Here is a 72,089-nt window from a genome sequence, read left to right as displayed (position 1 = left end):
CCCCTATATTATACTATACTTTGTTCTTTCTTGTGGTTTAGTGACCCATACAAATCAATGGACTTAAATATTTTATTACCAGAGGCTGTTTTGTTATCCCCTGTGTTCGTCGCAGGGGGAATCATATGGGGCCCCACACACCCACAGAGAATTCCTGAACGGGTGAGCCTGTCCTTTCCATATCTAACTTGTACATAATTGTTTAATGCACTTTTTGATGATCTTGCTGCAACCACAAAAAATCTTCATGCATCTGTGAATTCTTGTATATTTATTACATGTTTTCTATGCTACATTATAGACTTTACTCTCCTGAGGAAGCGGTGAATACCGCGAAACCGGTCGAGAATCCAAGTCATATTTGTAACCTCTGTTATTACTGGATGCAATTCGTATGGTTGTATATATTGCCTTTGTCTTGAACTACAACTGTATGTGTTATTGTAATACATATATATATTTTTTTTAAATTGTTTCTTATTAAAATACAGTTTTTATCATACTACCTTTTTCCTCTTCACCCTTCTTGTATTAATACCCAACTACCTTCAGTACCGTAATAGTCCCCCTGCGCTTTTCCCCGTGTGTGGGGGGTTGGGATATCTGCCGACAGAAGCAGCCAAATGCGGCCTTCCCTACTCCCTGCCTCCCTTTGTATTAGATATTTGGGATGATGGTACTTTTTATTCGGTAACCTAAGTGTTTGAATGTAGGCGCTCTCCCCTATAGTTTTTGAATGTACTGTAATGGTTAAATTTTTTTGAAGACACTGAATTGAAACTCTAACATTAAAGTTTTGAGACTGGTCACTAGGAAAGGAAGTGAATGGAAATATAAAAAAAAACTTTTTTACTATATAAAGTAAGAAATCTGTAGCACCCTCTATGTGACTCAAAATAGTTGCATGAGTCTGTTAATTGGGTCAGGGTTCAGATTTAGGTCAGGCTGGAAGACTCTGCAGACTAGTCCTCTATTGCCTTCCCCTGGTTCTGGAGGTTTCATGGTATAGAGGCAGAATCTGAATATTTATGGGAATCGGGCCAATCCCCAGGTAGGAGGCCTGGCAGGGTGGTTGAACCAGCCCTAAATATTGTGAAGCCTGGCCAGCAGGGGAGTTGGGTGGAAGATGGAGCGCTGAAGTGCTGCTGAGTGTAGCCTGGGAGGGGTCTGCCTTTAGCCTGGAGGTTGGAAGAAGGTGAAAGAGGGATCTCCACTGCCCTGCAGTCCACCAAGGAAGGACAGCCTGTACAGCCAGGAAAGAAGCTACCCCAACAAAAGGCCTGAAAGCAGTTTCACCTACAGTACCAGGACAAGGACAGTGTGAGTACAGTACCTCTACACCTCCAGGGCCTACAAGGGAGAGGGCTGCTAGGTGCCATACCCTACCAGTTCTCCTCGGAACAATGCTAAAAAAACAAGTCTGTTCTGGAATCCCTTGCTTTGGGATACTCTTTGAGACAGCCAGGTGGATGGGAAGTTTCTAGCTGGGGTCTGAAGAGGTTAATTTATAGGGGACCAAGTGCTCCTTACAGAGACTGTGTTACTGATCCGTTAAGAGACAGAAGCCACACCGGAGGGAGTAGAAAGTCCATCTTTTTGTATATAAATAGGATGTTTTTTGTTTACAAACGTTTTTTATTGTTTTTTTTGTTTAAGAAGGTAAAATAAAAAGAGAAACAAAACAAAGTCATACAGTCATGTAACATTGTACATCATATAAATAAAATCCAAAGAATGATATAAAAAAGTGAAATAAAGAATAATCCGAAGCATACAGTAAAAAAATACCATAGATAGGGTATATACAAAGGTATAAAGCCATTAAGACATATCAGCAATCTTGAATTGCAATTAGTCCTGCGCTAACTAAATGTGCCTATGGGTTTTCCAGGCATCCCATCTGCAGTCGAACAGATGCAACTTATCTTGCAGGGTATACAACAGGGATATGCAATTAGCGGACCTCCAGGTGTTGCAAAACTACAATCCCATCATGGCTTTGCCTCTGAGTGTCATGTTTGTGGCTGTCAGAGTCTTGCTATGCCTCATGGGATTTGTAGTTCTGTAATAGCTGGAGGTCCGCTAATTGCATATCCCTGGTATACAAGATCCTTTCCATTGTCATCACAACATCAATACTGTTTAGTATGGAGGAAAGAGGAACTACAGGGGCTTTCCAACGGAGAGAAATGGCCCATAGAGTGGAGACACAAATAGTATGTATGAGGCATTCGTCTTTGCGGAGGATACCTGGGATTGTTGCTCCCAGTAAACACATTGGGATTGTGAGCTGCAAAGGGGTTCCAGTTATTGCCGAAGCCACGGCGGTCACTTTTCCTCAAACCGGGGCAAGCAGCGCACAATCCCAAAGAAAATGTGTCTAAAATATGAAGCCAATGCCATTTTATAGAGGGTTGAAATAAGACCTTTACCTCTAGGGGCATCACGGCAGATCTGTTCAAAGGACGTGAGGAGGGAGGAAGGGGTAAGGTTATATTGGGTTATATAGAAATGCCTTATCTGTATGAAGTGAAAATGTTCCCGAAGTGGAATTTGTTTTTGTACACGAAGCTGTTCGAATGTAGCGAATGTGTCTCCAATCTGAAGATCCGCTAATGTAATCAGGGAAAGGATTTCCACCATGCAAAATTTTCAGGATGATTAAACACAGTAGTGAATAGTGGATCCCCAAGAAAGGATGAGCCGGGGGGGGGGGGAGGTGAAATTAGGGTAAGCTTGCTTTTATAACGGTGCCAGAGGGTGAGAGACTGGGAAACAATGGAGTTGAGGGAAGAAAGCTTATATGTAAAGTTGGAGGGTGACCATAGCATGGACATGAGGCAATAGGGTCTAGCGGTTTTGGCCTCAAATTTGACCCAGGGTACTTTTGAGTCTGGGATGTTCCACTGCACTATCTGGGAAAAACGTGCAGCCAAGAAGTAGAACCAAAGGTGGGGAAGACCCAGGCCTCCGGTAGTCTGAGATTTATAAAGAATGTATTTGGAAAATCTGGGGCGTTTATTCTGCCAAATAAATTTGTTAATATCTTGTTGTAGCTTATCAATACAGGATTTAGAAATATTAATAGGGAGGGATCGGAATAGGAATAAGAGTTTCGGTAACAGGGTCATTTTAACTGCCATAACTCTCCCTAAAAATGATATTCGGTATGTACTCCAAATTTTAAGCAGGTTCCGCAATCTGGACAAACACGCAGGGTAGTTAGCCTCATAAGTAGATGAGAATCGTGGTGTGATGTAGATGCGGAGGTAGGGAATTTTGTCATTCAACCATTGGAAACGGAAAGATCTTCGAAGTGTTTCACACTGGGCAGAGGGAAGATTAACTGGAAACGCGATAGATTTAGTTATGTTTACCGCGAGTCCAGATATAGAGGCAAATTTAGTTAGTATGGTAGACAAGTTGGGAAGGGAGATATGGGGTTGGGTCATAAAAATCATGACGTCATCTGCGTACATACAGAGCTTAAAGTGGGAAGATTCAAGGGAATAACCCGATATATCTGGGTGTTGTTTGATGGCAATTGCAAGGGGTTCCAATGCTAGGGCAAATAATAAGGGAGATAGAGGGCATCCCTGTCGAGTGCCTCTGCCCAGTGTGAAAAAGTCTGAATTGCACCCAGGCAATTTAATTCTCGTTTTGGGTTGATAATATAGTGCCTGTATAGCATGTAAGAATTCATCTTTAAAGCCCATTTGTTGAAGGACTGAAAATAAATAAGGCCAGAGAACACTATCAAATGCCTTATTGAGGTCAAGGCTCAGTAGTAGAACCTGTTTTTTGTGTAGGTTAGCATCTTGAAGAACGTTAAGGGCCAAGCGAATGTTGTCTGTGATAAATCTATTTGGGATGAAGCCAGACTGGTCAGAAGAGGTTAGGGTTTCAATAATATTGGCCAATCTATCAGCAAGGGCACAACTGAAAATTTTGAGGTCATTATTAATGTATGATATCGGCCTGTAGTTTTGTGGGAGAGAATGATTCTTAAGGGGTTTTGGTAACAGGGACATATTGGCCAAGGTCAGCTCATTTGGAAAACGCTCTCCATCTAGGATTTTGTTAAACAGGGCGGTTAAATGTGGGGTCAAAACATGAGCATAGTGCTTGTAGTAACTGGCAGTGTACCCATCCGGACCCGGGGCGACCGAGCTTTTAAAGGATTTAATTACGTTAAATTATTCCTCTTCCGTAAAAAAGTTGCATTTAGGGATTCTACTTGAGAGGAAGTTAAGGAGGGTAGCAGTAAAGAGGATAGCCAGTCTTGTGACGCTTGGGTTGGGAAGAAGGAAGGATTAGAAAGTAAGTTAGAATAAAAATTTTCAAACACCGCCAGGACTTCTTTAGGATGTGAGACCATATGACCGATGTTATTGCGAAGTTTATATAGATGAGGGGGATGTATGGTTTGATTTAACTTATGGCAAACATAGAGGAAGCCGAATTGCTATGTAGAAGGAATTTGGCCTTAGACCAACGAAGGGCCTTCTCTGTTTTGGAGGACAAAAGGGTGTCTAACTCAAGCCATTTCTGAGCTACTAATTGTGCATTGGACAATGTCGGGTTCCCTATTTGTATTTTATATAAATTATCTAATTCCGTGGTCAGTGTATATATTTGCTGCCATCGGTCCCTATTTTTCCTAGAGGCAATGCTAATGAGCCGGCCCCTTAAAACCGCCTTATGGGCTACCCAGAATGTGCTAGGAGATATTTCCGGAGTGTCGTTTAAGGTAAAGTATTCTTGAATGAAGATGGTGATTTCTTGTCACGTGATAGGGTCTGCTAGAAGGGAGTCATTCAAACGCCATGAATATGGGGTGTCCGATAGGGATGAGCCGAACACCCCCCTGTTCGGTTCGCACCAGAACATGCGAACAGGAAAAAAGTTCGTTCGAACATGCGAACACCGTTAAAGTCTATGGGACACGAACATGAATATTCAAAAGTGCTAATTTTAAAGGCTTATATGAAAGTTATTGTCATAAAAAGTGTTTGGGGACCTGGGTCCTGCCCCAGGGGACATGGATCAATGCAAAAAAAGTTTTAAAAACGGCCGTTTTTTCAGGAGCAGTGATTTTAATAATGCTTAAAGTCAAACAATAAAAGTGTAATATCCCTTTAAATTTCGTACCTGGGGGGTGTCTATAGTATGCCTGTAAAGGGGCGCATGTTTCCTGTGTTTAGAACAGTCTGACAGCAAAATGACATTTTGAAGGAAAAAACTCATTTAAAACTACTCGCGGCTATTGCATTGCCGACAATACACATAGAAGTTCATTGATAAAAACGGCATGGGGAATTCCCCAAAGGGGAACCCCGAACCAAAATTAAAAAAAAAAATGACGTGGGAGTCCTCCTAAATTCCATACCAGGCCCTTCAGGTCTGGTATGGATTTTAAGGGGAACCCCGCGCCAAAAAAAAAAAAAAAAAACGGCGTGGGGTCCCCCCAAAAATCCATACCAGACCCTTATCCGAGCACGCAACCTGGCAGGCCGCAGGAAAAGAGGGGGGGACGAGAGTGCGGCCCCCCCTCCCTCCTGAACCGTACCAGGCCACATGCCCTCAACATTGGGAGGGTGCTTTGGGGTAGCCCCCCAAAGCACCTTGTCCCCATGTTGATGAGGACAAGGGCCTCATCCCCACAACCCTGGCCGGTGGTTGTGGGGGTCTGCGGGCGGGCTTATCGGAATCTGGAAGCCCCCTTTAACAAGGTGACCCCCAGATCCCGCCCCCCCCCTGTGTGAAATGGTAAGGGGGTACATAAGTACCCCTACCATTTCACGAAGAAAGTGTCAAAAATGTTAAAAATGACAAGAGACAGTTTTTGACAATTCCTTTATTTAAATGCTTCTTCTTTCTTCTATCTTCCTTCATCTTCTGGTTCTTCTGGTTCTTCTGGCTCTTCTGGTTCTTCCTCCGGCATTCTCGTCCAGCATCTCCTCCGCGGCGTCTTCTGTCTTCTTCTCCTCGGCCGCTCCGCACCCATGGCATGGGGGGGAGGCTCCCGCTCTTCTCTTCTTCTTTTCTTCTCTTCTTCTCTTCTTCATTTTCTTCTCCGGGCCGCTCCGCAATCCATGCTGGCATGGAGGGAGGCTCCCGCTGTGTGACGGCGCTCCTCGTCTGACAATTCTTAAATAACGGGGGGGTGGGGCCACCCGGTGACCCCGCCCCCCTCTGACGCACGGTGACTTGACGGGACTTCCCTGTGGCATTCCCCGTGACGTCACAGGGAAGTCCCGTCAAGTCACCGTGCGTCAGAGGGGGCGGGGTCACCGGGTGGCCCCGCCCCCGTTATTTAAGAACTGTGAGACGAGGAGCGCCGTCACACAGCGGGAGCCTCCCTCCATGCCAGCATGGATTGCGGAGCGGCCCGGAGAAGAAAAGAAGAAAAGAAGAAGAGAAGAAGAGAAGAAAAGAAGAAAAGAAGAAGAGAAGAGCGGGAGCCTCCCCCCCATGCCATGGGTGCGGAGCGGCCCGAGGAGAAGAAGATAGAAGACGCCCCGGAGGAGATGCTGGACGAGAACGCCGGAGGAAGAACCAGAAGAGCCAGAAGAACCAGAAGAACCAGAAGATGAAGGAAGATAGAAGAAAGAAGAAGCATTTAAATAAAGGAATTGTCAAAAACTGTCTCTTGTCATTTTTAACATTTTTGACACTTTTTTCGTGAAATGGTAGGGGTACTTATGTACCCCCTTACCATTTCACACAGGGGGGGGCTGGGATCTGGGGGTCACCTTGTTAAAGGGGGCTTCCAGATTCCGATAAGCCCTCCGCCCGCAGACCCCCACAACCACCGGCCAGGGTTGTGGGGATGAGGCCCTTGTCCTCATCAACATGGGGACAAGGTGTTTTGGGGGCTACCCCAAAGCACCCTCCCAATGTTGAGGGCATGTGGCCTGGTACGGTTCAGGAGGGAGGGGGGCCGCACTCTTGTCCCCCCCTCTTTTCCTGCGGCCTGCCAGGTTGCGTGCTCGGATAAGGGTCTGGTATGGATTTTTGGGGGGACCCCACGCCGTTTTTTTTTTTTTTTTTTGGCGCGGGGTTCCCCTTAAAATCCATACCAGACCTGAAGGGTCTGGTATGGAATTTAGGGGGAACCCCACGTCATTTTTTTTTTTAAATTTTGGCCGGGGTTCCCCTTAATATTCATACCAGACCTGAAGGGCCTGGTATGGAATTTAGGGGGACTCCCACGTCATTTTTTTTTTTTAATTTTGGTTCGGGGTTCCCCTTTGGGGAATTCCCATGCCGTTTTTATCAATGAACTTCTATGTGTATTGTCGGCAATGCAATAGCCGCGAGTAGTTTTAAATGAGTTTTTTCCTTCAAAATGTCATTTTGCTGTCAGACTGTTCTAAACACAGGAAACATGCGCCCCTTTACAGGCACACTATAGACACCCCCCAGGTACGAAATTTAAAGGGATATTACACTTTTATTGATTGACTTTAAGCATTATTAAAATCACTGCTCCTGAAAAAACGGCCGTTTTTAAAACTTTTTTTTGCATTGATCCATGTCCCCTGGGGCAGGACCCAGGTCCCCAAACACTTTTTATGACAATAACTTGCATATTAGCCTTTAAAATTAGCACTTTTGATTTCTCCCATAGACTTTTAAAGGGTGTTCCGCGGCATTCGAATTTGCCGCGAACACCCCAAATTGTTCGCTGTTCGGTGAACTTGCGAACAGCCAATGTTCGAGTCGAACATGAGTTCGACTCGAACTCGAAGCTCATCCCTAGTGTCCGATAGGCCTATAAGGGTTGTAGTTAGTGTCACTATATTATGGTCAGACCATGGACATACAAGAATTTTCAAGTTTGTGGAGTTGGCCAAAATAATAGGAGTGCAGAAAATGTAATCCAGTCTAGCAAAAGAGTTATGGGGGTGAGAATAGAATGAGTAGTCCCTAGCTCCAGTGTTATGTGAACGCCATGCATCCGCTAATTGAAGAGATTGTAGAGTTTTAGACATAGATTTGGGAAAAGCCGCTGAGGTATGGGAGGCTGTGCTTCTGTCTAATTAAGGGTGAGCTACAAGGTTGAAATCGCCACCGACATACATATGTGGTGAAGGATATCATTCTAAGGTTTTAAAAAAGGTCACAAAGAAGGTGGCTTGTGCTACATTGGGTGCATACACACTTGCAATTGTTATTTCCCGTCTAACTAATTTCCCCTTGATTATAAGAAAACGACTATCAGGATCTCTATAGACTTGTTGTACCTCAAAGGGGAATGTGTTACACAACAATATAGCTACACCCCTAGATTTTGTTTGGTATTGAGTAAAGAAAGCTTGCTTATAAGATCTATGAAAAAAGTGGGATGCCTGTCTGTGGCAAAGTGGGTCTCCTGTAGCAGGACAATTTTGCCTCCCAGTTTTTTGTAGGTCGTAAAGGTTTTTTTCTGTTTGTGGGGAGAATTAAAGCCCTGCACATTGTGTGTGACACAAGTAATCACCATTTGTAAAATTAGGTCAGGTAAAGCTCACCTGAAAAGACTAGCAGTAAACTCAATTCAACGCCAGAATTCTTCATCACAAAGGAAAAGCCAGATGGGAGGTACCCTTCAGAGTATACAGCATTATGCACAACAGAGAGTATGCAATGAAAGAAATGCTTCGGTAACTGCAAAAAACAAAACTGAAACAGAAGATAATTGAACAAGGTAACCACATAAAAATTAACCAGTATAACTACCCAGAATTGGTAAAACATTGGGTCAGGATGCAAATAGCATAAACCTGAAACTGAGAAATTGGTTGTGTAAGGGGCGAAAGCGCCCCTAACTCCAAAAGTCACATCATGAATTTGGTTAGAAGTCACGATGTGAGTGGATTCGGGGTGGCATGGTAGCGACATCCGCCGAACTAGCCAAAAAAAAAATTGAACATCATGCATAATCATGCATAATGTGTGCATGTCACCATTATGTAGAACAGTGAGACGCGAACAAATAGTAGCAGTCCATGTCTTCATCTGGAGCCTAAAGGCAGGCCTCTTCAATGAACCTGGAGGTAGTTTCAATAGCACAGTTTTTCCCCCTTTTCTTTCTATAGAATTTTCTGTCCATTAGTAAAACAACAAAAAAAACGCAAAAAATATTCCTGGTACGATGTGCGGGAAGTTTAGAGACTCGGAGACATCCAAAAAAATCCAGCATCAGCTCAGGGAGGGCATGTTCCATGAATTGAAAAGTCTGGATAGATATCCTACCAGGGAGTAGTGTGCAGTGGACAGGATGGAGAAAAAAAAACAAAAAAACAAAACTATACAGAGGGACTTCCAAAAAAGGGCACTAGGTGGCAATCTATCCATAGAAAGCATCAGACAGTGTTAAATACAGATAGATGGTGGAGAGAGAGTTCGCTCCCAGGTAAAGTGGTCAAAATACATTCAATGGAGGTTAGGACCAAAATCCTGATGGGCACCTCGTTACGTCTTGGAGAGGGTGTGCGCAGATTGGTGTTGGTCTGGGAGTGGCAGGTGGATGAGGGAGGGCATCCGGATCCAACAGGCCCAATTTTACTAAAAGTTTTTGTCCCTCCAAAAGTGTGGTAGCTGTATATGTAGTACCGTTATGGGGGACAGAAAGTTTAAAAGGAAAGCCCCACCTGTATCGTATGCGTGCAGCAGCTAACACTGTGGTCACTTCCTTCATCTTGCGGCGTCTATCCAGGGTCACTAGGGAAATGTCAGGGTAGATTTGCAAAGGAATGCCTTCCAGGGTGATAGGCTGAGAGTTGCAAGCAGCCCTGAGGATTTCCTCTTTTATAAGAAAGTCTTTAAGGCAGAGTACAATGTCTCTATGTGGTTTGTCAGGAGGTGGTTTTGGGCGTAATGCTCGGTGGATGCGGTCACAGGTAAATACCTCCACCTCATGGTCAAGCAGCAATGATTGAAACAACTTGCACATGGCAGGGAACAGAGATTGTTCCTGCGATTACGATTGTCAAGATCTTCGACTTGGGATTGCAGCTGTGTGACCGTCACAGTGAGAGTTTCATATTCCCTAGATAGGTCATTGTGAGCAATGCTTAGTTCGTCATGTTTGGTTTCTAAACAATTAGTGCGTGCTCCCAAAGCAGCTATTTCCTGGGTCGGGGTGTTTGTGCTTTTGTGCAATTCTGTCTGGAATTTAGTGGCGATTTTACTATATATGGACTCCAGACTTCTATCTAGATCCTCTTTTGTGAGGGGGGTAGAGTACTCACTGTCCCGAGGTGGAGCGGAGTCAGCCTATGAACGCTGTGAGGAGGGAGAGGCAGGGCTGCCGGCACCATCTTGAGACATGCCGAATCTCTCCCGTGACTGCAGCAGATAGTTTGTTAAAGATCTTTGCGCCGTCCCCGCTGCTTTTTTCTTCTTCGGCGGCATGCACAATTTGATCCTGGGGGTGATAGCAGTGGTTGTGGCTATTATAGTTGTTTTTCTGGCCCCAGAAAGCAGGCTAGACGGAGTGTATAGAGCGGAGCTACTCTAACATGCAGTCGATCCCACGGAAGCCGTACATGCGCCCCCATAAATAGGATGTTTATCCTCCAAGTTTTGTTTCAAGTCAAGTTGGGCATCCCATATACCCCGAGACCCTATCCAAGTTGTTTTGCCCAAATAACACAATAAAAATAAGCCCACAGACTAGTTAGTGACTTTAGATGCAAGTTGGAAAATGCGTGTTGCCTGGCTGTGCAGACTATAGGAGGACCGAAAAACTCAGCGGCTACTAGTGCTACAACAAATACAAACATATTACTGCTGTTGCTGTCTTTATTGTGTAGGTTTCCTCTCCCCTTTTTTGTCTCTATAACATTGGTTACTGGCATGAGCAGTGAAAGTACATTTAATATTTTTTAAATAATACATTTTTCACACAAACAATAGGCAGATACAGTCACAGAAAGAGTATCAGGTTCCACGTAGAGGGTATAGGCGAACAATCAGTATCACGATCTGACAAAAATAAACACTGTCAAATAGAGCTTACCATTAGTGAAAGAAACATATGCTGAATACTTGGCTCCACTTAACCATGGTGCATTGATTGTAAGAAAAAAAACATCAAAGTAGGAAAAAGAAAGAGAAAAGATAAAGAGAAAAAAGGTTGGGAGGAGCAATAGAAATAAACCAGAGAAGAAGAGAGAATGAAAAGGAAAAGGGGAGAGATGCAGAGGAGGAACAACTGGAAAGGAGACCAACCACTGTTGATGATCATTTGGAAGTTTCACTACCAGTCTTCGACGGGTCTCTTTGCTGCATGTTTCTCTGTCCTCTGTGGTGATGGGAACAGCGAGTCAGAGATGAAGCAGCTGGGTATCCTCAACCAGGCACCATGTTGACAGTGTAGTGGGAAGACCTACAGTCCCCAGACTTGCAGAAAAAAAAGACTGTATTTATCAGTGGGAGAGTTTCCCGGGAAAGCAGGTGTAATGTCACCCCAGACGTTTATGCAGTATCAAAATTGAAACAATTTATTGAACTCAAAACATTATTAGAAAAAACATCATGAAAGGTATCAACCCTCCACCTGTCACCAAATAAAAATGTTGTTATTAACTAAAAGAAAGAAGCACACACTGGGCCCATGAACTCCTCTATTGCAGAGTGAGAGATGACTGTCCACAATACAGGTTGGGGTACCAATCATGTATCCAGCTCGTAGAGCTATATATATGAATCATTGCAAAGATTTGTAACATGATTGCATCCATAGTTACATAGTTACATAGTAGGTGAGGTTGAAAAAAGACACAAGTCCATCAAGTCCAACCTATGTGTGTGATTATGTGTCAGTATTTCATTACATATCCCTGTATGTTGCGGTCATTCAGGTGATTATCTAACAGTATCTTGAAGCTTTTAATGCTCCCCGCTGAGACCACCGCCTGTGGAAGGGAATTCCACATCCTTGCCGCTCTTACAGTAAAGAACCCTTTACGTAGTTTAAGGTTAAACCTCTTTTCTTCTAATTGTAATGAGTGGCCACGAGTCTTATTAAACTCTCTTCTGCGAAAAAGTTTTATTCCTATTGTGGGGTCACCAGTACAGTATTTGTAAATTGAAATCATATCCCCTCTCAAGCGTCTCTTCTCCAGAGAGAATAAGTTCAGTGCTCGCAACCTTTCCTCATAACTAAGATCCTCCAGACCCTTTATTAGCTTTGTTGCCCTTCTTTGTACTCGCTCCATTTCCAGTACATCCCTCCTGAGGACTGGTGCCCAGAACTGGACAGCATACTCCAGGTGCGGCCGGACCAGAGTCTTGTAGAGCGGGAGAATTATCGTTTTATCTCTGGAGTTGATCCCCCTTTTAATGCATGCCAATATTCTGTTTGCTTTATTAGCAGCAGCTTGGCATTGCATGCCATTGCTGAGCCTATCATCTACTAGGACCCCCAGGTCCTTTTCCATCCTAGATTCCCCCAGAGGTTCTCCCCCCAGTGTATAGATTGCATTCATATTTTTGCCACCCAAATGCATTATTTTACATTTTTCTACATTGAACCTCATTTGGATGGTGACAGACTCACAGACTCACTTACACAGGTACAAATCTAGGGAGGTTGTGGAACAATAATTCAGGGTCAAGAAGGACAGTTTTAGATTTTGGTAATGAGACTGCGTTAGTTTTTAAGTTAAGTTAGCCTTCTATGGGGATGGTCAAGATATTGCAGAACCCCAGAGGTAGATGTATTTGAGAAGGTGTAATTCGATTAAAGATGTACTGTAGTTGGCCGAGGAATCGGTTGCACTGTGTATGGCCTCACTGGGTTCTGCAAATGCTACAATGTTTCGGTTCAGTCTCCCAGTTAACCCGATGTTGGTGGTGACCTTGCTGTGTAAGACTAGACTGACAGTCCATAGGTAGTGCAGTGACAGCTGTTTTATAACATAGGATGACAGATGCCGAGTTTCAGTTTGCTGAGTCATTCAGGTATTGAGGCTACTCTCCTGTGATCTTCCTAGCTGTATGTATTGGCTGGCAACCATTCAAGGGTATACCCTTTATCGCAGGGATAGAGAGGGTAAAAAAGGGGGAGTGGTTTGTCTATATATCAAGAATAATGTACAAGTGAATGTGAGTGATGACATCACTAAGGGAGCTAGGGAGGAGGTGGAATCCTTATGGGTAGAGCTCCAAAGGGATGAAGCTAAGGGGAAAATAATACTGGGAGTATGCTATAGGCCCCCTAAACTGAGGGAGGAGGTGGAAACAGACCTCCTATCACAATTTGGATTAGCAGCAAGGATGGGAAGTGTCATCATAATGGGGGATTTTGATTATCCAGACATAGACTGGGCGGAGGGAACCACGCATTAGTTTAAGGCTCACCAGTTCCTAAATGTCTTGCAGGACAATTTCATGGGTCAGATGGTAGACGCACCAACTAGAAATAAAGCGTTACAAGATCTACTGATTACCAACAATACAGACCTGATCATGGATGTGGAAATATGGGGCAATTTAGGAAACAGCGATCACAGTTCAATTGGCTTCAGTATAAATCACACAAATAGAAAACATTAGGGAAATACAAAGACACAGAATTTCAAAGGAGCCAACTTCCCTAAACTATGAACCTTGCTAGAAGGCATAAATTGAGATAAAATCTTAGGAACAAAGAACATGGAGGAGAGATGGGTTCGCTTTAAGAGAATATTAAATAAGGGCATTAGCTGGTGCATCCCATTGGGTAATAAATTTAAAAGAGTGAACAAAAGTCCTGGATGGCTTAACTCCAATGTAAAAATGGATATAAAAGCAAAAGAGAAGGCCTTCAAAAAATACAGGGTCGAGGGATCATCAGCATTCAGACTTTATAAAGAATGCAACAAGAAATGTAAGGGTGCAATTAGGGCAGCTAAGATAAAACACGAAAGACACATAGCAGATGAGAGCAAAAAAAGTCCCAAGAAAATCTTTAAGTATGTAAACAGTAAAAACGGAGGACAGATCATATTGGCCCCATAAAGAATGAGGAAGGACATCTGGTTACAAAGGTTGGGGAGATGGCGAAGGTATTGAATTTATTCTTCTCCTCAGTCTTCACGAGGGAATCGGGGGGCTTCAGTAACCAAAATTGCAGTGTTTATCCTCATGTCACATCACAGGAAGCACCCTCATGGCTAACAGAGGACAGAATTAGAATTAGACTTGGGAAACTTAACATTAATAAATCACCGGGACCAGATGGCTTGCACCTGAGGTAAGGGAACTCAGTCAAGTAATTGCCAGACCATTGTTCCTAATTTTTACTGACAGTCTACTGGCTGGAATGGTACCAGAGGATTGGAGAAAAGCCAATGTAGCACCAATATTTAAAAAGGGCCCAATATACATCCCTGGGAATTACAGACCAGTTATGCCGCGTACACACGGTCGGACTTTCCGGCATACTTGGTCCGGCGGACCAGAGTGTGCCGGACAATCCGCCCGTGTGTGGGCGGCGGCGGACTTTTCCGGCGGACTTCTTCCCAAAAGCCCGCCGGACCTAGATTTTAAACATGTTTGAAATCTTTCCGTCGGACTCAGTTTCGGGCGGAAAGTCCGCTCGTGTGTGTGCTGGTCCGACGGAAAGCCCGCTCGTGTGTAGGCTGGTCCGACAGACCAAATACGACACGAGGGGATGGTATTGCATCTCGCGCTCGCTGCAATAGGAAAAACAAATCTTCCTATTGCGGCGAGCGCGGGGCATACCAGGCCCTTAGGTCTGGTATGGATTATAAAGGGGAACCCCGCTACGCCGAAAAAACGGCGTGGGGTCCCCCTAAAATCCATACCAGACCCCGATCCGAGCACGCAGCCTGGCCGGTCAGGAAAGGGGGTGGGGACGAGCGAGCGCCCCCCCCCCTCCTGAACCGTACCAGGCCGCATGCCCTCAACATGGGGGGTGGGTGCTTTGGGGGAGGGGGGCGCCCTGCGCCCCCCCCCCCAAAGCACCTTGTCCCCATGTTGATGAGGACAAGGGCCTCTTCCCGACAACCCTGGCCGTTGGTTGTCGGGGTCTGCGGGCGGGGGCTTATCGGAATCTGGGAGCCCCCTTTAATAAGGGGGCCCCCAGATCCCGGCCCCCCACCCTATGTAAATGAGTATGGGGTACATGGTACCCCTACCCATTTACCTAGGAAAAAAGTGTAAGTAATAAAACACACTACACAGGTTTTTAAAATATTTTATTAAACAGCTCCGGGGGGGGGATCTTCCTCCGGCTTCGGGGGTCTTCTTCCGGCTTCGGGGGTCCCTCCGCTTCATCTTCTCCCGGCGTCCGGTTGGTTCTTCTCCGCTCTCCGGCCTCTTCTCCCGGTGTCGCAGGTCTTCGGCCGGCCCCTCCGCTCTCTTCATGTAGCTCTATTGCGAGCGGAGGTCCGGACTTCTGGGCTTCTTGGCTTCTTGGCTTCTTGGCTCGTCCCCACCCCCTTTCCTGACCGGCCAGGCTGCGTGCTCGGATCGGGGTCTGGTATGGATTTTAGGGGGACCCCACGCCGTTTTTTCGGCGTAGCGGGGTTCCCCTTTATAATCCATACCAGACCTAAGGGCCTGGTATGCCCCGCGACGGGGCTAGCAAGGTGTCAATCTCGCCGATAAAAGCGGCAAGATTGACATCCTTTTCTAGTCCCGTCGCACCTGAGTCACGTTCAAAATGAACGGACTTGTCCGTGTGTGGGCAAGTCCGTTCATTCTGAAAGTCCGCCGGAACTCCGGCGAAAGTCCGTCGGAAAGACGGGCGGACTTAGCCCGCCGGAAAATCCCGGCGTGTGTGGGCAAGTCCGTTCGTTTTAAAGTCCGGCGCACCTGGCGGACAAAGTCCGTCGGAAAGTGTGCCGGACCAAGTAGGATAGAAAGTCCGCTCGTGTGTACGCGGCATTAGCCTAACATCAATAGTATGCAAGCTCTTGGAGGGGATGATAAGGGACTATATACAAGATTTTAGTAATGAAAATGGTATCATTAGCAGTAATCAGTATGGATTCATAAGGAATCGTTCTTGCCAAACCAATCTATTAACCTTTCATGAGGAGGTGAGTTGCCATCTAGATAAAGGAAGGCCTGTAGACGTGGTGTATCTGAATTTTGCAAAAGCATTTGACACAGTTCCTCATAAACGTTTACTGTACAAAATAAGGTCCGTTGACATGGACCATAGGGTGAGTACATGGATTGAAAACTGGCTACAAGGGTGAGTTCAGAGGGTGGTGGTAAATGGGGAATACTCGGAATGGTCAGGTGTGGGTAGTGGGGTCCCACAGGGTTCTGTGCTGGGACCACTTCTATTTAAATCATTCATAAATGACCTGGAGGATGGGATAAACAGTTCAATCTCTGTATTTGCAGACGATACTAAGCAAAGCAGGGCAATAACTTCTCCTTTCAAAAAGATCTGAACAAATCAATGGGGTTGGCAACTACATGGCAAATGAGGTTTAATGTAGAAAAATATAAAATAATGCATTTGGGTGGCAAAAATCTGAATGCAATCTATACACTAGGAGGAGAACCTCTGGGGGAATCTAGGATGGAAAAGGACCTGGGGGTCCTAGCAGATGACTCAGCAATGGCATGCAATGCCAAGCTGCTGCTAACAAAACAGACAGAATATTGGCATGCATTAAAAAAGGGATTAACTCCAGGGATAAAGCGATATTTCTCCCTCTCTACAAGACTCTGGTCCGGCTGCACCTGGAGTATGCAGTCCAGTTCTGGGCACCAGTCCTCAGGAAGGATGTACTGGAAATGGAGTGAGTACAACGAAGGGCAACAAAGCTAATAAAGGGTCTGGAGGATATTAGTTATGAAGAAAGGTTGCGAGCACTGAACTTATTCTCTCTGGAGAAGAGACGCTTGAGAGGGAGATATGATTTCAATTTACAAATACCATTTTGGTGACCCCACAATAGGGATAAAACTTTTTTCGAAGGGAGTTTAAGACACGTGGCCACTCATTAAAATTAGAAGAAAAGAGGTTTAACCTTAAACTACGTAGAGGGTTCTTTACTGTAAGAGCGGCAAGGATGTCGAATTCCCTTCCACAGGCCGTGGTCTCAGCGGAGGGCATTGATAGTTTCAAAAAATTATAAGCATCTAAATGACCACAACATACAAGGATATACAAGGTAATACTGACATATAATCACACACATAGGTTGGACTTGATGGACTTGTGTCTTTTTTAACCTCATCTACTATGTAACTATGTAACCATAGGTATGCACTGGCAGTCTCTACCTGTCAGCACCGTGTTCACTGGTCACTGTGTTTCTCAACGATCCTCGCTGGTCCGCTCGGTGTACTGTCCGTCTTCAGCCTCTGTGATTTGCTCTCTTGGTTCCTGGAGCTGCTGGTTCCATTTGCCCTCCCCCTGTGAGGGAAGCGCTTCACGGGCCGTGGGTGGTGCGTCCCTCGGATAACATGTTCCGCCTGCTGATCATTTTAGCAAGCTTCTTCAAAGCCTCAAGGGGGCACCTGTGGGGGTCTTTTTAAAGGGATCACATAAAGTGTAGCTTCTGAACACCACTAGGGGCAATGTAAGGTGAGAGAAATCTCCAAATTTAACCCATAGTGCACTCTATAGTAGGGACACTTAGTTAAAATCTAAAATATAATTACAAGTAAATACAGACAGTTTACTGGTTGCTTTGCAGTGAAGGTGCATTTTTCCTTCCCTTTCTTGCTAAGAATCCACTTGGTTCCCTTTAAGGCAGGGGTGAGCCAGTGGGTGGGGAAAGTAAATTCTATTAAAGGTTTAAATTAAGTGGTGGGAAAAAGTCCTGGATAGCCGCACTGAAAATAATGTTCGCCTTTATTAAATAAAAATCAACAAAAATACATGCCACAGCAGAAAGTACAGGGAAGTTGACACGTTTCACACTATAATCAGTGCTTAATCATAGCTAAACATAACATAAATGAATCCTACATATATACTAGTGCCCATTAATCATGTGTTCAGGAGATTGATTGAGGGAATAAAATCAACAAACTCAAAAGAGCTGTGACCAAAGTAAAATGAAAACCCAAGACTGTGTAATATAAATGGTGCCTAAGGAACATTAAAAAAGTGAAAATTAATGAAATGAAGTGAAAGAAATTAAAAGTAAATAAATTGAAATATATATTAAAGTATATTTAAGTGTATTTAAAAAGTGAGTGTATATAAAACAATGAATTTATAGCAAAGCGTGTGTGTTAAATGTGAAATAAAAGAATTGAAAAAATATATACATATATATTTACTTATTTAATAAAAAAGGTTGTGTAGGGTTACCAACCCAGATGATGAAATGGAATCTGTGCTAAAAAAGAGGGAAATAGAGGACACATCTATGTGTGCATGTGTCTATATCCATAGATCTCCTGGATCCATGTGAAATGTCAAAACCATGTGTATGTTTATTGTACCTACTACCTCCAACCAGGGCCGGATTTGCCATAAGGCCACCGAGGCCAGGCCTCGGGGCGGCAGTGGTGCAGGGGCGGCGCCGCTCCTGCGGCGACTTCGCGGCCGCCCCCCCTTTCGGGCTGCTCCTTAAAGATGATTAAGGGCACCGGTGCCTTTAGAAAAGATGGCCGCGAGCCGCCCACTACTGCGCATGCGCAGTTCTGAAGCGGCCGGGCTCGGGAAAACTCGTATGCGCTCGGCCGGGCGGCGCATGCGCAGTAGCATGATTTCGCCGCCCGGCGCCATTTTTTAAAAGATTAAGAAGTAATGTCAGCGGTGCGGCGGCGGGGGGAGAGAGATGACATCTCTCATTGCCAGCACCGCTGTTCCGCCCTCCTTCATCTGGTGGCAGACAGGCAGCATGGCAAGTGACATCCCCATCTGGTGGCAGCGTGGCAAGTGACATCCCCATCTGGTGGCAGCGTGGCAAGTGACATCAACATCTGGTGGCAGCGTGGCAAGTGACATCAACATCTGGTGGCAGCGTGGCAAGTGACATCCCCATCTGGTGGCAGCATGGCAAGTGACATCAACATCTGGTGGCAGCGTGGCAAGTGACATCAACATCTGGTGGCAGCGTGGCAAGTGACATCCCCATCTGGTGGCAGCATGGCAAGTGACATCAACATCTGGTGGCAGCGTGGCAAGTGACATCAACATCTGGTGGCAGTGTGGCAAGTGACGTCTCCATCTGGTGGCAGTGTGGCAAGTGACATCAACATCTGGTGGCAGCATGGCAAGTGACATCCTCATCTGGTGGCAGCGTGGCAAGTGACATCCCCATCTGGTGGCAGCATGGCAAGTGACATCCCCATCTGGTGGCAGCATGGCAAGTGACATCCCCATCTGGTGGCAGCATGGCAAGTGACATCCCCATCTGGTGGCAGCCAGGCAGTGTGGCAAGTGACATCCCCATCTGGTGGCAGCATGGCAAGTGACATCCCCATCTGGTGGCAGCCAGGCAGTGTGGCAAGTGACATCTCCATCTGGTGGCAGCATGGCAAGTGACATCTCCACCTGGTGGCAGCATGGCAAGTGACATCTCCATCTGGTGGCAGCGTGGCAAGTGACATCTCCATCTGGTGGCAGCGTGGCAAGTGACATCTCCATCTGGTGGCAGCGTGGCAAGTGACATCTCCATCTGGTGGCAGCCAGGCAGTGTGGCAAGTGACATCTCCATCTGGTGGCAGCATGGCAAGTGACATCCCCATCTGGTGGCAGGCAGAGTGGCAAGTGACATCTCCATCTGGTGGCAGCGTGGCAAGTGACATCTCCATCTGGTGGCAGCGTGGCAAGTGACATCTCCATCTGGTGGCAGCCAGGCAGTGTGGCAAGTGACATCTCCATCTGGTGGCAGCCAGGCAGTGTGGCAAGTGACATCTCCATCTGGTGGCAGCCAGGCAGTGTGGCAAGTGACATCTCCATCTGGTGGCAGGCATAGTGTCAAGTGACAAGCGATGGTGGCAAGTGACGCGCTCAGGGCTCCCAATGATTCTGCATTATGGTGAGTTGAACTATTTCATTTTATATTACAATGTAATGATAGAAATAATGTGTTTCAATCATCCTGACACCATACCAACCATGGTGCCGGGGATGATTGAGGCACTAACACCAGCAATTGCCCTGAAAAATTGCCCGCAAAAAATTGTTACCCCGCGCGCTTACTCTGAAGTACAATTAAAGCCAGTTGTTTTCAGTGTTCTCGTGTGTGGAGATATGTTTTTAATTGATCTATTGTAGCAGTCATCGATAAAGGACGAGAATGGTGGTGTGTGTGTGTGTGTGTGTGTGTGTGGGGGGGCGGCATTGAAGGACCCGGCCTTGGGGCGGCAAAGGGAGTAAATCCGGGCCTGCCTCCAACATGTACAAAAAGGAGTAAGTGATGTGTATAATATGAAACGAGAGTATGTGTGTTAAATAATTACCCAAATATATACACATCCTATATGTCAGTATATGAATCGCTAATCTAACCATGTGTATTTAATCCAGGATAAATGTAAACTAATTTCATGAACACATACACAATATAGTGAACATAATAATAACCTAAACAGGTACAGATAAAATACTGACAATGTGGTACATATGACAGTAAGGATACTCTCTATGGCTAAGTCTCAAATACCCAACACAATAATAAAATGCGGTAATAATTCAATACATAAGATATGAGATGTAAATATATGGCCAGATACTACAACATACAGAGTGGAAAGAGGCAGCCTAAATTAGAAAAACTTCTAATCATATACATAAACAAAAATGGAAAATGTTAAAGTTGTTCATGCTGTCTCCTGTTGCGTCCAGCCCCGCTCTATATGTCGATGGAAACCAATGTCACTGTGTCTAGCTGAAATATGGATGGCCAAAAGTCACCCCACATTGTCAGCTGATATCAATTTCTGTTGAAATTTGTTAAAAAATACCTAGAATGACTCATTAAATTAAAATTTTCTACTGTCGAATCTATGAACCTATTTGAAAGCACAGAATTCTAAAGTGCACCCATGAACACCAGTGGTGTATTTAGGTTTTGTGCTGCCCTAGGCCTGACTGAGCTTGCGCACCCCCTAATTTAAATATGACCCACCCCTTCCTGTCAAGGCCACACCCCTTTCTTTTAAAGATCCGCCCTGTCATCTTCATTGGAGGAGGACAGAGGGACGCCGCGGGAAGAGGACAGAGAGGCATGCAGCATCTTTTCATTTGGGGGTAAGGGGATATGTACTGGTTGCTTTGGGAGGGGAGGATCAGACCCCTCCCAAAGCACCCAGCACATATCCCCTTACCCCCCCTCCCCTCATCCATGTGTGCATTTGTTATCTGCCTCCTTCCCGGTTACTGTGTCCCCCTCCACTGTAAACTATACACAGACCTCAGAGCAGAAGCGCGGCTCTTACACTGAAGTCGTGTCCCTCCTCTGTGGCTCCTTCTCCTCCTGGCTGTGTACACTAGAACATTGGAGATGAGAAGGAGGAGGAGCCGAGGAGTGTGTGTGGCTGACAGTGGGGAGAGAGGTGGTGGCTGCTACGGAAAGCCGATCGCCGCTTGTGGGACCCCAGGTGGCAGATGTCCTGGGTGCCCACGCTAGCGCACTCTGGCTGCCAGTTGCCGAAGCTCAGTGCCGGAACTTGTTGTGGGCTCTGGGACAGTGGCGTCACTAGGTTTGGTGTCACCTGGAGCTGTAAAAATTGTGTCATCCCCCTTAATTTTTTGACTGGAGGCCCAGCGTTGGAGCTCATTGTGGCGGTCAACAAGGCCCAGAGGATATCAGGTTAGGCACTTCCTAATGGCTCAGTCCCTGGGAACAGTAATGAATAATGGCCAACAGGCTCTCTTACCAGACCCGGTGAAACCGCAACAGTGATCCCTCCGGCTGGACGTTCGCTCACTCTGGGTTGCCCAGGCTGACTCTGGTCAGTAGTGTAGCATGTCTGTACCCCGGCAGTGGCTTCATCTTTCTCCCCCTCTGGTGGTGCGGGTACAGCGTGGCTCTCTGGTGGTGTGGGTACAGCGTGGCTCTCTGGTGGTGCGGGTACAGCGTGGCTCTCTGGCGGTGCGGGTACAGCGTGGCTCTCTGGTGGTGCGGGTACAGCGTGGCTCTCTGGTGGTGCGGGTACAGCGTGGCTCTCTGGTGGTGCGGGTACAGCGTGGCTCTCTGGAGGTGCGGGTACAGCATGGCTCTCTGGTGGTGCGGGTACAGCGTGGCTCTCTGGTGGTGCGGGTACAGCGTGGCTCTCTGGCGGTGCGGGTACAGCGTGGCTCTCTGGCGGTGCGGGTACAGCATGGCTCTCTGGCGGTGCGGGTACAGCGTGGCTCTCTGGTGGTGCGGGTACAGCGTGGCTCTCTGGTGGTGCGGGTACAGCGTGGCTCTCTGGTGGTGCGGGTACAGCGTGGCTCTCTGGAGGTGCGGGTACAGCGTGGCTCTCTGGTGGTGCGGGTACAGCGTGGCTCTCTGGTGGTGCGGGTACAGCGTGGCTCTCTGGCGGTGCGGGTACAGCGTGGCTCTCTGGCGGTGCGGGTACAGCGTGGCTCTCTGGCGGTGCGGGTACAGCGTGGCTCTCTGGTGGTGTGGGTACAGCGTGGCTCTCTGGAGGTGCGGGTACAGCGTGGCTCTCTGGTGGTGCGGGTACAGCGTGGCTCTCTGGTGGTGCGGGTACAGCGTGGCTCCCTCTTTGGCTTCCCCCAGCACAGTACTCTCTTTTTCTCCTCTAACACCCCCCCTCAGCAGAGTGCATGCATGCTGGGGGCTGTAGCATGTCTGTGGGGGCTACTTTTCCCATGATGCCCCCCAGAGTCTTCTGATTGGCCCTCTGCTGTGGCCAATCATGGGGAGGAAAACAGCGGTCAGGAAGCTGGGCGACGGCGCAGGGAAACCAATTAGAGCCGCTCTCTCTTCTCCCTTAGGCTGACAGAAAGGGGAGGGGGGGCGAGCGGGGGAGTTCTCTGGCAAATGGAGCAGCAGATCTGTGACAGGGAGAGGAGAGATGCGGGTTGTCAGGGGAGGGGGGGCGAGCGGGGGAGATACACAGACAACCCGCATCTCTCCTCTCCCTGTCACAGATCTGCTGCTCCATTTGCCAGAGAATTTCCCCGCTCGCCCCCCCTCCCCTTTCTGTCAGCCGAAGAGAGAGAGAGCGGCTCTAATTGGTTTTACCATGCCGCCGCCCAGGTTCCTGACCGCTGTTTCCCTCCCCATGATTGGCCACAGCAGAGGGCCAATCAGAGACAGAATCACAGCTTTACGGAGGGGCGGCTTGACGGCACCCGGGACGCCACTGTACTGCACTGCTAAGCTGTACTCCCTGCTGTGCGGGAGTCGGGAAGAGGGCGCCGCTGCCATTTTCAGGGGGGGGGCGGCTTTCTGCCGCCCCCCCCGCACAGTGCCGCCGGGTGGCTTTCTGCCGCCCCCCCGCACAGTGCCGCCCTAGGCCTGGGCCTTGTTGGCCTAGGCCAAGACACAGCACTGATGGACACTACGTCCCCATGTCCTAATCCACAATCTAGATAAGAAACAAGAACATATATATCAAATATGTCACATGTCAAAGGACTAGGGGGAAAAGTGTGCATGTTGAATAGAAGCAGAACATTCACTGCACAAAGCGACAATATGGAACCAAATATATATATATGCTCCAAAGTGAACAGAGAGTCAGGTTGAGAAAAAAATCAGTAAAGAATAAAGATTAAAAAATTAGTAAAGAATAAAGATAAAAAGAAACCCATGTGCATAAAGCGAGAATAAATATATGGATAAATATCCTCGCATATGCACATGGGCGTATGAACCCTCAATAAATGGCCAGCAGCAATAGCAGTGAAGCCCATCATTCCAAGAACAGCACTGGATGGATAAAAATGTGTCCTGTGAAAAACATTATGAATCTGGGCATCTTGAAGACACACTAATCCATTTGTGCAACTCTGGTTGTGTATGAGTGTATGCATATCGCAAACCAAGTGGCCATATATCGGGCCGTTACTAAATGGTGCTAGTCTACATGTACCAAACGATCAAATGTGTGGGTGAAAGGTTTGATCATAATGGTCTATATATGTCAGGCGGACTTAGGCATAGATAAAGGGGTTAATCATAATAGTGGGAGACATCCCACTCAAAGTTCAACCCCAGAGAATATCCAGAACACTTCGTGCTTAAAAAGTGTTCTGAATGAATCTCCCCCTCTTTTTGGGGTCACTATCTTCTCCACCCCTTGGATCACAAGGCTGCTGACGTCTTTATGATGAATGACATTCCAGTGTTTGGCCACATTCGTTGGTTTATTTTTCTCAATGTCATATAGGTGGTCATACAACCGATCAACCTCCGTGTAGTGCGACCTACATATTGGATATGGCACATCTCACATGTAATTAAATATACCAAAAATCTAGGAAGGTTTAGCTGGGAAAGCGATTGGGGGGGTACCTAATTTAAAAATCTATCTTTTTTCGACCTGTTGTAAAATTTTATTAAAATGTCCTCTTCTTTGTGGGAGTCTTAGGTCAATTATACCCTTCAGTTTGAGTCCTTTCGTTTTTCTATTGTGGTCCTCCTTAAAGTGCTGTACCATGGGATTCATTTTTGTTGTTCAGATTCCGATTCTGTTTTCTTCTTTTTGATTGCACATATGTGCTCTCCAATGTGTACTCTTAAGGGTCTTTTTTGTTTTCCCAATATAGTATACAGTATCTCACAAAAGTGAGTACACCCTTCACATTTTTGTAAATAATTTATTATATCTTTTTCATGTGACAACACGGAAGAAATTACACTTTGCTCCAATGTAAAGAAGTGAGAGTACAGCTTGTATAACAGTGTAAATTTTATGTCCCCTCAAAATAACTCAACACACAGCCATTAATGTCTAAACCGCTGGCAACAAAAGCGAGTACACCCCTAAGTGAAAATGTCCAAATTGGGCTTAAAGTGTCAATATTTTGTGTGGCCACCGTTATTTTCAAGCACTGTCAAAACCCTCTTGGGCATGGAGTTCCCCAGAGCTTCACAGGTTGCCACTGGAGTCCTCTTCCACTCCTCCATGACGACATCATGGAGCTGGTGGATGTTAGAGACTTTGCGCTCCTCCACCTTCCGTTTGAGGATGCCCCAAAGATGCTCAATAGGGTTTCTTCATGTTTCATCTTCTTTAGCAAGGCAGCGGTCATCTTGGAGGTGTGTTTGGGGTCATTATCATGTTGGAATACTGCCCTGTGGCCCAGTCTCCAAAGGGAGGGGATCATGCTCTGCTTCAGTATGTCACAGTACGTGTTGGCATTCATGGTTCCCTCAATGAACTGTAGCTTCCTAGTGCCGGCAGCACTCATGCAGCCCCAGACCGTAACACTCCCACCACCATGCTTGACTTTAGGCAAGACACACTTGTCTTTATATCCCTGACCTGGTTGCCACCACACATGCTTGACACCATCTGAACCAAATAGGTTTATCTTGGTCTCAACAGATAACAGAGAAGGGAAGGCGAATGGCTAACCTAAGCTTAAAAAGTGCCACATCCAGTATTCAAGACAAAAACAAGAAGGGTTCCCCTAAGTGGACTTTTAAGGCATCTAGTAGTATCTTGTGTAAAATATACAAGAATATACAAAGTAATATAATAATAAACAAATTTTATTAATAATTAAACAAGATTAAAAATAGAACGAAATATTGATTTGTCTAAACAGTTGGTTTCTATCACCATGCAAACAGGTATATGAGAAGACCTCCTTACACCCAACACGTTTTGGGATACAGTTTAATCCTTCTTCAGGGGTGCAAAAAAGAGGGAGGGGTTCATCTAGAGCATAATTGGAATTTATAATCAATAAATTACAGTGAAACATGAAGGCACAGAAATAGATGCTTATACCGTTACACTAATACACTTACATGATACTGAATGGTGAGGTGGTTTACAATATTTCATTAAATCACATTAAAAAATTGCAGTCAAAGAGCACAGATTAATTGTGCCAGTGGGATTGCTGTCTTAAGGCAAAGGGGCATCAGAGAGGTCTGTAAATGCAGACTGAATGTTGTTGTCCTCAAGAGGGAAAGACCCCCGCACTCCGCGGCAGCATGATGGCCAGAAGAATATCCTGGGGCAAATGAAATCCCTGGGAGTAAAAAACGTGTACCAAATTATAAATCCAGGTTAGAAGTACTGGATATGTCATAAAGTTGGGTATTCATGGGGGGCGTGGCTTGACGGCTCGTGCGGATGGCTGACTAGATCCACAGCTCCGCAGTATACCCAGACACAGCGACATATACAGCGGCTCCAGAGAAGGAGAAACCACCCCACAAGCAGCCTAATTGTCCCTACACAGCAAGCAACCATGCTGAAGAGGAGGAAAACATCCACACTGCCCAGGAAACTGATCGATTTCTACCCCTCATCCAGCCTGACGAGCGGCCAAAATGGCACCGGCAACAGCTGGGAAACAACAGCGCGGCTCTCCTCCTTACATCTCAGCCAGAGCCCCGCGCTGTCTCCGGAGCTTCACCAAACCTCTGACTCACAGGGTGAGTGTTCTCCCCCTAACTCACCCAAGACATCCAGCCCTGCCAAGACTAGGCTCAGAACAGCTGAGCCTCAGCAGTCCCTGCCTGTCACAACTCCCTGCTTGTTCTCTCTCCCCCCTCCGCAGCAATAATCAGTGTTAGATGCCTTTCCTGCCTCAGACTAGCCATTGTCTGAGAGCACTATGAAGAATATGTTGCTTTCTCTGAGGCAAATACTGTACAATGATCTATCTACTGCTGTCTCCTCTTTATCCATATCAGTAAACCAGGATGACCAAGCTATTACACGAATGGAGGCTAAAATGGGAGACATGCTTTCTGCTCATAATGAGCTGGTGGATGGCTTTGCAGATCATGACGATGAACTACAACTAATCAATCTGAAGCTCGCAGATTTGGAAGACCCTTCCAGATGGAATAATATCAAATTTCGCAATATCCCAGAGTCAATCCAACCATCTGATCTGAAACAATATCTGCAATCCCTGATGCGGACCCTTTTGCCTGACCTGACAACTCGTGACATGGAAATTGACAGGGCACACAGACTCCCCAAGCCATCTTACCTCCCTGCTTCCACCCCCAGAGATGTTTTGGCCGCATCCATTTTTTCACTGTAAAAGAAAAAGTTATGTACGCTGCCAAACGAGCGACAAGACTCCCTGACCCTTTCACTAATATCGCACTGTATGCTGACTTGTCCAAAACTACAATGGAAAATCGCAGACAGTTGGCGACTATAACAAAAGCGTTCCAGAACCATAAAATCCCCTATAAATGGGGCTTCCTTACCAAACTACTCATTACGCATCAAAACAAAACTCACGCAGTGCGCACCTTACCTATGGGACTCACACTTCTGAGAAAATGGCATATCATCCCAGAGGAAACACCGCACCCTTCAGATCAACTTCCAGTCCTCATGGAAACCGGAGGAGACCCTCCAAATGCCTGACAGCCACATCCTATATCCTTCTCTATACACGCCTAATGGCTGGGAAACTGCAGCGCCCTTATCCAGTACCTACCTGCCTGTTAAGAGATCCCTGTCCCAAGTTGTGGACGTAAGTTCTCTTGCCCCCACTGCCTGTTTGCAGTAGTATCTGCACATTGAGCCTGGACTCCTTCTGTTTTTTTTTTCTTTTTTGTTTCTGGGCTCTCCCTTTTTAAACAAACACCCTTTACCCGAACCCAGCACCAGTCAATCACCACCCACCTCTCCATCAAGCTACATCCGGAGCCCTATTCCTTTACATAAGTGACAACCCCCTCTATCCTTACCATTTAGAGCCGGACCGAATATAACCCACACACAACTTGAGGATCTTTCCCAACCATTCTCAAATGACGAAATCTTAAAAGCCATCAACACCCTTCCTCTCCACAAGCCACCTGGGGAAGATGGTTACACCAACGAATTTTACAAAACATTCGCCAAACTCAACACCCCCCACCTTACTGACCTCTTCAACTCTGCTGCCACCTCTGGTTCTCTACCGCTTGATATGCTACGATCAATCATCACCACTATTCCCAAATACCAAAGACCCTACTTCCACATCCAACTACAGACCCATTTCACTTCTCAACACAGACGTGAAAATATTTGCTAAGGTCATTGCTTCTAGGTTGTTGAAATGTCTTCCCTCTCTAGTGCACCCAGACCAAGTCGGCTTTATGCCAAACAGACAAGCCCCAGACGCAACTAGAAGAGTCATTAATTTGATTCATCGGGTCACCCAATCACGAACGCCTTCTATGCTGCTATCCCTGGACGCAGAGAAGGTGTTCGACAGGGTGCATTGGGGATTCCTGAGAGCAGTACTCTCCAAATTTGGAATCACAGGCTGGTTCCAAACGGCCATTCTCTCACTTTACTCGAACCCCTCAGCTAGAGTGTTAACTGACGGAACCCTGTCTACACCATTCGGGATCTCCTACGGCACACGACAAGGCTGCCCGCTCTCCCCCCTTATTTTTGCTCTAATAATGGAACCCCTTGCAGCAAAGATAAGAGGGGACAAGTGCATTTCAGGCATCAAACACAATGACATAGAACATAAAATCAGCCTTTTTGCCGATGATGTCATACTTATGATCACAAACCCAGCCCACTCCATGCCTGCAATCCAAGACATCCTCACTCAGTTTAGCTCTGCCTCCTTCTACAAAATTAATTCCTCCAAGTCTCTAATACTTCCGCTTAATCTAACACATAGACAACAGTCCCTCCTGGAGAGTACTCTCCCTTATTTATGGACGAAACAGTCTATCCCATACTTGGGGATAAAATTAGCCCCCTCGCTTCCTCAACTCTATGACCTTAACTATCGTGCCTTCCAAAAACTACTTCCTCAACTATTAAACCAACTGCGCACAACAGGCCTTTCTAAACATGGACGAGTTGCATCCTTTAAAATGCTAATCCTCCCCAAGCTACTATACCTATTTCGCACAGTAATCTTACCTAAACCCCACTCCTTTTTCACCTCCATACAAAAACAACTTTCCAGGTTTATATAGGAAACTAAACCACCTAGATGCGCTCAATACGTACTAACCAGACATCACAAAAAAGGTGGAGTAAGCCTTCCTCACATTCAATGCTACTATTATGCTTCCATCCTGGACCAGCTATACTACTGGTGGCATCCAAACCCCAATAAGGCCTGGTCAATCATAGAATCGTCATCCTTCAAACCAAATACTCTGTGCGATATACTCAACGTCAGCGGGTCTCCCTCCTAACACAATGACTAATCCTCCGTCAATCACGGCCTCTCTAAAAGTCTGGAAGAAATTCACCCAGACGTTAACCTCAGACCACCCGTCTCATATAATACAGACCCCTCTCAGAACATTGATGTCACAAATACCAAATCTAAACTTACAAATCTGGCAGACACAAAAGATAACTAATATCTCAGATCTCTACAACACCAATAACACTCTAAAAACCTTTACAAATCTCCAACACGAATACGACCTCCCTCATACTGAAGCCTTTACATACATGAGGATCTCCCACTCCCTTCAAAAATCTAAAATCTCTACTGAGGCCAAAATTCCTGAACCAATACACAACTTCTACACACACGCAACATACCCAAAACATGGTATCTCTACACTGTACTCTATACTTAGCGACAACCGACCATACTCCCAAATACCTTCTCTCTCAAAATGGACAGAAGAACTAAATATTGATGCCACCCCCGACATGTGGACACGTGCCTTTAAGCACACCTTTACAGCCTCCCATTGCTCCAACCACTGGGAAACATACCAAAAAACAATTCATAGATGGTATCTCACACCCTACCGTCTCTCCAAAATCTTCCCTGGACATCCTCCTACCTGCTGGAGGTCCTGTGGAAGTTCTGGTACCATAGCACACATACTGTGGTTTTGCAAATCTCTAAGCTCATTCTGGAAACAAATATTTGCCTTAATCTCCATAATATCACAGGTTTCAACGGCCCCTAATCCCTCACTAGCATTACTACACCTTGGAATAGAAAAATTCCCGCCCAGATCACGAGTAGTAATAGTCCACCTGCTACTTGCGGCAAAAATGAACATCACTAAACTCTGGAAAACCACTGAGTCTCCATCCATTGCCAACGCAATTTCAGATTTGAACCTTCAATGTGAAATGGAGAGAATAGTTGCTAGGAAAAATCTAAATATGGAAAAGTTTTTGTATAAATGGCATGTCTGGCTCACACACCCAAAATGTACTGTTACCACCTGATGTACTCTTCCTATTATGACTCTCTCTCATTCTTCTATTTTCTCTTATTCTCCTATCTACTCCCTTTCTACGATGTAACTAGTCGCCTACTTAACTGGTGCTCCTTCCCATACACCCTCCCCCCGTCTGGAGTTATCGAGTTGTTCTGTTATTATGTTATAACACTAAGCATAACCCACCACTGTTTAGTCCGACTTTTGTGCTTTTCTCTGCATTACTTGACTCTAATTTGTATGCTTTGGTTTTACTTGCTCCAGTCGGAACATCCAACTTATTGTAACAAATGTATATCTTGTTCACTTTACTGAAAATAATAAAGAAATATTGAAATTAAAGTTGGGTATTCATGTAATTAAACTAGAACAAAAAATATATACCTGCTGATAACGGTGAGATGGTGAAGTTGATGGCCTGGCAAGATAAAGGGCCAGATCCAGCAGCTAAAAGCAAAAATAATAATAATGTAGGTAGGCAAGGTATATTGATATAAATAATATTCAGTTATAGTATATGGTCACAAGTGCCAAAGAATATGCCTAGACACTAAAATAACCGGCAAGATATATTAATGTAGATAACATTCAGATATAGTATATGGTCGCAGGTGCCAAAGAATATGCTTAGACACTAGAACAACCAGTATATACAAGGCAATGGTGTATCAATAATAGGTTAGTGTCAAACCTATATGTATAGAGTATAAGGTAGTTGTCTGGTTAAATGAAAAAGTATTGTATGTGGAACAAGCGGTTTAGGTTTGTTTTCAAGAGAAGCTAAAAAAGCAGACTACCCAGTAATTACATAGATTCGCTACACCATAATAGGGTAGCAGTAAGTGAGAGGTATTTACCTTAGTGGAGGAGAGATTGAGAAAGCCAGTCGCACATTCCGACATCCAGCTACAGTCAGGTCCATAAATATTGGGACATCAACACAATTCTAATCTTTTTGGCTCTATACACCACCACAATGGATTTGAAAAGAAACGAACAAGATGTGCTTTAACTGCAGACTTTCAGCTTTAATTTGAGGGTATTTACATCCAAATCAGTTGAACGGTGTAGGAATTACAACAGTTTGTATATGTGCCTCCCACTTTTTAAGGGACCAAAAGTAATGGGACATTTGGCTGATCAGCTGTTCCATGGCCAGGTGTGTGTTATTCCCTCATTATCCCATTTACAAGGAGAAGATAAAAGGTCCAGAGTTCATTTCAAGTGTGCTATTTGCATTTGGAATCTGTTGCTGTCAACTCTCATTATGAGATCCAAAGAGCTGTCAATATTAGTGAAGTAAGCCATCATTAGGCTGAACAAACAAAACAAACCCATAAGAGAGAGAGCAAAAACATTAGCTGTGGCCAAGTCAACTGTTTGGAACATCCTTAAAAAGAAAGAATGCACCAGTGAGCTCAGCAACACCAAAAGACCCGGAAGACCACGAAAAACAACTGTGATGGATGACCGAAGAACTCTTTCCCTGGTGAAGAAAACACCCTTCACAACAGTTGGCCAGATCAAGAACACTCTCCAGGAGGTAGGTGTATGTGTGTCAAAGTCAACAATCAAGAGAAGACTTCACCAGAGTGATTACAGAGGGTTCACCACAAGATGTAAACCATTGGTGAGCCTCAAAAACAGGAAGGCCAGATTAGAGTTTGCCAAACAACATCTAAAAAAAGGCTTTACAGTTCTGGAACAACATCCTATGGACAGATGAGACCAAGATCAACTTGTACCAGAGTGATGGGAAGAGAAGAGTATGGAAAAGGAAAGGAACTGCTCATAATTCAAAGCATACCACCTCATCAGTGAAGCATGGTGGTGGTAGTGTCATGGTGTGGGCATGTATGGCTGCCAATGGAACTGGTTCTCTTGTATTTATCGATGATGTGACTGCTGACAAAAGCAGCAGGATGAATTCTGAAGTGTTTCGGGCAATATTATCTGCTCATATTCAGCAAAATGCTTCAGAACTCATTGGACGGCGCTTCACAGTGCAGATGGACAATGACCCGAAGCATACTGCGAAAGCAACCAAAGAGTTTTTTAAGGGAAAGAAGTGGAATGTTATGCAATGGCCAAGTCAATCACCTGACCTGAATCTGATTGAGCATGCATTTCACTTGCTGAAGACAAAACTGAAGGCAAAATGCCCCAAGAACAAGCAGGAACTGAAGACAGTTGCAGTAGAGGCCTGGCAGAGCATCACCAGAGATGAAACTCAGCGTCTGTTGATGTCTATGCGTTCCAGACTTCAGGCTGTAATTGACTGCAAAGGATTTGCAACCAAGTATTAAAAAGTGAAAGTTTGATGGATGATTGTTAATCTGTCCCATTACGTTTGGTCCCTTAAAAAGTGGGAAGCACATATACAAACTGTTGTAATTCCTACACCGTTCACCTGATTTAGATGTAAATACCCTCAAATTAAAGCTGACAGTCTGCAGTTAAAGCATATCTGGTTTGTTTCATTTCAAATCCATTGTGGTGGTGTATAGAGCCAAAAAGATTAGAATCGTGTCGATGTCCCAATATTTATGGACCTGACTGTACAAAGTGCTTGATGTGGGAGTGAGCTAGTCTTGTATTTAAGGACATTAAAGCCCAATTAGCTGGTGCAGTGAATTGCACACAGCTGATAATGAGGATAGTTAACAGGGAAGCCTCTGACTGCCCCCTGAGCTGAGTGTGCACGGCGTGGCCCCCACCGCGCATGCGCGAGCGTCAGCACGTCAGAGCGGCATCGCGCACACCCAGCCCACCGACACAGTATGCCTTACCAGTGAACTGTGCATGTCTGCCGGAGTGGCAAGATGGAGGCTCTGGGCGTTGATGTAAAACATCCATCAGCCTCCAAAGCGCCGCCTAAGGTTGTAAAACCAGGCGGCTTTGTGTGCCGGGCAATTCTGCTGGTCAACCGCAGCACAGGGAGGACTAAGGGGGAAGAAAAAAGCCCCACAAGAACAGCATATGAATATACAGTCAGATCCATAAATATTGGGACATCGACACAATTCTAATCTTTTTGGCTCTATACACCAACACAATGGATTTGAAATGAAACGAACAAGATGTGCTTTAACTGCAGATTTTCAGCTTTAATTTGAGGGTATTTACATCCAAATCAGGTGAACGATGTAGGAATTACAACGGTTTGTATATGTACCTCCCACTTTTTAAGGGACCAAAAGTAATGGGACAGATTAAAAATCATCCATCAAACTTTCACTTTTTAATACTTGATTGCAAATCCTTTGCTGTCAATTACAGCCTGAAGTCTGGAACGCATAGACATCACCAAATGCTGGGTTTCATCCCTGGTAAAGCTCTGCCAGGCCTCTACTACAACTGTCTTCAGTTCCTGCTTGTTCTTGGGGCATTTTCCCTTCAGTATTGTCCTCAGCAAGTGAAATGCATGCTCAATCAGATTCAGGTCAGGTAATTGACTTGGCCATTGCATAACATTCCACTTTTTTACCTTAAAAAACTCTTTGGTTGCTTTTGCAGTATGCTTCCGGTCATTGTCCATCTGCACTGTGAAGCACCGTCCAATGAGTTCTGAAGCATTTTGCTGAATATGAGCAGATAATATTGCCCAAAACACTTCACAATTCATCCAGCTGCTTTTGTCAGCAGTCACATCATCAATAAATACAAAAGAACCAGTTCCATTGGCAGCCATACATGCCCACGCCATGACACTACCATCACCATGCTTCACTGATGAGGTGGTATGCTTTGAATTATGAGCAGTTCCTTTCCTTCTCCATACTCTTCTCTTCCCATCACTCTGGTACAAGTTGATCTTGGTCTCATCTGTCCATAGAATGTTGTTCCAGAACTGTAAAGGCTTTTTTAGATGTTGTTTGGCAAACTCTAATCTGGCCTTCCTGTTTTTGAGGCTCACCAATGGTTTACATCTTGTGGTGAACCCTCTGTAATCACTCTGGTGAAGTCTTCTCTTGATTGTTGACTTTGACACACATACACCTACCTCCTGGAGAGTGTTCTTGATCTGGCCAACTGTTGTGAAGGGTGTTTTCTTCACCAGGGAAAGAGTTCTTCGGTCATCCATCACAGTTGTTTTTCGTGGTCTTCCGGGTCTTTTGGTGTTGCTGAGCTCACTGGTGCATTCTTTCTTTTTAAGGATGTTCCAAACAGTTGACTTGGCCACAGCTAATGTTTTTGCTCTCTCTCTTATGGGTTTGTTTTGTTTGTTCAGCCTAATGATGGCTTACTTCACTGATATTGACAGCTCTTTGGATCTCATAATGAGAATTGACAGCAACAGATTCCAAATGCAAATAGCACACTTGAAATGAACTCTGGACCTTTTATCTTCTCCTTGTAAATGGGATAATGAGGGAATAACACACACCTGGCCATGGAACATTCTTCCCATTCTCCCCAATGGGAAAACATTTTACCCAAAACACTTTGCGAATTGCAGAACCCCTGGAGTGGTCTACATGCTGCAATGCAGCTGTAACTGTTTTTATATCGGAAAGACCAAACTGGAGTTTTGGAGAAGGGCGTATAGGCACATCCATAGCATGCAGGTGTGCAACCCTGACCTCCACCTTGGACGCCACGTATCTTTGGTACATGGCGGAATTTTTCCCAAAGTCAAATTTTTGATCCTTGACCAGATACACCCCAACCCCAGGGGAGGGGACTGGAATAAAACCCTCCTCCAGATGGAATTAAGGTGGATTTATTTGTTGAAAGCAACCTCGCCTCCAGGCTTAAACGAAGCCATATGCTTCAAACCATTCCTCAAGGGATTCTCCTCTGGTGGGATGGAAAAATAAGCTATATGTCCCGTTCTCTCCTGCCATATCCTTAGAGGGACCTTTCTTCCTTATCGCTTCATCTCCGTTAGACCTTTCCATACATTTCGTGTTACTTTTCCACGTTTTTAGATGGCATATATAAGTCTATGCTTGCATGGACTTGTTCCCGCATGCATGGACATGCATGGACATACGCATCTATACCATTAATTAACACCAGCCTTTATAGATTCAATATACTTGTATCAATAACAATGTATTGTAAGTTTCAACACCCCATTGATGTTTTTTTTCCCCTCCTTTGTGTTGATATATTTAGATTTCTCTGTATACTTGGTGCTCTTTTCCTGCCTTTCTTTAGATGTTCTATATGCCCATGCATGTGTGGACATGTCTGTGCATGCATGGACATATGCATCTACATCAATAACTAATGCTGACCCTCATTGGGTTTGATTTATCTGTAATTATATTTTGTATTAAAAGCTCTAACATCACAATGTTAATGTTTTTGTCCCTGCTCTACTGCCAATACCATGTAATTGCTTGCTTGTATCCTTTGATATATTCATCATCACCTTGGTATTAACATAATACTCAATCTATAAAATATTTGTCCCTGCATTAACCACCCTTGCATAATTGATGCCTGGTTTGCTGTCTTTTTTTTTTCTCTTTCAAAATCTTTTATTGGTTTTACAAAATAAAGAAAAACAAAAGCAGTAGAAAAAATATTACAAATCACATCAGACTGTTACATGACTTATCCCTGAGGGGGACTTGTATCCTGACAATACAAAGTGTAATAGTTTATCAAAGCACTACAACCATAAACAGTACCTACGGAGCTGCTGCCACACCTCAAGGAAAGTGTAGACCACCAAGTTTAATTACCGTAGTTTAGAGAGGCCCAAGGGATCTCGCCGGCACCCCCTAAAGGGATCAAACTGTGCACGGGAGAATCTCCGTAAGCCACCTCAAAATTATGTTTACCAAGGAGCCTCGGGGTCATAGATAACGTTATGAAAAAGCTGCAGCCTGGATATCTATCCTTCAATAAGAAGAAAAATAAAAAGGAGAAAAGAAAAAAAAACAACAGTTGAGCCTAACAAACTAAGAACCCCCTTACGGGGAATGATTTACACCATGTTCGGGAGTGCAATTCCTAGTCCCCCTATAGTGGATAGCAGAAGATTAGTGAAAGAGTCGAAGAGAGGAGGAGAAGATAGGGGAAAGAGAGGAGAGGGAAAGAGGAAAGCTAGCCGGTCATTGGGAGGGGCCCCCGATCCCCATTAAACTCGCTCGTAATTGTAAGGTTGGACGCCGGGTATGAGGGAGATACCAATAAATTGTGCCCAGGGCTCCCAGATAGCTTCGAATTGCGCTTTTTTGTCGTCTAGAATGCTCGAGAGTTTCTCTTGGGACATTATCCAGGAAACTTTAGGAATGGCTGCCTTAAAGGAAACCCTGGGCTGTTTCCAAGCTTTGGCAATGGTGAGTTTGGCACCTAGGAGGATGAAGTGTATTAGTTTACATGACTGTTTAGGAGTCTTGGGTAAGTTGTCGTTGAGTAGAGCTATGGCAGGGGATTTCAGTATTTGAATCTTCGTTATTTTACGAATCAGTGAGAATACCTTGCCCTAGAAGGGCCTCAGTCTGGGGCATTCCCACCATATGTGAGCCATTGAACCCAGAAGCTGGCACCCTCGGAAGCACTTGGGATCCGCTGTTGGATACATTTTGGATAATTTGGCAGGGGTCAGATACCATCTTGTTATGACCTTGAGACTAGATTCAATTAGAGAGATATTCTTAATGCCCTTGAAGGCTCTGTTAAAGGAGCTTCTCCATTTATCAACTTCCCAGTTAAGGGAAAGATCAGTCTCCCAAGCAAACATGTAAGGAGTCTTTTGGGTATAAGGGGCTAGTGACTGATAGATGACAGAGATCCCTCCCCTCTGTTCCATGGAACACCCACACCATAGTTCATATGGCGTGAAAGAGTTAGGCGGAAATTTTCCTCCTCCCCAGAGGTGGCGAAGAAAATGTCTTATTTGGTGAAATCTATAACGCTCTGAATTTGGCATTTCAAGATGATTGATACAGAACTCAAGGGAAATAGGGCCCTCATTGGTAAAGAAATGTCCGATCCGGTACAGTCCCTTGTCCAGTCACCATCTGAGGGCTTTGATGTCCAACCCTGGGGCAAAATCTTGGTTATTGAAGATGTGTGGGAGACATCTAGAGATGAGAGTGTGGTTGTTTCTAAGATTATTACATAATTTCAATGCTTGAGATAGGGAAGGGGAGAGTATTGGGGGTCTCTGTATTGGGGGAACCCAGAGAAGAAAGTCCAGGGTATAGGATGGGGCAGCCCGTCTCTCTATCTGAATCCAATCTGGTTTCTCTGCCTTAGAATAGACCGTGGAAAGTTGGGCTAACCTGGCAGCCTGGTAATACCAGAAAAGCTGTGGAGCCCCTAAACCCCCCTGTGTTCTGGGAAGGAAAGGATTCATTGCTGAAGTCTGTGACCTCTGCCCCCCCAAATAAATTTGGTTACTTTTCTTTGGAATTTGGTCAAGTGATCCTTATTAATGTTTATCGGAAGGGCACTGAAAAGGTAGAGGAGTCTAGGTAAAAGTGTAATCTTCACTTCATGGATTCTTCCTAGCCAGGAAACCTCCCCCTTTGACCATTTTCCCAAGTCAGCTTCTAATTTGCGGTACGTTTGAGGGAAGTGCATAGAATATAATTGCTCCGTTTTTGCTGTGAGTTTAATTCCTAAATAATTGATAAAGCGATCATTCCACTTAAAGTCGAAGGAGCTTTGAAGTGCGGATACAGTGTCTGTTTTGAGGGAGATATTTAAAGCCGAAGACTTAGAATAAATTGTTAATTAGGTATCCTAGATGATAACGCCCTTCACACAGAGAACACCTCCACCGCGCCACTGACACCCCAATAGAACCTCAAAATTGCTGGTTAATGCAACCACTACAAAAAAATATATATGTGAATAATAAATGAATAATAAATAGTGTCGAGCTGCCCCTTTAAAATAAATGTGCATCAACGGATAATTTAATCCTAAATGTCGGTACGTAACCAAAAAATGGTAGACAGACACGTAGGATAAATAAGAGGCGCTCAAAGGCAACTGAAATACAACCTAATAGTATGCAATAGTGGTGGTACCCTCCATTAGTAATCTTAACACCTTAGTGCAATACCCTCATTAAAGTGACAGTGGATTAATATATATATATATAGATATATATGACAAAAATAGTGAAAATAGATGTGTATAAATATTTCACTCCATGCTGTAAAAATCAACACTCCACATAAAAGTCCATAAACTTGAAGACAGCCTCCAAACGAGCTGTGTGTGATAACATAAAATTGGTGACGGACCATAAATCAAGTGTCCCAAACAAAAATCTTCTCAGTGATTGATGGCCACTAATGAGTGTCTCCGTGTGTCTTCCACCTCACCACCGTGTTAGTGAATGACACCCTCCAGACATACACTCACCGAAAGACTTAGAATAGTTAACCTTCAGGCCTGAAATGTTAGAGAACTCCTTCAAAAGTTTGCACAAGTTTGGGAGGGATGTGGTAGGGGACGTAATAAAGAGGAGCATATCGTCCGCAAATAGCCCGCATTTGTGGACTTGATTCCCACAGGATACTCCAAGGATGTTGGGATTCGATCTAATTGCTATCGCCAGTGTTTCTATCGCCATAGCGAAAATCAGGGGGAGAGAGGACAGCCCTGTCTTGTCCCTCTTGCTATTTGGAGGGGTTTGGAGCATTGGCCTTGTAATCGGATTACCGCTTTTGGATTAGAGTAGAGAGATCTCAAGATCCCTAAGAAACTAGTCCCAAAACCCCACCTTTCCAGGAGGGAGAATAAATAAGGCCATTCGATTGAATCGAAGGCCTTATGTAAATCCAATGATAATAGCATTCCTTCTTGCTTGGGGCCCCCTTCCCAATTAGATTGGAGAATGGAGACAATGTCCACCACTCTTCTAATTTGGTCTGGACCCTGCCTCCCCGGGATAAATCCAACCTGGTCCTTGTGGACATAAAGCTTAATAAGGGAGGCAAGACGGTTGGCGAGAATTTTGGTGAGAATTTTGAGGTCGTTATTAATTAGGGAGATGGGCCTATAATTCTCTACTTCTTCATGGTTCTTATTGGGTTTGGGAATGACAGATATGAAAGCCGTGTTCAGATGTGGATCTATGGGGGAACCTGATTTTTTAGAGTTAAAAAATTTCGCCATGTGGGGGGCCAATATGTCTCCGAATGTCTTATAATAGGGAACTGATAAGCCGTCCGGACCCGAAGCTGAGCCAGTCTTAAGGTTTTTAATGACCTCCCTTATCTCCTCTGAGGAGAAGGGTTCATCCATTAAGTCTCTATGGTCCTTGGATATAGAGGGCAGTTGAAGGTTCGAGAAAAATGCGGCATTTGAAGTATCTCTCGCTGTTTGTGTGGGTTTGTATAAATCGGAATAAAATTCGTGGAATGCAGTCATGATTTTAGTTGGATTGGCTGTTGGTGGTTGGCCTACTATACGTAGTTTGGGGAAAGTGTGGGGGCGAAATTTGGGGGAGAGTTTAGTGGCTAACATCGTTCCAATTTTGTCCCTTTGACAATAAAATTTAGCTCCGCTCCACCTAATATGTTTTTCAGCTTTTGCCGTTAATGCCAAATTGAGTTCCAGTCTAATCGCGTCTAGTTTCTCAGTGAGCTCCTTAGATGGATTTTTTTTGTGATCGGCTTTCAAAGTAATAAAGGTTTGTTCCAATTTATGAATGTCTATCAGTCTTTCCTTTTTAACCTGAGTCGTTAGCCTGATGAGCTCGCCCCGAACTGTAGCCTTGTGGGCCGCCCAAAGGGTTTCAGGAGAGATGTTTTCTACATCGTTTAGTCAGAAATATTCTCTAATACCGTCTGCTATCATCTTAGCATTAACTGGGTCGCCCAGGAGAGACTCGTTCAGTCTCCAGTATGAGCCCCCGTTCCCCGTCAGGATGTTTCTCATTGTAAGGAGAACCAGAGAGTGGTCCGACCCAGCTATGTCTATAATAGAAGCCTTGGTAGTCAGGGGGATAAGGTTGGTCGGAATGTGAATGTGGTCAATCCTTGCGTAGGACTGGTGGGGACAGGAGAAGTGTGTAAAGTCCCTACGTTTGGGGTTCAGTTCCCTCCAGATATCTGCCAAACCTTGTGAGTGTATCGTTTTGGCTATTCTGGTGCTTAGTTTTGTGGGGCGCGTTATCCTGTCTTTAAGGGGTTTGGTTTTGCCCAGACCCTGGTCGAACGCCACATTGGAGTCTCCCCCCCATATGACCTTGCCCTCCAGGAGGGGGTTGAGAGTTGCAAAGAGGTTCTGGAAGAAAGTTGCTTGTCCCTTATTAGGGGCATAGTATGAGATTTTGGAGTACAGTACTCCCTCCAGAGTGCCCTTTACAAGAATAAACCTACCCTCTGGGTGTTTAAAATCCGAGATGTGGTTAAATTTGCTGTTCTTCGAGAATAGTATTGCTACCCCTTTTGTTTTGTTAGGAGCATTGGCAAGGAAAAAGGATGTATAATAGGGGTGTAGGAACTTGGGACTGTACCGAATCGGAAAATGCTTCTCCTGCAGGAGCACTATGTCCAGTTTGAGGGATTTATAATGATCAAAAGATAATCTCCTTTTCCTAGGAGAATTGAGCCCTTGAGCGTTATGAGAAGCCACCCTGAGATCTACTCCCTTCGATATTAAATCAGCCATTGGAACATTGGGAGAGATAATCACTGGCCCAGCAGCCACTTACCTTGTGGTGAGATGTATTCGCAGCGAGGCAGATGGAGGAAAGGATACGTCCTAATTCTGTTAGGGAGAGGACCTGGGGCAACTCCCGACGACCGGCTAGAAGAGAAAGAGAAGGAGAGAGGGGAGAGAAGAAAGGTAGAGAATCAGGAAAACACAAAAACAAAAACAATAACAAGGGTCTTCTGACGAGACCCATGGAGGGCGGCGGTATATCATACCGCCAAATTTCCATTCTAAATCTTCGCCCACCCTGTAGGGGTGAGCGGAGTCTCACTCGAAGAGAACACATTCGGTTCCCCAAGAGTGAGAGGAGGCGCAAGGGTACCACCCCGGACCCTTGCAGCTACAAATGACTGACTCATAAACTGTGCACAACTGGTTCTAAGGTAACTGAATTAACAATTACAAAATCGTAACAAAACCTTTAACCCATGAAAAAAGAAAAAAAAGGCAAAAATAAACGGTCCGTAAAACTGAGTAGCCTCTAGTGATCAACATCCAGGAACAACGATCTGGATAGGTGGGGAGAGCTGGGTACTATGTCGAACAGGATTTTAAGAATCGAGATCCCAGTGAGGAATCATAAGTCACCATTCTCTTGCTTCTGAAAAATATAGGGAACAGGAGGGCTGTCTGCTGTAGGCGATTCTCCTCTTTGGGCCTTAGAAAAATGCGATGTAGAGACCTTTGGATCAAAGTAGCGTCCTGGATCAAGGGACCCAACTGGGTCAGGAAAGAATAGGGTTGAGCACTAGCTCAGTCAACGGAGGGAACTTTTTCCCAAACAGAGAAGTCCGTGGTAGGACTGGGAGAAGAGGAAGTCTCGATAGTCCGTTATGGTGGTCTTCCATCTTTGCTCTTCTTAGAGGGACCCTTGCTCCAGAGGGGAGAGACAGGGCTGGCTGGAGGTGGGCGTTTAGTCGATCCCTATGATGATGAGGAGTAATCCATGGGAGCTTCCTGGGAGATTAGTTTAAGGACAGGAACAATCTCTCGCCTTCTGGGAGGTTGGAAAAAGTGTAAGTCTTGCCTTGTAGTGAAAACTTCACGGCAAAGCGGAAAGACCAACAGTATTTAATGTCTCGTTCCATTAGGACCGATAGAAGAGGCTTAAGGGCACATCGTCTTTGTATGGTGGACTGAGCCAGGTCAGCAAACACCTGAATTTGGTGGCCCTGATGCAGTAGTTTAGGCTTCAAACACGATTGTCACATTACCTCCTCTTTGACGGCTTAAAAATGCGGTTTCACTATTATGTCCCTGGGTGTACTGTCTTTCCTTGGGGGTCCCAGGGCCCTATGTGCCCTATCCAATTCTAGCCTATGTGGTGGAATATTAGGGATAAGTTCTGAAACAAAGTCTTGCACCGTGAGGGGGATATCTGTGAAAGATTCCGGGAGGCCTCTTATTCTAAAATTGTACCTCCTGGACCTGTTCTCAAGTTCGTCAATTCTTGAGAATCTTGATCTTGAACGGTCTGGATGTGCGCAGCATTTTGGTTGGTTCTGGAGACCTGTGATCTATTTTGTCTTCCATAGCTTCAATTCTGGAGCCTAGGCTAGATAGGTCCGTTTTAATGGCATTAGTGATCTGGATTGCTGTATTGGCCAATCCCTTTTCTAATAAGGCCGAGAATTTAGTAAAAAGAGTCTGCTGAAAATGGTAGTTGGGAGGGTATAGAAGGGGAAAGGGCACCGTCCTCTATCTGCCCGCTGCTCTTTAGCTATTTCTGGGCCACGGTGGGGGCTTGGTGCTGGGGAGGGCCCTGATGGCTAGTCTGGTTCGTGCAGGAGCCTCCCTGTGCCGCTTGGGCATAAGTCAGGATCGGGGGGGTCAGTATTGGTCTGTGTTCCGGGGCCTTAGGCTGTGTGGCTGCGTGAGGCCTAGTGGATTCGATGCCGGTGGCCATCTTGGTACACCCCTCCGCCGCCGCCACGGCGAACTGCAGACCTAAGTCACGGCGAGCTTGGGGACCGGACATCTCACCGTGATCCCCTGCTGTTCCTGGTGTAGGGGGGGTGATCGGGAAGGTCCTCCTCGAGCTGTGACAGGCGTTGTGCCATTCGTTGGTCCGGGGTGGTGCGGAGCTCCAGGCTTAAGCGGCCATGTTGAGGCTCTCGCGCATGCGCACTCTGCTGTCTTTTTCCAATGTCTATCTGGGCATCAGACAGTTAATTCACTTTTTTATGTGACGTGGATAGGTGCCTCCACTCTATATATTCATATGCTGTTCTCGTGGGACTTTTTATTCCCCCTTAGTCCTCCCTGTGCTGCGGCCGACCAGTAGAATTGCCCGGCACACAAAGCCGCCTGGTTTTCTAACCTTAGGTGGTGCTTTGGAGGCTGATGGACTTTCTTTCCAACTTTCCACTCCGGCGGACACGTGCAGTCCGCCGGTGAAGCATACTGTGTCGGTGGGCTGGGTGTGTGCGACGCCGCTCCAACGTGCTGATGCTTGCGCATGCATGGTGGGACAGTTCAACTCAGCTCAGGGGGCAGTAAGAGGTTTCCCTGTTAGCTATCCCCATTATCAGCTGTGTGCAATTCACTGCGCCAGCTGATTGGGGTTTAATGCCCTTAAATACAAGGCTACCTCACTCCCACATCAAGCACTTTGTAGCTGGATGTCGGGATGTGCGGCTGACTTTCTCAATCTCTCCCCCACTAAGGTAAATACCTCTCACTTACTGCTACCCTATTATGGTGTAGCGAATCTATGTAATTACTGGGTAGTCTGCTTTTTTAGCTGTTCTTGAAAACAAACCTAAACAGCATGTTCCACATACAATACTTTTTCATTTAACCAGACAACTACCTTATACTCTATACATATAGGTTTGACACATATATTGATACACCATTGCCCTGTATATACTGGTTGTTCTAGTGTCTAAGCATATTCTTTGGCACTTGCGACCATATACTATATCTGAATGTTATCTACATTAATATATCTTGCCGGTTATTTTAGTGTCTAGGCATATTCTTTGGCACTTGTGACCATATACTATAACTGAATATTATTTATATCAATATACCTTGCCTACCTACATTGTTATTATTTTTGCTTTTAGCTGCTGGATCTGGCCCGTTATCTTACCAGGCCATCAACTTCACCATCTCACCGTTATCAGCAGGTATATATTTTTGATCTAGTTTAATTACACGAATACCCAACTTTATGGCATATCCAGTACTTCTAACCTGGATTTATAGATTGGTACACTTTTTTTACTCCCACGGATTCCATTTGCCCCAGTATATTCTTCCGGTCGTCATGCTGCCACCGAGTGCGGGGGGGGGGTCTTTTCCTCTTGAGGACAACAACATTGAGTCTGCATTTACAGACCTCTCTAGTGCCCCTTTGCCTTAAGACAGCAATCCCACTGGCACAATTAATCTGTGCTATTTGACTGTAATTTTTTAAGGTGATTTAACGAAATATTATAAACCACCTCACCATTCAATATTTATGTAAGTATATTATTGTAATGGTATAAGCATCTATTTCTGTGCCTTCATGTTTCACTGTAATTTATTGATTATATATTCCATTTATGCTCTAGATGAACCCCTCCCTCTTATTTGCACCCCTGAAGAAGGATTAAACAGTATCCCGAAATGCGTTGGGTGTAAGGAGGTCTTCTCATATACCTGTTTGCATGGTATTAGAAACCGACTGTTTAGACAAATCAATATTTTTAATCTTGTTTAATTATTATTAAAATGTGTTTTTTATTATTATATTACTTTGTTTATTCTTGTATATTTTATACAACATACTACTAGGTGCCTTAAAAGTCCACTTAGGGGAACCCTTCTTGTTTTTGTCATCAGACCACAGAACATGGTTCCAGTAATCCTTGTCCTTAGTCTGCTTGTCTTCAGCAAACTGCAGGCCTTCTTGTGCATCATCTTTAGATAAGGCTTCCTTCTGGAATGACAGCCATGCAGACCAATTTTATGCAGTGTACGGCATATGGTCAGAGCACTGACAAGCACCCCTTTAGCCTCTGCAGCAATGCTGGCAGCACTCAAACGTCTATTTCCCAAAGACAACCTCTGGATATGAAGCTGAGCACGTGCACTCAACTTCTTTGGTCGACCATGGTGAGGCCTGTTCTAAGTGGAACCTGTCCTGTTAAACCGCTGTATGGTCTTGGGCCCAATTTGGACATTTTCACTTAGGGGTATGCTCATTTTTGTTGCCAGCGGTTTAGACATTAATGGCTGTGTGTTGAGTTATTTTGAGGGGAAAGCAAATTTACACTGTAATACAAGCTGTGCACTCAGTACCTTACATTGTAGCAAAGTGTAATTTCTTCAGTGTTGTCACATGAAACGATATAATAAAATATTTACAAAAATGTGAGGGGTGTACTCACTCTTGTGAGATACTGTATACGACATGGGCATTCCATCACATAAATGATCCTGTCTGTTGAGCAATTAATGAAACCTTTTTTTTTTTATAATCACATTTTTTTATTTTTCCATTATAAGTTCATCTTTACAATTCAATATTATACATTCTTGCATTCCATAGTTTACACAAAAATACACAGAAATAGACATAAGAAAAAGCTAATTACAGGTCTCTCTTGTCGGCAGTTAACCAATTATACTAACCCCCCCCCCCCCCGAAAAAAAAAATTATTATTATCTATTTCTTCCCCCCCTCTCCCTCCCTGCCATGAGGTAGATCAACTCTGTCCCTTCACACTCCATTCCTTCCACTTTATGTTATGTATTCTCCTGCTGTGCCCTTCTGTGCCAAAAAAAAAAAAAGTAATAAAAATTGTGCCGTGTGATTAAATATTGGTTGCCCATTATTGTGTATATCGGCCTTTATGGCCTAATTCCTCAACCCTAAGTGACACTAAGTGAAAAAAAAAAAAAGATTTATAAAAATTGTGCCTTGTGATTAAGTATTGGTTATCCATGATTGTGTATATCCGCTTATATGGCCTAATTCCTCAACCCTGAGTGACACTTCAAACACGACAAGAAAAAGAGAAAAGAAAAAAAAAAAAAACACAAAAACCAAACGTGCCCTGTAATAAAATATTGATTATCTATAAGGGGGTAGGTGCTGCGCTAACCAGAAGAAAGCTGTAAATCTCTGTCTGTGGACAATTAATAAAATGACATAAAATCGCATAATAAATCGCATAAATAAGTGTTGACACTAAAAAACATTCAAATTGGTCATTTGTTTCGCAGGCCAGCACAATATATTTTATATCACCATTATTGGGACATTTATTTATATTATTTATTATCCATATTGCGTTGGATTGATGTGTTTTATTTGCGATATCTAGATCACCTTTAAGCACTGGCACTTTGTACGTTTTGCACCATTTATAAGGATATGTTTTTGATGGTTATTTCTGATTTATTCTTTGTATTTTTATTTAGAATTATTCACATGAAGTAGTGTTTATGTCCCTTTTCGCACCAACACATGATTATCTAGATTTATATGTTTTTAGTGTCAACACTTATTTATGCGATTTCACATGCAATTTTTTTGTCATTTAGTATATACCAATTGAAAAGGATTTTTTATGCACTTTTTTTCACATACACATGATGCTGATTATTAAGAATGTTTTTTAGTGTCAACACTTATTTATGCTATTTATGCGATTTATTATGCGATTTTATGTCATTTTATTAATTGTCCACAGACAGAGATTTACAGCTTTCTTCTGGTTAGTGCAGCACCTCCCCCCTTATACCTCAGTTTGATTTTGGGCTTATGTCTGACCCTTGCTTCGGTGCATGCAGCTGTCCAGTCGCATATGTGCGTTTTTACTATTTTTTTTGAGTTCTTGCTTTCTTTTCTTTTTCCAATTGGGTAGCGCAGGAATATTCTTATTACATTGATTATCTATAATTGTGTATATCGGCCTTCGTGGCCAAGTTCCTCAACTCAAAAAAAAAAAAGGGGGAAATCTTCCATGTGTTTACCCAACCTCATATAATATAAGAGGCCATGAGTGGCCATGGTTAAAATAAAACTTATACCATGTGAAAGAAAAAAACTTCGCAATCCACTACTTCCCCCCCTTCGAGTGCCAAACCCTCCACCCCCCGTCCCATCCCCCCCTCACCACCTCCACATAACTAACTCCCTCTCTCTATCTCTCTCTCTTTCTCCCCTCGTTAGGGGGCAGGCATCTCACCCCACACCACAAAAAAAAAAAAGAAAGAAATTGAGGAGGAGGGGAAAGAAAAAAAAAAAAACAACAAAAGAAAAAACAAACCCAGCATAGATCTATCCTGGTCATGGTTCATAATTTGATTCTTTATTCCTTTATGGCTTAAACCGTACACAGCTGTGCTAGGGACCTTATAAAGCCATTACCACCCTTACCTTTCCATACCCTATCTTTTTTCTAGTCAATCTCATGTGCACACTGTATCCAACCTGCCCATATCTTATCAAATTCCCCTTTTTTGTCCCTCACTACATGAATCCACCTTTCGGCTTCCATTATCCGGTTAACCTCCTTTTTCCAATCTACGAGTGTTGGACAAGCAATCTGTTTCCAAAATCTGGGGATTAATAATTTAGCTGCATTCAATAAGTGTGGTGTAATGCTCTTCCTATATGCTTTGTTTGTGCCGTATGTTCTGTGGAATAAGAAGTCCAGAGGTGTAAATTCCATAGGTCTAGGGGTCAACCTCTCGATCCATGGTGTAATTACTACCCAAAATGCTTTGATCCTTGGGCATTCCCATCACAGATGGAGAAATGTACCCCTTTGTTCGCACCCTTTCCAACATCGGGCATCTGCCGTTGGGTACATCTTATTTAGTCTTACTGGTGTCCTGTACCACCTTGTCAAAAATTTATAGGCCATTTCCTGAACATATTAACTTATGGATGTTAAATGAGTGGATTTAATCATTTTTTTAATTTGTTCATCTCTTAGCTCTCTTTCCCATTCCCTAATAAAGTATGGAACGGTACTCTTTTGGGCACCAAGTATCAGACTGTACATCTGAGACAACCGATGTCTAGCTTTCGCCAGGTGCACACACTGGCTCTCGAACACAGTAATTGAGTTTAATGGTCTTAGTGGGGGTTCCATCTTTTTAAAGAAGCTAGTCATTTGATTATATCTCCATCCTGATATGGGTATATCCCCTAGAGCTGTAACCAGTTACGGGTAGGTTTTTAGGATCCCCCGCGGGGCAAATTTGCCACATGTGACATCTCCATTCCTCCCCCATGCCCCCAGGAATCCCCCTCCCTCCCCCCGGTGTAAACCATAGGAATCCTTCCAGTGGAGCTAAGGGGGACACCTGGGGGGAGTACTCTCCTATTTTATTCAAATTATCCTATATTGACAAAGAGTTCCAAGTCAGGGGAGATGTCCATTTCGAGAGTCCTCTTGCCATACTCTGGATCCAAGGAGCTCCTGCTAAGTTCCTCCCCGCCATGGCTTTTTCTAGTGGGACCCACATTTTACTAGAGGAGTCGTGGCACCAATTCAAGATTCGGACCAGCGACATTGCCTTATAATATACTAATATATCAGGCAGCCCCAATCCTCCATCTGCCTTGCTTCTACGCAAAATGTCATAAGTCAATCTTGGTCGTTTACTCTTCCACACAAATGCTAAAAAAGCCTTCCGTATCTGTTTAAAAAAGGTTCCTGGTAATTTAATCGGGACTTTGACCCTTGCTCTTGGGTCCGCATAGAGAGCCATTATCCATCCCATCATACGGTCACCCAGACCCACCCCCCTCAAGACTTCATTCATAAAGCCCCAGTTCACCCTATCGAAGGCTTTTTCAGTGTCCATCGATAGTACGATCTTTGGGGCTTTCTCTGGGCCATGTTGCATCCAGTGGAGCAGGTGGAGTGCCCGGATGGTATTATCCCTTGCTTCACGTCCTTTCACAAAGCCTGTCTGGTTGGGGTGCACCAAATCCCCGATGTGTTCTTGCAATCTCAGAGCTATAATTTTGGCGAGCAGTTTAGTATCCGAGTTGAGCAGAGAAATAGGCCTATAGTTGGCACAACACTGAGGATCTTTCCCTTCCTTCGGGAAAGTAGTAATGTACGCCAACAGGGCTTCTGGGGGCAATGGATTAAAGGCATTAATTGAGTTAAAATAATTGCATAACGGTTTTATCAGCTCCGAAGAAAATTTTTTATAGTAAATATTTGTCAAACCGTCCAGACCAGGACTTTTCCCTGTCGGTAAGGCTGCTATTGCTCTGCTCAACTCTTCTACTGTGATTGGATGTTCCATTCCTGCTGCAATTGTCTCCAATAGGGTCGGCATTAATGATTCCTTAACGTACTCTCGTATTTCTTCCCTCCTTTGGTCCTCCCTATCTTCTGATTGTATGGACTCAGGTGTCTGAATATTATATAACGTTTCGTAGAATCTCTGAAATTCTATCGCTATGGCCTGTGTTTCCACTACCTTTCTGTTACGTATTAATAGATTATGGACATGTCTAGATTCTTGTTGCTTTTTAAGTTGTTTAGCCAGCAATCGCCCGCATTTATTCCCTTGCTCATAGAGCCTATGTGCAAAGTACCTATGTTTGTTATTGATTTTTCGATCTAGGCATTGTGCAAGTTCTGCTCGAAGGTTCCCTTATTGTTGGATATCTGAGGGGTCTAAGTTTTTTTTATGTTCAATCTCCAGTGCGTTAGTTTTCTCTAATAGCTCTGCCACTTCCTTCTTTCTTTCTTAATATGAGATCCATAAGCTATTAATTCTCCTCTTATGATCCATTTATGGGCCTCCCACACTGACTGATCTGACACCTCACCTGGTGTAATCCTCTCAAAGTAGTCCCTTATTTTAACTATTAATTCTTCGGCTATCCTTTTGTTGTCTAATATTGATTCGTTCAATTGCCAAGTTCGTTCTATGTAGCCTGCCTGGATCGGGGAGAGTGTTATGCCCCGTACACACGGTCGGATTTTCCGATGGACATTGTCCGATCGGAGCGTGTTGTCGGAAATTCCAACCGTGTGTGGGCTCCATCGGACATTTTCCATCGGATTTTCTGACATACATAGTTGGACAGCAGGAGATAAAATTTTCCGACAACAAAATCCGATCGCGTCAATTCCAACCGTGTGTGGCCTGTTCCGACGCACAAAGTGCCACGCATGCTCAGAAGAAATTCCGACACGGGACAGCTCGTTTTGGTAAACTTAGCGTTCGCAATGGATACAGCACTTTCGTCACGCTGCAATGTTCAAAATGGTTTAATACAGCGCACTCTATTCTTCTTTATAATGTGACAAGAATTAAGTCCTTTTGATGCTCATATTCACACACACTTCTCACAAACTTCTTTTGTTACTATTTATCGGGATTCCCTCAATATATTTTGATTTCTCACATCTGACAACATTTTTTTTTTTTTTTTTTTTTGACTTTTTAATGTAGAATCTTTTTTTGTGTTTCTCTTTTTTAATTTTTTTTTGGGTGATTTTGATTAGTACTCCCGAAAATGTTTGTGTGTTTTTTGTGACAAGTTCCCACAACACCATTGATATGTTGTTCTATTTAATCTGTAGGAGATTGTTTGGTGTTGTTGTCCCTTGTTAATTTCATATTTTATGTTTTTAGAAATGTACCTGAATCGTCACCAACAAACTGTCCTTTTTGGATGAAAACACACACAGGAGAGTAGAATTTACCTAAAAATATTTTATTAAGGGGTCACAACTATAAACAAAGAGGGAGGCAACGCTGGAGAAACTGCAGAAGTGGGCGAAGCCTTGGACCCCCAGGGCAGACATCAATTATTTAAAAGCAAAATTGGTGGCCTGAGGACTCCATATCTAAGGGAGGGCAGTCTGGTCCAGAAGTCCCAGAGATCCGGAAAGCAGCAGATGACATCTATGTCCCCAGGCTGTGGTCATACGAGAGACTGCATCTTCTGTCAGACCAGACTGAACCCAGGGTCATCACTCTTTGGTCTTCCTTCCACGCTTCCTTCCAGCCTTTGGCTGTGGTGGTGGAGTTGTGGCAGCAGGAGGAGGAGGAGGATCGTCGATCTCAATGACATCCGTCTTGTGTGTCAGTTCCCCACTCAACCACTTACGTAGGACTTTATAAATCAGGTCCTCAGAGATCTTGCGTTGACCCTCCTGCATGCCCTGCAATTTGGTGGCAGCCATGCAGGCAAAGGCCTCTTCAGGACTGGGGAAGGCTCTGAGGGACGCAGAAGCCTCCTGGATCAGCCTGTATGCTGAATCCTGCACAGGACTGGGAGTGGCCTTCCTGGCCCTTTTGTATGGCAGGTGGAGGGGAGGAACCTGAGACTCAGTCAGGCTGCGACTTGTCCTAGGCTTCTCTTGGCTGCCACTTAGCCCCGCCTCCTCCTGGCTGCCACTAATCCCCGCCTCCTCTTGGCTGCATCTAATCCCCGCCTCCTCCTGGCTGCCACTAATCCCCGCCTCCTCCTGACTGCCACATTCCACAGCCTCCTCCTGGCTGAGGTCTTCCTGTGTATGAAAAAGGGACATAGTTTTAGTATTGTTTTCATCAATCGTACACAATTTTCACCTCCTGACTGCTGCAAATTGAATGTTAACAAATATAACAGACTATCCTTCTGAGCCCAGCATTTTGCATTCTTGTCCCAATTTTGGGTGCCCACTACTGTCTATTGATATGTAAAACACTTTTTTTAATCAGCAATTAATGATCAATAATAACATCTAGTAAACATCATTTATTTATTGTCCTGAAATCTGTAGAACAACGCTATACCTGACTCCAGCTGGGCTCCTCCACTTCTTCCTGGCTGGAAGGCCCAGGTTGGACATCGGAAGCCTCAGCTGAGGTGGAAGATAGGGTGGAAGGAAGCGTGGAAGGAAGAGTGGAGAGGGATTCCCTGACTTCAGTGTGGTCTGACAGAAATCGCAGTCTCTCATAGTACCACAGCCTGGGGACATAAACGTCATCTGCTGCAGCTCCGGACCTCTGGGAATCTGTGACCTTCTTGCGCTCCCTCAGATATGTGCTCCTCAGGCCACCAATTGTGAAATTGGGAAATTGTGGTCGTTGAACCCATCCATTTTCTCTGCAAGACACAACACAAGACAAACCCTAAGGTCAGGCCAAACTCTCCTAATCTTGTTACAATATAGGCTTCAATTTTGAAGCAGTATAGGCCCAAGTTTAGATCCTACCTTCGTTAGCACGATCGGCGTCTCCGATGCTCCTTCCTCCGCTCACAGATCGTACGTAAGACGCGCGCGTTACGATTTATACACACTGCGCATGCGTATAACTCCGCCCGCCCCTGATGTTGTTTCTATTCTATTCCCCGCCCCTTTTCGTTCGGTGCAGTGGAGGAAGAGTACATGGCGGATAGACAGCAGGATCATGCTAATTACAGCAACGAGAAGGAGGAGGAGGAGGACGAGGAAAGGCCGGAGCCTGAAACGTCCCAATCCAGAAGGAGATTAAAGGACTCAAATATGTCCTTTGGGGAGATGTTGGAGATGTTGGACATCCTGAAGAAGGCCGACTATGATGGAAAGTATGGGCCTTACCCCAACCCCAATGTCCGAAAGGCCAAGATCATGGCGAAAGTGGTCAGGAGTCTGCACCGGAAATTCGGGGTACGACGATCGAAAGATCAGCTCAGGAAGCGGTGGTCGGACCTGAAATTACGAGAACATGAGCAGTACAGAAAGATCCGGAGAGTGCTGCAAAAAAGTAAGTATTTGTGCTGTGTTCCTATTCTTTTTGTGTTTATTACGTTCGTGCTGCTCCATGTGCTTTTAGGAACTGTTGTACAGTTTAAAATGGCAACTTTCATGTTCATGGGCACATTATTAGTTCGGATCACACATTTTTATTTCGGACGATAAAATACTATTGTTTAGGCCATATGCATTTGGCCACCATTTTGAGGCCCTATACTTGGCTTCAAAGAATTGGGTTGTGTAGATGGCTTTGTTACTAGAATGAAATGCAAACTAGATTGTGTGTAAGGAGAGGACACTGAGCAGCTGTTTTCACATCTGGACACTGGAGCACTAGTGTGGGACACAAGAACACCATTTTTATTAGGGGGGGCACACAGGTGCTCCAGTGTAAACTATAGGGGGGGCTACATCTGTGAAGCTTGTACTAAACAGGTAAAGTATTGCAGGTTGACAAAGGACACTAAAAAAGCTACATCTTGGAACTCGGCTAAAATAGACAATTGTACCCCACTTCCAAGCAATGTTTCATCTTTATAGTTCTGCCATCAAATATCTGTGTGCTAATTATACCATTTTTGTTTTACATAGGGGAGAAAAGACTCGGAGGACACCCCTCATCCGAGGAGACCAGAGCCCCCCCCCGGAAGAAGGGGAAATCCCCCCAACACAAGATGAGCAGGAGGAAGAAGACGTGGTGGAAGTAGTCACCACAACAGGTGAGTGTCTGCAACCACAGGCTCAGATAAGAGATGGATGGCAGCATATTTTTTAGACCTAATTTTTTTTGGGTTTCCTCTCTTTTTAGGTGATCGTGATGGTGTGGATGAAGATCCTTTCACATCAGAAAGTGCCCAGATCCTGATCGGGGAGATCATGGGGTGTAATTTACAATTGGAAAACATCAAGCAAAACATCAATGATGTTATTCCAAAATATAAAAACATCATTGATGTTTTGGGGCGAGTTTAAAGCCCCTACAAATCACTTTCTTCTTTTGTGTGCTACAATGTGCGAAATGTTTTTGTGATTTTTCCCAAAGACAAATTTGGAGGATGCACACAGTGTGCCAACATGTGCTATCTGCCATCACGGGAGATCAATGGACGCGTTTTGGGGGTGCAACCCCTTCCTCAATGATAAAGTCGCGTTGAGGAAGGGGTTTCTCCCCCAAAACACGTCCCTTGATCCCCCGTGATGGCAGCTAGCACATGTTGACATTGTGAAATTTGTGTGCATCTTCCAAATTTGGCTTTTCTTGGGGTGATTTCCCCCCATCTGAATGCAATATCAAACACAGTTCCTAAATACTCATGTCTGATATTGCCTTCCAGTTCTACCAAATGTGAACTTTGTAAGATCAAGATTTGTGTCTTTCTTGTGGGTTTTACACAGGCCTGTTTTCTATAAAATGCACATTTTGATTTTGGATAATGACACTACAAAAATTGTTATACAACAAACATGTTGGTTTGTCAGAAAAACCTTTGGTAAATGCACATGTGATTGTGCAGGTAATAAAAAGATTGCTCATCAAGAATGTGTGGATTATTGTTTCAATGCTACAACACTTTTGGGGTGATGTAATTGTTGTTTTATGAGAAAATGGGGGTAATTTCCTAAGGGCAAATCCACTTTGCACTACAAGTGCAGTTTCAGTGCAGTTGCAAGTGCACTTGTAGTGAAAAGTGTCTTTGCATTTAGTAAATAACAGCCAACAGTGCTTTGTATAAGGTTACACAATCACGACATTTTCTGGACTCCATACATTTCTGTCAGGGTCAGCTAAAACAAACACAAGCAGTAAATGTCCACAAAGAAGAGCCTGGGGGGAGATGCCTGTCCAGAACTTGAGGTCCTGCAGGCTTCTCCCTGTGGCCAAATACCGCAAGGTAGCGACCAACCTCTGCTCCGGAGTGATGGCTTGCCTCATGCAGGTATCCTGACTGCTGATATAAGGGGTCAGCAAAGCCAACAAACTGTGAAACACGGGGTCCGTCATCCTGAGAAAGTTCCTGAAATCACCAGGATTATTCTCACGGATCTCACGGAGCAAAGGCATATGACAGAACTGGTCACGCTGAAGCAACCAATTCTTGGTCCATGAACTCCTCCCCACCCTGTTCATGGACTGGACTTGTGTCAAGGTCAGGACCCCAACACCAAGCCCCTGCACAGCACGAACTCTACGAGGAGTACGCATACGAAACATGGCTAGAAAACGGTCGGCTGCTCAGAACGAAGTAACAGAACGCACTGAAGAACAGCAAGGCCTGTGAAGAGCGACCTGAAAAACAGCAACGAGCGGGCAAGATCGCACAGAAAACTCCGATACGAACTGACTGCACGCACTGAAGAGCAGATACAAACCCACAAGCACAAACTGAACGGCAGAAAACGATCTGAAAGCCACGAGTCTGAAAAAGCGCGAATCGTCTCTCACCAAATTTTTACTATTACGAGATTAGCAAAAGGAGCCCAAATGGTGCCGAGCTTGGTTCTGAACCGGCCTTTTCTAGTCTCGTCGTACGTGGTGTACGTCACCGCGTTGTTGGCGATCGGAAATTCCGACAACTTTGTGCGACCGTGTGTAGGCAAAACAAGTTTGAGCCAACATCCGTCTGAAAAAATCCTAGGATTTTGTTGTCGGAATGTCCGAACAAAGTCCGACCGTGTGTATGGGGTATTAGTGTTATTGGGGCATGATCTGAGATAGTTATAGACTCAATGGTACAATTTCGGACCTTTTCTAGGTAGAATTGATCTACCATAAATACATTGATATGCAAGTACATTTTATGTGTTTTAGAGTAATAACTATAAACCTTAACTCCATTATGTGTTACCCGCCAGCTATCTACCAGATGTTGAGTGCGTAAAAGTTGTAAATGTTTTAGGACTCTAAAGGATAGGGAAGTTTTCCCTGATGTTGTGTCCAGACCTGGGTCTAACACAATATTAAAATCTCCACCCAAGATCAAACACCCTTCCCTAAATTTCTCCAGCATCTTCAATATTTTGGCAAGAAAATTAACTGTCCCTGTATTCGGAGCATAAATTGCAGCAAACGTATATTGCTGGCTGTATATTGTACCTTTAACAAATAAGAAATTACCTTCTCTATCTGCTTGTACAGACGTCAATACCCATGGGCAAGTCTTCTTAAATGCTATTGTAACCCCCCTTGCCCTAGCTATAGGTGATGTATCATGGAACCAATGGCTGAACATATGTCCTGGCATATTAGGTATAGACCTCATGTTATATGATACAATCTTTAATGATGTAGCCATCTCTCAAAAATACCAACCATATATTGTACTCTTTGCAATTTGCCGGGAAATGAATAAATAAATAAATAAATAAATAAATAAATAAAAAAAGGAAAAAAAAAAGAAAACCCAAGAACAACTCTGTAACCCCCCCCCCCCCAAAACACTCCATATAGCCCTCCCCATTTGGAGCATTCCAACTAACTGGTAGAGGGGGTCCGCGCACACACCCTGTACCCGTCCCGTCCACCCCCTCACCGATACCAGTTTAACCAATCCCATTATATCGGGACCGACCTAAGAAGCCAGAATAACTCTGGATACCCTACTCTGGTTGCCTCCTCCCCAAACGCTATTCTCTTATATTCTCCCGATATCTGATTCTTCTAACTGTATCATCCAGAAGCCATTTTTTTCTTTTTCCTTTCCCTTATTATCCTCCTTTCCCTTTAAATTAATAAGCTCCCTGTAACAACATTCCATACTATATCTTGTAATAATGGAATAGATGCATATTTCCCCCCTCCCCCCACACCAACAAATAGTTTCCTCCACATACACATATTTACCTATATATATATATATATATATATATATATATATATATCACCTATAACACATATAACATATACCAGAGACCGCAACTCATATCACCCCTTGTTTCTATTCACTTAAATTTAAGTCCCTTGCCCCCCCCCCAAAACCCAGAACGTCCTCTAACCACATATAAATGTGTTTAGCTCTAATAGGGGAGGCCGAGGGAGGGGACAAAAAAGAAAAAAAAAAAAAGAGACAAACAACAAAACAAAAAACAAAAAAAGAAAAGGGGAGAGCCATTCTTAGGGGCTTTTAGAGAAGCTTCTTCCTCATTCAGTATACTGATTAGATTATCCAGTCTTTTAAGCGGGTCTATGCTTCCCTTGGCGGTTTCTACGTTGGCCCCTAGGGGAGACTTGATGCCACTGTTCAGGCCGCTGTAGGGAAGTCCCTATTTTATGTGTCCTCCAGTCCATAAAGTCTACTAATGGGAGGTCCAATATTTCGACAAATGACTGCAGGTCATCCTTAGTACGTAAGGTTGCTGTTCTGCCATTCCTAGAGGCCGTCAGGCTAAATGGGAATCCCCAACGGTAACTCACCTCCTTTAAACGCAGGGCTTCCAACAGAGGGCAGACTGCTCGGCGTTGGTACAGAGTCCTGCGTGTTAAATCTGGGTATAATGCTAGATTCATACCTTCAAGGGAGATTTCAGGGCTGCTATGGGCCATTTTCATAATGGTTTCCTTTATTGCGCATTTATGTAGTCTGCATATAACATCCCTGGGTTTCTCCCTATTTTGAGTAGAGTATGTGGGGACTCGATGGACCCGATCTATCTCAATACATTCTGGTGCAGAGGCCCCCATAATTTGACCAAGTACTTTTTGGACTACTGAGGCTAAGTCGGGTGTTTGAATAGTTTCAGATAACCCTTTTATGCGGATGTTTTGCCTTCTATCTCTGTTCTCATAGTCATCCAGTTGGTCCTTATATAGGTTTAGGGCATCCTCATGATCTCTAATCAAATCTTGGACATCCATCACTGCCTGTATCATTGCCTCATGATTCTCTTCCAAACTTTCCACCCTATGCCCCAGTGCCCATGTGTCTTCTTTTAGGTCCTCTACCGCTTGCTTGCAGGCCTGCTCCACTGAACTGATTAGTTGCTGGATATCAGTCTTTGTAGGGAGGGCCCTCAGGAGATCCTTGATTTCCCTGATTTCCATCTCTGCGCCCCCCGCCCCCCCCCCTTAATACCGGGGACCATTTCTCCCTTTCTTCCAGTGGGAGACTTGTGGGGTAACTGGGGTCCGCCAGTGCTTGTTTCTCCCCCCTCACTACTAATTCCTCCTCCAGTAATGGGGCCCCTCTCTCCACCACAGCCAGGTTCCCCTTTGAAGACAAAGCATCCAGAGCCATACTATTTGTGGGTTCGGGGAAGCTATGTTCTAGTGTCAGGGTGTCCGCTTATTGCACATCTCTGTTTTTATTTCCGTCCCCCTCTTGGTCATTTTCCATCCTTCCCATATTGAACTCCCCCTCTTCAAGCATTAAACTGCCTTGTCCTCGCACAGCTGTATCTTTTCCCATACTTGGAGAGTATTGTTTCAATTAATGAAACTTTTGATTTCATATACAGTGCCTTGAAAAGGTATTCATACCAATTGAAATTCCCACATTTTGTCATGTTACAACCAAAAATGTAATTGTATTTTATTTGGGATTTTATGTGATAGACCAACACAAACTGGCACATAATTGTGAAGTGGAAGGAAAATGATAAATGGTTTTCCAAATTTCTTACAAATAAATATCTGAAAAGTGTGTTGTGCATGTGCATTCAGCCCCCTTTACTCTGATACCCCTAAGTAAAATCTATTGGAACCAACTGCCTTCAGAAGTCACCTAATTAGTTAATAGAGTCCATCTGTGTGTAATTTAATCTCAGTATAAATACAGCTGTTCTGTGAAGCCCTCAGAGGCTTTTTAGAGAACCTTAGTGAACAAATAGAATCATGAAGGCCAAGGAACACACCAGACAGGTCAGGGATAATGTTGCGGAGAAATTTAAAGCAGGGTTAGGTTATAAAAAAATATCCCAAGCTTTGAACATCTCACAGAGCACTGTTCAATCCACCATTCGAAAATGGAAAGAGTATGGCACAACTGCAAACCTACCAAAACATAGCCGTCCAACTAAACTGACAAGCCGGGCAAGGAGAGCATTAATCAGAGAAGCAGCCAAGAGGCCCATGGTAACTCTGGAGGAGCTGTAGAGATCCACAGCTCAGGTGGGAGAATCTGTCCACAGGACAACTATTAGTCGTGCACTACACAACTCTATCCTTTATGGAAGAATGACAGGAAGAAAGGTATTGTTGAAAGAAAGCTATAAGAAGTTCCGTTTGCAAGAAGCCATGTGAGGGACACAGCAAATGTGTGGAAGAAGGTGCTCTGGTCAGATGAGACCAAAATTTAACTTTTTGGCCTAAAAGCAAAACGCTATGTGTGGCGGAAAACTAACACTGCATATCGCCCTGAACACACCATCCCCACCGTGAAACATGCTGGTGGCAGCATTATGTTGTGGGGATGCTTTTCTTCAGCAGGGACAGGTCAGATTTGATGTTGAGATGGATGGAGCCAAATACAGGGCAATCTTAGAAGAAAACCTATTATAGTCTGCAAAAGACTTGAGACTGGGACGGAGGTTCACCTTCCAGGAGGACAACGACCCTAAACATACAGCCAGAGCTACAATGGAATGGTTTGAATCAAACCATATTCATGTTTTAGAAAGGCCCAGTCAAAGTCCAGAAATAAATCCAATTGAGAATCTGTGGCAAAATTGCTGTGCACAGACGCTCTCCATCCAATCTGACAGCTTGAGCTATTTTGCAAAGAAGAATGTGCAAAAATTTCACTCTCTAGATGTGCAAAGCTGGTAGAGACATCCCCAAAAAGACTTGCAGCTGTAACTGCAGCGAAAGGTGGTTCTACAAAGTGTTTATCATTTTCCTTCCACTATTTTGGCAAATTGGGGGTTTGACATCAGAATATACCAATACTTCTTCAGAGTTTCTCTAACATTACTTCATTGTGTTCCAAATTTTGAAATGTATCTAACCTGATTGATACCTTTCTTGATTTATTTTCCTCCTGGTGTATCGCCAGTTTGTAGCAGTTTCTCTTTCTGTTTTGTGGGCTCTTTTCTTGGCCCTTCAAGGTTTTGTGCGGATACCCTCTTTCTCTGAAGCGGGAGTCTGCCTCCTTCTTAAATTGTTCCAAGTCCGTGCATTTCCTCCTGATTCTGAGGAACTGGTCTGTTGGTATCCCTCATAGGAGTGGCTCTGGATGGTGACTAGTTGCATGTAATAGGGTGTTTGCAGAGGTTTCTTTCCTAAAGGTTGATGTAGATTGGTGTCTATGATTAATGTTGATTGTTAGATTAACCTCCCTGACGGTATGATTATTTCGGATTTTAGGTGCTGAAAGCGGTACAATTATTTTGCATGGAAATTTGGCGTTTTATATTATAGGTCTGTAATTCTTAACAAAAACATACTTATATCTGTCCACCAAGAGTCTAGTAGATATCCCGGGTATGATGAAGTTTGAAACACAAAAACATAAATTATAATATAATAAATAAATATAAATAATTAAAAAAATAATAATATAATAATAATAAAATAAATTTCCCCACGATTCACTATCGCTCAATTCTGCAAGTGTTCTAATTTTTTTTTTTAACAGTTACGTTTTCATTTATCTCCAACGGAGAAAAGTTTCAGTACAAACATAAAAAGAAAGTACATTCACAAATATATATATATATATATATATATATATATATATATATATATATATATATATACATATACTTATACATATATATAAAAATATAAAAGGGAAAAAGGGACAATAAGAGAGGATTACATAAAAAAGGCAAAGAAGAACCATTTCCAGAAGGAAAGTGACAATCTAGGACAAATAGTCTCCAGTATTACATCAAAAAGCAAGGCACTTCAGTTCACATCTTAGTTGCAAGTATTCATAGCACTGCAAAATTGTATTTTAGGAGCAATACCCCCTCCTCAAAGAAAAAGGTACATTTTAGTGGTAATTTTAAGTGTATTCTAAATATTTCTTAACCAAACTAGTGGTGTATAAGTTCAGCAAGTTCTCCCGGGGGGGATCCGCATTGGTGGCCATTCATCTAGAAACCCATGCACCCCAAATTTTTTCAAACTTTTTGGGACATTTTTGGCTCATAAATGTGAGCTTATAAAGAGGGAGGGTCTTATCAATAAGTGTTTTCCACTGTCCCACTGTTGGGGGATCTGTCTGTTTCCATTTAAATAAAATGGTTTTCCTTGCGTAGAATAGAGTGTAGAAAACGAATAGCCTCTTATGGGTGTTTGCAATAAGGGTATCACAGATCCCCAGTAGAAGGACTCGGGGATCCAGTGTAAGTGTCAGGTTCCCAATTAAATTGATGTACTGCACCACCTCCCTCCAAAACTGTTGGAGAAGGGGGCACGACCACACCACATGTAAGAAAGTGCCTATATCCGTATTGCATTTTGGGCACCTATCAGAATGAGAGGGATAGATTTTAGCAAGCCGTTGGGGTGTATAGTATGCCTGGTGAAGGAATTTTAACTGGATGTACCTATCCCTGGCGGATATCATCAAAGGAATATATTGTTGGACTCCCTCTTCCCAGTCGTCATCCATCAGGGAGGGCACCTCCAGCTTCCATTTGTTAAATAACCTGGTCCCTTGGTTATCAGTTCCCAGGGACACCCGGAGATACAAAGAGGAAAGGATACGGTCCACATGTTTGGAAATAAGGAAGCGCTCCACCATATGTGATTGTAGTTGAATTTCTGAAGGGAATTGAGCCTGAATTGCGTGTCTCAGCTGCAAATAGCGGAAAAACATTTTGGTAGGGAGTTGAAAGGTATTACGCAGTTCGTCAAATGTAAGGAGTTTACCCTCTGGCATAATATGCTGTAAGATTTTAATTTCATATTTAGCCCATACTGCTGGGTCTGGGATCGTTAACAGATGTGGTAGTTTAGGGTTACCCCAGAGTGGTGTATAGGGTGAATAAGTTTGTGGTGGGTTAAGCTTAGCTGTCAACTGTTCCCATATCTTGGCGGTCGTGCGCATGGGGATAGTCATATTATCTTGTGCTTTTGGACCCCTGAATACCAGGTTGCTCAGTGCTGAATACAACCCCAATATGGCTGCTTCTAAATTAACCGCTGGGTTATGTCGTGACTGAACAAACCACCAACGTACCGTGACCAGCACCGCTGCCCAATAATATTTCCTAAAGCACGGCAATGCCAGCCCGCCCGCAGATATCTGTCCCGCCCAAATGAAATTATTAATCACCCGATCTAATTGCTTAAAAAATGATTCAGGGATAGGTACTGGAGTGTTTCTAAATACATACAGGAATTTGGGGAGGAATATCATTTTGAGGAGGTTTATCCTACCCACCGGTGTCAGGGGAAGGGACTTCCATGTTAAGCAACGTCTTATTAGTTGCTGTAGAATGGGGTATACATTATCTGTCAGATAACAAGAGAGATCCCTTTGTATTTCAATGCCCAGCTACCGAAACTTAGTGACCGTTTGCAGGGGTATATGGTGGGGAGGGAGTAGGGGCGGCTGGGAGATCGGGAAAAGCATGGATTTGTTCCAGTTTATGCGTATACCTGAGAAGGAGCCAAATAAGTCTATGATCCTCAAGGTCTCCTCGAGGGAGTGGGAAGCATCTGGGAGATAAAGAAGAGCGTCATCCGTGTAAAGGGAGATCCGTTCCCGTAGAGGGCCCACCTCCATCCCCCCTGCAGCCGCGGAGGACCTAATAAGGATAGCAAGAGGTTCAACAGCTAGGGGGCGAACAAACCCGGGGATAAAGGGCATCCCTGTCTAGTACCCCTGTGTAATCTGAAGGGGGGCGAGAGGGACCCATTGGTTCTGACTCTGGCAGTGGGGTTGACATACATCCGTTTTATCCAAGAGATAAACTTAGACCCGATATTAAATTTTTCCAAGACATGCCAAAGATACTCCCATTCGACCGAGTCGAACGCCTTTTCGGCGTCTAGGGAGGCCACCACTCCGGGGGTACCTCTGGCAAGCTCGTGGGATATATTTGTATACAATCATCGCAAATTGATGTCTGTTCCCTTACCTGGCATGAAACCCGTCTGGTCTCCATGAACCAGAGAAAGGATAACAGTATTAAGCCGATTCGCTAGAATTTTTGTGATGATCTTAGCGTCGACGTTTAATAGCGAAATAGGCCGGTATGACTCACATAGCTCGGGGTCCTTACGGGGCTTAGGTATTACAACAATCACCGCCTCTGACATTGATGGGGGAAGGCTTTGATCCTCCAGCATAGACAGAAGAAGTTCATGAAACTGAGGGGCCAAAGACACACTATTAGTTTTATAAAACTCGGCCGGTAGACCGTCTGGGCCTGGGGACTTTGCAGATTGCAGTGAAGAAATTGCCGTCTGCACTTCTTTAAGGGTAATGGGTGCATCTAATTTAGTTTTATTTTCCTCCGAGAGGACTGGGAACTCTATTTGACTTAAGAAGTGTTGCAAGGTATCTAGGGTCAGTTTTTGATGTGTATAAGAGTTCATAAAATTGTGCGAATCTGGCATTGATCTTAGCGGGATCCGCCAAAAGGTTCCCCATGTCATCTTTAATGTTGGCAATGTGTGCTATGGTGGAGCGCTCCTTGGCCAGCCATGCCAGCAGCCTCCCTGATCTCTCACCTTGTTCGAATATCCTCTGGGACTGTGAGAGCAGTAGCTTGCGGGTCGCAGTTGCTCGCAACAACGCAATCTCACGGTGGAGAGCTTGAAGTGTGGTATACGTTCCCGCATCTTTGGTGGTCACATAGCTGAATTCCAAACTCTGAGCCCGTCCCTCAGCCTCCTCCAATGCAAGCCTATTGAGTTTCCTAACTTTATTTATAACCATGCGGTACTGACCTCGTGTATATGCCTTAAAGGCATCCCACACCATTGCAGGGGAGGCAGTTGCTTCATTTTGTAGCCAATATGTATTCATCTCTCCCTCTACCTCAGGGGCAACATGCTCATCCGTTATCCAAAAACCCGAGACTCGCCATAAGCCGGAGCCCATTGGCAAGTCCGTGTTTAGTTGTAATAGGAGGGGGGCGTGGTCAGAAATGCCACGTGGCAGAATCTTAACCTCCTGGACACGGGAGAGAATGGGTCCACTAGCATAGAACAAATCAATTCTTGAGAAAGAGGCATACGTGGCAGAATGACAAGTATATTGCCTATCCCTGGGGTGACGCCATCTCCACACATCACTAAGGCCATATCCCTCCGCCCATCTCTTCAGTGGGGAGTCAGAGGCCCCATCATCACCCAGCCTATCCATACTGGGGTCCGGTGGCATATTAAAGTCTCCAGCCAGAAGAATGGCTGCAGCTGGGTATAGGAGTCAGTTTGTGCAAAATCGTCATGGAGGCTGGGGGTGGAATATACAAGCCCACTATTACCATCTCAATCCTGTCGCACATGGCATGCATGACAACATACTTCCCCTCGGGATCTAGGTGGAGATCAAGCAGTGTAAAGGGCAGTGATTTATGGACCAGGACACTGACTCCCCTGGAATAGGTAGAGTATGTAGAATGATAATATGAACCCACCCAGGGCTTTTTTAGAGCCAATGTCCTGCTCCCCGTTAAGTGAGTCTCCTGCAAAATGCAGTTATGGGGGTTGTATTTTTTTATGTAAGTAAACACTAAGGAGCGTTTTATCTTAGAATTTAGGCCCCGTACATTCCAGGACATAACATTAAGGAGATTCATTCTGGTGCCCTGGTACACGTGCCACAGGATTGGTACAGCATACGCTCCATACAGAGCTTGCATGATATCAAAATACGCTTAGTGAGATACACATTCGTGATAATACAGTGAGCCGAATAACCCTCCCTCTCTAGTATTAGCAGATTAACACTACATGTCTTGCTTTGAGTAGAGCACTGATTGTACAATCTGGAGCAAATAAATGCCATATATATGAAAAGTAAAAGAAAAATAACATAATGTAAAACTAATCTGGGGTGAGAGCCCCAGCACCAACCTTTCCCAACCTCCCCCCTCCCCGCACCACCCCCCAAACTTCGGGATACTTGTTCCCCAAAACTAATTGCGAAAACTGCCCATGGGGCCCGTGAACAGTGAGCCATCAGAGCGACTTAGTCTGTGTACATAAAGAGCAGCCAACAAGACCCAAATTTCCCGGATAAACGATCAGATGTCTTCTGTACCCCAAAATGTCCTGCAAGTTTGTGGTCATGGAAAGTTCTTAAGACTTGGAGTCTCACTTGTCGAGGAATGAAAAGTTTATCCTGGAACCATAGCAACACATCTTGATTCCTCAGGAAAGACACTTCAGATTCAGTGAACTGGTTGGAAGCTTGTCTAATTACCATCTTCAGATCATGTTGGATGAGCAAAAAATTTTACGAAGATAGAATGGTACCGGGTTCAGTTACCATATTTATCAGTGTATAACACGCACTTTTTTCCCCTTAAAATCAGGGGAACATCTTAGTTGCGTGATATATGCTGATCCCTGTGGATCTCCGCTGATTGTGAGGAGAGGAGCGAGCGGAGCCGACATACACAAAACCGTGTGTACTTCAGCTGGACTCGGCTCCTCTCGCAGTCCCGCCCATCTCCACTGATTGCAAGAGGAGAGAAGCGAGCGCCGCCGACATACACAAAGCCGAGTGTACTTCAGCTGGACTTGGCTCCTCTCGCAGTCCCGCCCCTGACTGTGAGCAGAGCCGAGTCTAGCCGAAAGTACACTCGGCTTTGTTTATCTCAGCGGCGCTCGTTCTTCTCCTCCGATCGGTGCCAATTTTAAAAGACACAGGCTGCAATGACACAGGGAAGGCTGCAATAATGACACAAGGCTGCAAAGACACTGGGAAGGCTGCAATGACAAAGGGAAGGCTGCAATAATGACACAAGGCTGCAAAAAGACTGGCAAGGCTGCAATAATAGAGCTGCAAAGACACTGGGCTGCAGATGGACACTGATAAGGCTGCATTGATGGGCATTTAAATGTAAGTTTTTTTTCTTTAAACTTCCCTCCTAAAAGTTTTTTTCCTTAAAATTCCCTCCTAAACTTGGGGTGCGTGTTATACACCGGCGCGTGTTATACACCGATAAATACGGTATTTCAGGAGCATCTGGAAACATCCGGAAAGGGCATCAGCTTTCCCATTCTTAGGGCCTGGCCAATATGAAATATGAAAGCTGAACCCGGAGAAAAAGAACGCCCATTGAGCTTGTCAGGGTCTTAGACGTTTCGCTGTTCTGAGGTACTCCAGGCTCTTATGATTTGTGAAAATCATAATAGGATGAGCAGCCTCCTCCAATTGCCTCCATTCTTCCAAAGCGAATTTGATGGCAAATATTTCTCGATCGCCCACGTTATAATTCCTCTCTGGAGAACTCATCTTCCAAGAGTCAAAGGCTACAGGGTGGAGGAGAGCTTTAGGTCCTTGGCGTTGAGACAAGATTGCTCCCGATGCAATTTCCAAGGCATCCACCTCCAACACATAGGGCAGCTGGGTGCTGTAGTATTGGGACGGAGGTAACCAGACTTTTCAATTTATACAATTTGAGACCACTAGAACCAGACCTGCTGGCGAGTCAACTGGGTAATGGATGAAATGATTGTGGAAAACCCAGACAGAAATTGGCAAAGCCCACAAATGGCTGCACACCTTTCCTGTCTACAGGGGCAGCCATTTCAGAATTGCCTTTACTTTTTGTGGGTCCATTGCGATTCCTTCAGTGGAGGTAACAAGTCCCAAAAACTGAATGACTGTTTTCTCAAAGTCACACTTTTCTGCCTTGACGTAAAGTCCCTGTTCGCTGAGGGTTGCGAGCAACTTCTTTACATGGGTTTGATAGAGTTCTAATGTGACAGAAAAAATGAGAATGTCGTCTAGATAAACGATGACAAGGTTATTAGGGAATTCTCGAAAGATGTCATTTACCAGATGTTGGAAAGTAGCTGAAGCATTGCATAATCTGAATGGCATAACAAGGTACTCGAAATGACCAAACCATGACCTGAAAGCTGTCTTCCACTCATCTCCCTCAGGAATCCGAACAAGATTATAGGCTCCACATAGATCCAGCTTAGTAAAGATCCGAGCAATTCGGAATCTCTGGAAGAGTTCTGGTATGAGAGGGAGCGGGTAACGATTTTTAATGGTAATCTTATTGAGATCTTTATAGTCCACACAAGGTCTTAGAGTACCATCTTTCTTCTCAACAAAGAATATACCAGCTCCAGCTGGGGAAGAGGAAGGTGGGATGAATCCTTTTTCAAGGTTTTCACTGATGTATGCCCATAAGGCTTCCAACTCAATTTCTGAGGGAATATTCGGCCAAAAGGAATCTCGGTCCCTGGTAGCAATTTGATTGGACAGTCATAAGACTGATGGGAACGTACCTGTGGAAGACTGTGAAAGATTGTCGGCATTTTTCTTATCAAAAATGTCCATAAATTCTTGGTAAGCCAAGGGGACATTCTGGTGAGTGCTTGGTATAGACTAAACAGTCAAACAGTTGTCCGAGTTGTTAGGAGCTGGAACAAAGCAATGCTGTAAGCAATAGGCAGAAGAAAAGGATATTTCTTTTTTGATCCAATTTATTTGTGGGCTGTGGGTCTGTAGCCATGGAAGTCCTACAATGATGGGGGACATGGGTGAGCATATGACATCAAAACAGATGAACTCTTGGTGGCCGGAGTCTGTGATTGTGAGGATGGGTCTGGTTTCTTAAATAACGGGTCCGGAGCAGGTTAAGGAACCATCAGCTAAATGTACTTAAAGGCTTTGCTTCTTGCCCTGGAGAGGAATACAGAGTCTTTTGGCCAGAGAAAAGTCCAAGAAGCAGCTGCGTGCCCCTGAATCAATGATGGCCAAGAGCCGGACTTCCTCTTCTGCCACCTGTAGGGAGACAGGGAGGATAAGGTAAGACGTAGAAGGAGCAGCAACCTGAAAGTTCATGGGAAGTTGTTGGTATGACTTACTGGGCCAGCTCCTCCGCAGTATAGACAAAGATTGGCCTGCCAACGGCGTTGCTTTTCATCGGGAGTGAGTGGAGAGCGGACCAGACCCAGCTGCATCCAAGTAGGCCGGGAGGTTTGAAAACATTCAGACCGCCACTCTCGCAGGCGCCTGTCAAGTTTTATGGCAAGTTGAATTAATCCTTCTAGGGTAGCGGGTGTTTCAACTCAGGCCAATTTGTCCTTGAGATTCTCAGAGAGGCCTTGTTGATATTGGTATTTGAGAGCAGCCCCGTTCCACCCAGTGTCAGCAGACCATTTTCAAAAGTCAACAGTATAATCATCTACCAGGCACTTACCCTGATACAGGGAATGCAGAGTGGCTTCAGTGGTTGCTGAGCACTGTGGTTCATCACAGAGCTGCGCCATTGCTTTGAAAAAAGTATCTACAGAGTTAAATATAGGATTCTTTTTGTTCAAGCAAGTTATGGGCCCATGCTTGGGGTTCCTCAGATAGCAAGGAAGTAATGAACCCCACTTTCGCAGACTCGGCAGAGCAAGCAAGCATTCTTGAAAGCTCTGAATTTCTTGCGATCCAACAGGAAACGTTCGGGCATAGGAACTCTTAATTCAGGAGGTGCCACCAATACTGCGGAAGATGAGCTGGCCCGGTCTTGTGGAGAAGAGGTGGATGCTGTGTTGGAAGATGATGGGCCTGAGTCTGCAGGAGCAGGAGAAACCGTCAGATGCTGCAGACGACCCTCCAATTGGAAATAGCCTTCCTGGAGTCTCTGTACTGCCTGAGAAAGAGCGGTGACCTGCTGGCACAGGGCCTCGAGTGGGTACCTTATCCGAGGCCAAGATGTTGAAGGTGGTACAGAAGGTATAGGTCTCAAAGAAGCATGGGTTGCCAGCAGGTTGAAGAGGGCTTGAGCTGATGATCACTTGAAGACTGCTTGTGGTGGCAGCAAAGGTGTGAAAGCAAATCCCTGTAGGCTGCAACTGGATACAGATGATTGTGTATACAGGCCACTCAGTAAAGGCCCAGCTGGGGGTCAAACACTGGTGAGCAGGTTGGTGGCTGCTGCAAGTGGTGAGGCAAGCCAGGGGTCATACACGGGTCAGTAATCAGCAAAGTGACAGCAAAGTCCGTAAGCCAAGCCAGGGGTCAAACACTGGTGGTCAGGCAGGTGCTAGCAAAGTCTGTGAGCCAAGCCGGGGGTCAAACATTGGAGAAGAGATCAGAGCACGTCAGGATGCAAGCCGGGTCACAATAGGAATCACTAGAAAGCACAATGCAGGTTCAGGAACAGGGGAGAGCTCAAGACAATCCAGCAATTTGGAGAAGATATGGGCAGCCTTTTATAGGCCAGCAGAGAGTCCCGATTGTCACGCAATGCACTCGCCACCGTGCACACGCCCGCACTGTCCTGTCACACACCCACATGTGCCGAACCACCATCCTTCCGCGCATGCAGGCTGGAACGTGGCGATAACGCCTGCTTTGGCTATTTCTCTGACAGTATCATTCTTAAGTTTGATGAGTGCCTGGGGTTCCTCTCTACTCAGATTGTCTGTGGGCTGGCTGTGCATCCCAATCTATCATTTTGAGGTTGGCACGTACGAGGTCCAGAAAAGGACTTACTAATGCTCAGAGGAGGCATCTTCATGGATCTTTTCCTGAGGTTAGCTTCCCTCTTCCACTTTTCACTCTATTGTTCATCACTGGTTTCAGAGCTTAGGTCAGCATTTTCCTTAAGGAGCTCCACTAGTTCTTCAACAGCTTTCTGCTTCTGTTAGTTGGCAATGATGTTGGTAGCATTTTCTTTGTCCATCAAAGATTGTCCTATATAATATTTTCCTTAGGAAGAGGTTTAGATCTTTGTACACTTCGAATTCCGTCATTGAATTGGTCGGTGAAAATGAGAGTCCTTTTTAAGTAGATTAATATGTCTTTACTGTAGTTTGATTTTTAAAGGTTAATTACTTTTAGATCACCTTTTTCTTCCTTGACCTCTTTGTCCATGTTCATCCCTATTTCCTTCTGTTCCTGGAGAATCTCCTTACTCTCTCTTTTTGAGAGCTTCTTCCCCCGTTTTTGGGTCGCTTTCTTCAAGATCCCATCTTCCATAGTTGCCCCGCCACCTCCCTTCTCTAAAAAAGTTACCATCTTAATAGATTCTTCTTCTCCACTCCCTGACGAGGGAGTTCTGTCAGTGTGTTTTATCTGCGTTGCGATCGGCTCCTTCCTCTTTTGTTATTTAAGTCAAATAATTTGCCTCGACTTCAGTCTTCTAGATCTCTTCTAAACTTGGCTTGCTTGGTTGTCCTAAGAATCCTCTGTGTCTTCTCTATCTCTTTTCTTAGAAGATCATTTAGTCTGATAAATTCCAATTCCTCCTTGTAACCGGAACATTGTAGCATTTACAGAACCCAGTGAGGCCATACAAAGTGCAACTGATTCCTTAATTCTTAATCGAATTACACCTTCTCAAATACATCTACCTCTGGGGTTCTGCAATATCTTGACCATCCCCATAGAAGACTAATTTAACTTGAAAAATACTAACTCATTACCAAAATCTAAAACTGTCTTTCTTGACCTTGAATTATTGTTCCACAACCTCCCTAGATTTGTACCTGTGTAAGTGAGTCTGTCATCATCCAGAAGGGATGAAATCATGTTACAAATCTTTACAATGATTCATTTATATTAGAGAAAGTTTTTATTTGTATCACCACAGAGGGGTACTGTGGATAAAAAATAGATACATAAGTGTCACGTCCCAATATATTGAACAATTGAAAGGAAATTTGGATGATGGACTTTATAGGCACCACAATGAGAACATAATAAAATTAAATACATATTATTACAGCATATTTACAATTAAACAATACTAAAAACATTGACTATTCATTGTGCAACAACGTTGCCTTGATACACTTAACACACCACCTATTGAACTAATAACATTGGATTACTTATTGTCAAAGGAACCAAGGATCAATTTCCATTGGTATTGTTCCATCAGGTGTAACATAGAATAGTAGGAGGTGTGCTGTAAATCAGCTCAGCTCTACATGTTGCGTGTATGGAACGCTTCTTCAGGAGATTAGGCACATTCTCTATGAATAGAGATCAAACAATGATTTTCACAAACATTAATCTGTTTGTGAACAAAAACAAATATTCATATAGTTATATATGAAAAAATGAAGAAAAAACTGCACTATAAAAAGGTCAAAACAAGTGAATATAAAACAAAAAAATTAAGCAGCGATTCTCCTGTATGATATAAACTACAGTGTAGCAATAATATAAAATAATAGAATCACGCTAATCCAAATAAAAATTGAATCAGTTCATTATATAAAAAACATAAACAGTCCATATGCAGGTCCACCAGTGATTCAAGCAGTGAGTCTTGGTTATCCCTGATGATAAATCCACCATCAATCACCTTATGTGAACAGTGCTGCCAACAATAATGAGATTAGCCGCTTACCAGCTCCAATTGATCCCCCGTTACAGGGGATGACTAACATGTTGTGAGTGTGAGAGTGTGAAAATAGTTTACAACTGAAAAATATATAATGAATGAGTAAATATGGAAAATAAAAAATTAATAAATATGAATGTGTCGGTTGAAAAGAATCCTTCCTACCATGAATATGTATGAAAGGAAAAAATTATGAATGGAGCGAGTGAAATACTGAAAAAAATGGCATAAATGAATGAATAAAATGTTGGGGGAGATGTGATAAAATACATCTGGAGGGGTGTATATAATAACTGACAGAAGGGGGAGTTTAAGCTTGGTTGATGAAGGAATTGATATCCCACTCAACATTCATCCCGTGGGGCGAATAAGTACGTAATTCAAATATCCAGTACGTCTCAAGCCTGGAGACACCCCGGACTCATGATTCGCCCCTCCAGTTGGAAATGAACTTATCAATTATAAGAAATTGAGTTCCAGTGGGGTCCCGGTTATGGTGCGTGAGGTAATGTCTTGGTACAGTGTGGTTGGTCTTACCTGCTTGTATATTAGTAAGATGTTCACCCACTCTGACAGAAAAGGTTCTTTTGGTACGACCCACGTATTGTTTTTTTACAAGGACAGGTTAAAAGATATACAATGTATTGTGTAGCACAGGTAGTGAAGTGCTTCATGGGGTATATAGTTTGAGTAACCATGGACTGAAAACTTTCTGTTTTTCGTCTCCCATTAATGTTATAAAAACAAACCCTGCATTTCCTGCAGGGAAAGAAACCTTTACAGTTTTGAAAAAAAGGTGTTTTTTGGGGGGGATCAATGATGTTAGGGGCAATTTGTCCTTGGATAGATCTGGCTACTCTGAATATCACCCCAGCCTGTTCAGGGAGAACTGGGCCTAGAAGGGCGTCATTACGAAGAACACCCCAGTGTTTTTTAAGGATATTCTGAATTTGTCTGGCTTGGATTGAATAGGTGGTAAAAAAAGACCACCTAAATGTATCATTGGTTTTCTTCCTCGGATTGGTGACCAATAAAGACTGTCTATCTGTAGATGCAACTCTTTGTATTTCAACCT

Source organism: Aquarana catesbeiana, linkage group LG01, assembly GCF_042186555.1.
Source record: "Aquarana catesbeiana isolate 2022-GZ linkage group LG01, ASM4218655v1, whole genome shotgun sequence".
Taxonomy (NCBI): domain Eukaryota; kingdom Metazoa; phylum Chordata; class Amphibia; order Anura; family Ranidae; genus Aquarana; species Aquarana catesbeiana.
Note: the sequence above shows the minus strand (reverse complement) of the source record.